Here is a 72,089-nt window from a genome sequence, read left to right as displayed (position 1 = left end):
AAACAGAACCAGAGGAATGAAAAAATGGAAGACAATGTGAAATATCTCATTGGAAAAACCACTGACCTGGAAAATAGATCCAGGAGAGATAATTTAAAAATTATTGGACTACCTGAAAGCCATGATCAAAAAAAGAGCCTAGATGCCATCTTTCAGGAAATTATCAAGGAGAACTGCCCTGATATTCTAGAGCCACAGGGCAAAATAGAAATTGAAAGAATCCATCGATCGCCTCCTCAAATAGATCCCAAAAAGAAATCTCCTAGGAATATTGTTGCCAAATTCCAGAGCTCCCAGATCAAGGAGAAAATACTGCAAGCAGCCAGAAAGAAACAATTTGAGTATTGTGGAAACCCAATCAGAATAACCCAAGATCTGGCAGCTTCTACATTAAGAGATCGAAGGGCTTGGAATGCGATATTCCGGAGGTCAATGGAGCTAGGATTAAAACCTAGAATCACCTACCCAGCAAAACTGAGTATCATGTTCCAAGGCAAAATATGGATTTTCAATAAAATAGAGGACTTTCAAGCTTTCTCAGTGAAAAGACCAGAACTGAATAGAAAATTTGACTTTCAAACACAAGAATCAAGAGAAGCATGAAAAGGTAATCGAGAAACGGAAATTGCAAGGGACTTACTAAAGTTGAACTGTTTTGTTTACATTCCTACATGGAAAGATGATGAGTATGATTCATGAGACCTCAGTATTAGGGTAGTTGAAGGGAATATGCATGTATATATATATATATATGTTTATGTATATATATATAAGTGAATGTGTATGTATATATCTATGTGTATATGTATGTATGTGTATGTATGTGTATATATATGTGTTTATGTATATATATATATATATATGTAAAAGAGAGAGAGCAGACACAGGGTGAGTTGAAGATGAAGGGAAGATATCTAAAAGAAATAAAATGAAATTAAGGGATGAGAGAGTAACATACGGAGAGAGGGAGATAGGGAGAGATAGAATGGGGTGGATTATCTCACATAAAGGTGGCAAGAGGAAGCAGTTCTATGGGAGGAGGGGAGAGGGCAGGTGAGGGGGAATGAGTGAACCTTGCTCTCATCAGATTTGGCCTGAGGGGGAATACCATACATACTCAGTTGGGTATCTTACCCCACAGGAAAGAAGAGGGAGGAAGATAAAAAAAAAAAATAAAAGGCGGGGGGATGATGGAGGGGAGGGCAGATGGGGGTGGAGGTAATCAAAACAAACACTTTGGAAAGGGGACAGGGTCAAGGGAGAAAATTCAATAAAGCGGGATGGGTTGGGAAGGAGCAAAATATAGTTAGCCTTTCACAACATGAGTATTGTGGAAGGGTTATACATAATAATACATGTGTGGCCTAGGTTGAATTGCTCAACTTCTTAGGGAGGGTGGGTGGGAAGGGAAGAGGGAAGAGAATTTGGAACTCAAAGTTTTAAAATCAGATGTTCAAAAACAAAAAAGTTTTTGTATGCAACTAAAAAATAAGATACACAGGCAATGGGGCGTAGAAATTTATCTTGCCCTCCAAGAAAGGAAGGGAAAAGGGGATGAGAGAGGAGGGGGGTGATAGAGGGGAGGGCTGACTGGGGAACAGGGCAACCAGAATATAAGCCATCTTGGAGTGGGGGGGAGGGTAGAAATGGGGAGAAAATTTGTAATTCAAAATGTTGTGAAAATCAATGCTGAAAACCAAATATGTTAAATAAATAAATTGCATTTAAAAAAAAAAAAAAGAAATGTCACCTGCACTAGAAAGTATTCAACTAGCCCAACATTTCTCAAACTTTGTGGCCTCAAGATTCCTTTATAATCTTAGAAAATACTGAGGAGCCCCTCCCCTCAAAAAGGGAGCCTTTGTGTGGGTTCATTCTTTCAATATTTACCATATTAGACAATAAAAATGATACATTTAAAAAATTAATTCAAGTAAAATAATAGTAAACCCATTATACATTAATGTAAAATAATTTTACCCATTATGTAGTGATTATGTAAATACATTACATATTAATATAAACATAATAATATTTTAATGAAAAATTACTATTTTGTTAACAAGAAATTCAGTGCAAAGAGTGGCATTGTTTTATGTATTTTTTCAAATCTCTTTAATAACTGGCTTCATAAAAGATAGCTGGATTTTCATGCCTTTTTCCATATTCAATCTGATTTGATAAGTTTCCTTGGTTCAAGTATATAAAGAAAATCTGGCCTCACATTGATATGTGGGTGGAAAAGAAAGGAATATTTAATAGGTAAATAACATCTTAGTATTAGTATGAAAACAGAAATCTGACCACAGGTCTTCACAAGGTTGTTTTGTTGTGAACCAACCCCCATCTTTAAATTGTCTGCCTAATTCAGAAGACTCTTGGAGATGGTGGAAGGCTCCGGCATCCTATCATCCTTAGAGATTTTCTTGCATCCTTGGTGAGTGGAGATGATCCAGCCATCTTTGCCCTTCCCAGATCCTAGGAGGAGGCCTGTAGGTTCTCATTGTATGTAGTGTGGAGCCTTTAGCCTGGTCCTACAAATCTGACTACCTTATTGTTCCACGAAATAAAAAATTAGTTTTCATTCTTCAGCTTTTACATAAAATATTTAAAATCTTTGTCCTAATAATTTGGAAAGATTGTCGGTAAAATTCTAATTAAAAATGATTTTTTGTTTGCTTGCAAAAAAAAAAAAAAAAGAATCCTAATTTTGGCTCAGGATTATTTCTCTACTTCCTGAACATGTGCTTAAGCCTAATAAAACCTAAGTTTTCAGCAGTAGTAACCTACCATGCAAACTCAAAGAGGAAATATTTTTCCCAAAACAAAATAACCATGATCTTGATATATAAATTAAGAACAAGCAGGTGAGATTCAAACCCAGGTCTCCTGATTCCAGGTCCAGAACCCATTCTATGACACCACACTGGCTCTCCTGGGCCCCCCAGTCGGAAGGGCTTTCCTTCTCCAATATAACAGGACATAGAGAGGTGTTTACTATCGGAGCAGGATAGCCGGCAGTGACTGCCGGCTTCCTTTCACTTTTTTGTGAGGCAGCCTACTCCAACTCCTCCACCAAAGGGATCCTAGTGCACTTGGCAGCTGGGTACTACAGGGGATGGAGTACCAGGCCTGGAGTCAGGAAGACCTGAGTTCAAATCTGCCCTCGGACAGTTAACTAGCGGATGACCCTAGAAATGTCACTTCACCTCTGCCTCAGTTTCCTCATCAATAAAATGGGGGTCATAATAGCACTTATTTCTCAGGGTTGTTGTGAGGATCAAATGAGATATTTGTAATTTGTTTAGCACGGTGCCTGACACATAGTAGGTACTTTTTAAATGTTAGTTGTTATTATTATTATATCCTGAGGCTCCTCCGGGACTCTGGGAATTTGCATGATCTGATGCCAATGTGGCCCTGTTATACAAGACAAGTCTGTAAGACAAGTGTTACAACTGGATTTATTACAAAAGAAATGAATATGTATCTGGAACTCCAGGTGCAAGACATTGACCTGAGTGAATACTAAGGCAGGGAAGAGATGAATGGAAACCAAACACCTGGTAGGGTTAGGAGTAAGAACTAAGGACCTCTGTCTGAGAGGGACAAGTCAGGGAGTCTTGAGAGCTACCTGAATGACCCATTGCGGGGCCAACCAGACAGGGCTGTAAGCCTGACAGAGCTGCTCAGGGCACACAGCCTTAGGGAAGAGCAGCTGAAACACAACACTAGCCTCCCATTTGGGACCAGCCTGGCAGTTGCTCCTAGAGAAAGTAGGGGGATGGGAGTGAGCCTTGCACACTGGAGATCAATGCATGCAGATAGGGCTTTTCAGGATCACTGTGTAGGGAGACGGCCAGGCAGGGGAGGCCTCACACTCAAGCTTATGGCCAAGATCAGTGTGGCTCTCTCTGTCATGGGGTCTCTACCTGTTGGGCTGAGGGTAGATGGCCTCCAAGATCCCTGATCCTGTCTATTGTCCCTGCAAAGGCCCAGTCCCACCCTCTTCCTCTTGGGCCCACAAAAGTTGTAAAGTTCAAGGGGGTGCACATAGGACAGGATTTTAGCCCCCCTGCTGGGGCCTCTGCAGGTAGGGGATAGAAGGCTTATAACAAGGCTGAGTGGTCCTAACAGAGACTCGGGGACACCTCCCCACCTTCCCAGGAAGAAACCCCAGATTAACTACTTCTCCACATAGTTGGAATCAGAAGAAATCTTGACTCAAGTGCTTTTAAAGCAGGCCCTTGGGATCACCACAGAGACCTGGTGAGATTAAAGGAATAGGGATGTGCCCATCCCACCTCATTTTTGAGCCCATCCCCTTTCTGGGAGGTCCAGTTCTTATGGGGTCAGAATGTATCAACACCAGTTTACAGACAAAGGTCACTCTTAATTGCTTTCATAGCTAGGTGGATCTCTGGGGTCTGCTGGAACTCACAGAACAATAAAAGTAAACACGCACTTTTTATTTTGCAAGAAAATCAATATATTTTCAACATCTGTAAAGACCTCTGAAGGAGGAACTTTCCTACACATCTGTCAATACAGAATATATTTTTTTCATATCATCTAAATCTGTATTGGAATCAATATAGCAAACATTAGACCAGTTTAGTCATTGGGGCATTGAGATAAAGCATGTAGGAGGTGAGAATATTCACATTTCAAGAAGGGGCAAATAACTAGTCCCATGTACCAGATAACCCAACTCCCCCACCCCCCATTAATGTAGTGACATCTTTAGCACCAACAATTAATTATCAGTCCAGGACTTTGGACACTGAGCATTAACATAGGTTCTAAGTGATAAGCTTTAAAAGCACAGAAGCATAAAAATATGTATACTTTTTGGGACAGCAAAATCAATATATTTTGGACACTTTTGAAAGCCCTCTGAAGGAGAAACTTTTGTAGACATGTGTCAATACAGATGGGTGTTTTTCTCTTATCACCAAATTATTCATTGGAATCAACACAGAAAACATCAGACCAGTTCAGTCATTGGAGCATAGGGAAAAACATAGTCACATTGCAAAAAGGGGCAGATAATGAGCCCCATGTACCAGACAAGCCAATACATCCACACCCTGTTAAAGTGGTGACATCTTTGGCAGCAACAAATCAGTCCAGGACTTTGGACACTGAGCATTAACATAGGTCCTAAGTGGTGAGGTGTAAAAACACAGAACTATGCATATATATATATATATATATATATATATATATATATATATATGTATATACCTTTTTGGTGAAGAAAAATCAGTATATTTTGGACATTTTCAAAAGCCCTTTGAAGGAGAAACTTTTGTAGACATCTGTCAGGACAGATGAGGGTTTTTCTCCTACCACCAAATTATGCATTGGAACCAACACAACAAACATCAGTCTTTGGGGCATACAGATAAATCATGTGGAGGAAGAACACAGTCACATTTCAAGAAGGGGCAGGTAACCAGTTCCATTTACCAGATAACCCAACACACCCAACCCACCCCCCACCCTCCACCCCCCACTCCCGTCAAAGTGGTGACATCTTTGGCATCAACAATCAGCAATAAAGATCTTTGGACACTGAGCATTAACACAGGTCCTAAATGCTGACATTTAAAAGCAAAGAACCATTAAAAAGTATACCTTTTTTGGGCAGCAAAATCAATTCACTTTTGACCCTTTTGAAAGCCCTCTGAAGGAGGAACTTTCTTAGACATCCCTCAATACAGATGAGTGTTTTTCTCTTATTACCAAATTAAGCATTGGAATCAGCATAGCAAAGATCAGAACAGTTCAGTAATTGGTGCATAGAGACAAAGCACTTGGAAGAGAAGCCTGTTGAAGTGACAATATCTTTGTCACTGACAATCTTCAATCAAGATTTTTCGTTACTGAGCATTAACACAGTTCCTAAGTGCTGAGGTGTGGAGCCATCAGGATGCAGAGTACACGGCAGGTGTTGGGGTCATCTAGGCAGGCAGGGAATGTTCCCACTCGGCATCCCAGTCTCTACGTCCATTACTGCAAATTACTGTTCTGAAAGGAGAGAAGAGGCTTCCTCCATGGAAGTAGTTAAGGAGAAATTTAAAGGAACAAACATCAACCCTGAAACAATGCAAACACACTATAGGAACAGATCATTTTGGAAAGATATGGGCTGATAGACTCAATAGATTGGCTCCAGGAAATGCTAATTTGGCAGGAGCCAAGACCACCACACCTTTATACTACTTTCAGGTGCTCCTCAGAGGCCAGCACGTAATCGTTGGCATCAATGAACAGCAGATAAGGATGACGGGCCAGATATTCCACGAAATCTTCCAAATGGCTCAGCAGCACCATCAAGCTGCTGTCATCCAGAGAAGTGCAGGTGAGCATAGGATCCAACTGCTGGAAGAGACGCAGCAGGTGCACACCTCCATAAAGCTCGCACATCTGGCTAGAGGGGTAGCTGACCACCAACTCATCATATTGTGGCCTCTCAAAATCATAAAGCAGCTGGGTGCAGAGGATTACATTGAAGTATTCCTTGAGGACATCCACCAGGCCACAGACAGCATACTTTTTATCCCTGGTACGGCAGTTCATAGGGAAGATGGCATATTCAGACAGGATGACATCAAAGCTTTCCTTGGCTGGCAGTTCACAGAGCTTTTTCCCGAGGATCACCAGCTCCCAATCTTGCACGAGCAGGGATCTCAGGCACTTGGGCAGGTTGACCTGGACTTCAAATCCTCCTGTGGAATCTTTTTGAGGATCCCCAGCATCACCTCTGCTGCTCAATTCCTGTGGCCTGCCTTGGCTTCGGAGCCGCTTGGCGAGTGGCTGCATCATTCCAGAGGAGCTACCTTCACCTGGGTCACTGTGGTCACCTTTATCGCTACCACCACAGGTGAAGGCACATCTGCAACTGCAGAAGGCACCCTGTCTCTGCTCTTTTCTGGTGGACATCTGAATAGCAGCATCACTATCATGCTTCAGCTGGTTAGGAGAGTAGCAGAGCACCTGACGGTGGGGGATCCATTCATAGTGCCAGCCACTGGAGGCTTCTTGGGAGGCAGGGAATTGTGGGTCACTGGTGCTGACTCCCCCAGCTCCCTGGGAAATGGGCTCATTGCTACCACTTCTCCCACTGGCGGCCCCGTGAACCATGGTGCTCCCTAGGTGGCTGCTGCTGGTCCCGCTGGTCCTCTGGCCACCTGGGCTGGTGCTAAGGCCTGCTAGGCTAGTGCTGGAATGGGTGGGGCTTGGGTCTGCTCTGCTGGTACTGGGGCCTGCTCAGCTAGTGCTGCCCTTGGCCTTGGAGCTACTCACTACTGACTCAGGCTCCTGGCCTGAGGCCCCACCACCAGAAGGGGAGGCCTGCTGGGGCTCAGCATTAACTTCTGGGCTGAGCCCGGTCCCACTTGGGTAATATACCATGTATTTCACTTCCATCTTTTCATTCGCCACACCGATACAGTGTCCCTGGAGCATCCTCGGGCCATGGAATGTCAGCACCGTCTCTCCGTCTGCGAAATCTGAGACTATCTGCCTCTGCAACTTGGAAAGCGACATCACAGCTTGATCAAATCGGGCCAGGAACACCTCGTCTGGAAGCAAACCTTCAGCACGTCAGCGGGGTAGACAGCAGGCTGGCTGGCTCTCACCACCTCTTGTCTTGTGACTGCCTAACTGATGTGACTGCCTAACTGATCGGTTGGGTATCCTCCTAGAAACCTGTGAAGGGAGAGGAGGGAGAGCAGTGGCAGGCTCCTGGCCTGAGGGGAGGAAACTTTCAGAAATTTGGGACTGGAGAGGCTCCTGGACCTTTCCAAGGCTCTAGGCCCTGGACAGGGAACCACCAGGAATTCTGTGAGTGGAGAGTGCCATGGCCAGGGAGGAGGCTCATGGCCCTGGGTTTGGAATATGTGCTGGAACCCAGGGAAGAGAGAGGTTCAAGGCTTCCTAAAAAGCCCTGAGGCCTGAAGGAGTACAGTCTTTGGAGAAAGACCACTGTGAGGGGAGAGGAGGGAGGCCATTTTTGAACATGTTGAGGGGGAGGACATACCAAGGAGTTGCACGTGAGGGGAATATAGTGAAGATTGTAAACCCGAAGGGAGCAGACCAATCCGTTCTCTGAAGGGAGATCCTGAGCTGATACTGTATCAATCTGTGTCGTCTAACACTAAAAAGCTGATCTCATTTTTGTAGGCAATACTCCCTCTTCATGAAGAAGGGCAGAGTCCACTCCTGGCCAGGAACGTAAGCCCAACTCCCTTGGATTCCTCAATAATAATAAATTGCCTTTGATACCTAAATCTCTGTGCCAAGTGTATTTGTAACAAGGCTGAAGAAGAGAAAAATTGCTGCCTACTAGTTGAAATGGATTTTTCAAACTCAATATGTTCATAACTAAGATTCACAAGAAACCATTATTCCCCTAAAATTCTTCCTTCTTCTAACTTCTCCATCACTGTATGGGTCAGTACCATCATTTCAGCCACCCTGAGCTACATCCTGGAAGACCTCAGCTGGTAGGAGAGCTTACACCTCACCAGAACCAATGCTCCACCTCTTTTCCTAGTTACCACCTGGAAACTATCCTCTGTCGGCTGTTTGTCAAATTTCCCTGAGTTCTGGCCTCTCATTTCACTGGAATGAATAGAAGTTTACTGGGGGCAGCAACTGCTTTTTTTTCACTAGTATTTTTTGAACTCAGCCCTTAGCACAGTACCTCGCACATAGTTAGTATCCAATAACTTCCATGACTCTATCTATCTATCTATCTATCTATCTATCTATCTATCTATCTATCTATTTATCTATCTATCTATGTAAATGTCGATTTATTCAAGTGTGTCCTGGTGAATGTTTAAAAACCAGCTCTATGAAGAATATACACATGATATACTTTTACGTTTATTTTGTATTAACATCTCCAACACTCTCATATGTCTAATTCATAGAATAAATCAAGCCCATGTTTGCAGCATTTGCCAAACTTTAAAGCGTAATTGCTCAGACTGAAAATTTAACAATTGGCTCTTCTATGTGTATCTATCTCTCAGTCAATATATTTATCTGACTGTCTGTGATGACAGATATCACTGCCTTTGATGCAAATAGTTTATTATTTCTGTGGCATCCAGGGATATTGTAACATCCTGAAAGGTTTATGCCACAACATACTTTTCTCCTCCATGATCACTATCTCATCTATCTATCTATCCCAGGGCCCTGATGCTCCCTCAGCTCCCATATCTAATCAGTTGCCAAGTTTTGTAATAAGTACATGGACGATACCTCAGACCTGCATTCTTACCTCTCTGCTCACAAACCTCATATCTTCTCTTCTTGTCCATTACAATGGTCTCCTAAGTGGTCTCCCTGCCTCGGCTCATCCCCCTCTCCATTGCATTCTCCTCTCAGCACTGAAGGATATTCTTGCCGTGTGGTTCTGATTGTATCAACCCCACATTCAAAAAACTACATGGGCTCACTGGTACACCTAGCACCAAACTGAAACAACTCCCTTTTACTACCATTTGTAAACACCTAAAACCCACGTATCTGTTGGAATTACATTTTACTGGACTTTGTGTGCTCTAAGATGCAGGCGTGTTGGTCTTGTTGCTGTTCTTCACACTCGACTTTTGATTTCCCTTCTTTAAGCATTTACAAAGGCTTATCCTCTTGCCTGAAATTCATTCTCTCCTCCTCTCTGCCTCTTTGAATCCCCCACTTTCCTTTCAAGATCAGCTAATGTGACACCTCCTACTTAATGACTGTCCTGTCACCTCCCCCAAAGTCAGAGAGCCTCCCCCTTTCCCCAAAACAACTCGCATTTTCGTCATATTTTGTACTTACATATACATATACATATATATATTTAAACTTTTGGAAGGCAGAGGTCCTTCCCCCAGAACCTAGTCTTTGGCCTCAAACGAAATAGGTGCCTAAAAAACACTGTTCTTGTTGAGGACTTTTGTCATTTAGGAAAATAGGACAGGCTTTCCCTGACATCTGCTGTTCAGAGATAATACTGCAGCATAGGAAAAGTTTAGGCCAGAAAATAGTTTATGGAGAGATTGATCTTATGTCCACCACAATCCGAATTCTAGTATTAAATTCTGACTCATTCCAAGCCATGTTTTTATTCAGTTTTATGATGTGACAACTCAGTCACTGTGAAGACAGGCAGAATGGAGCCAAATGAAAGGCTTCAGCATAAATAATAATTCAGACTAAATCATCTGTCTGTCACCACCAAAACCCTTTGAAAAATGAGACTTTGGACTCCAGTCCTCAAGCAGTCTTCCATCTCCACTTGGGTCCATGCTGCCGAGTGCTCCCAATTCTAATCCATGATCATGTGAGTGATTCTCTGTGCCTCTCCACTCCCCAAACTCTTCCTCATGTGGCCTGTCTTCCTTTACCACCCCATCCCCGCCCTCACAACCCTCCACCATTTGCCTCTGTACCCCTTCTCACCACTTGTCACTGTACCTGTTCTCCCCTACATCCTCTGTGCCCTATTAAAGTGGGATTGCAGCCTCACTTCCCACTGCCAATGTGATCTTTCCAAGTGAACACCCAAAGAACCAGGAGTGCCTGACCTATTTCATAGTTCCATAAATTAATTGGCAATTTGCCCCTCCAAAAAGAAAATTCTTCTTCCTCATGTGCTCCAAAATTCTTTTCCTTAGAGAAAAGGACCTTTCTTCCCACAGTTGAGACAGCACACTTAGAATGCCAGTCTCCTGGAAGAAGGGACACATAGACTGAAGCTTGCTTACCCTAAAGTGTAAATAACAGCACATGTCTGCCGGTCTTCCCAGTGAAAGGTTTGTATCTTGTCTAGAGGTATAGAGGTGATCACAGAAGGCTCTCAGGGCTGAATTTTGAGGTGATGTTCATTGTAAAAATACAGATGACCAGGAAACAGCCGTATCAATTATGCAGGTACCCCATATCCTGGCATTCCTGACTCTGGAGTACTCCAAGCAAAAAGAAATCAGAAAGTGGGTCTTTCTGACCTGCATCAGAAGGATGTCAAGTAGAGTGGCAACAGAATAAAAGCCAAGAAGAACTGGTCTCGCGGGGCAACAAACCAGCTGAAGTTGCTTCCTAAAAACAGGATGCTTGGAGGCAGAAGAGGTAGCTGTCAAGTTCTCCTAGGATGACAAAGGAAATCAATAGGTGTTTTCAGGGGAAAAATCATCTAGTAAGTATAAGAACAGATGAGTGCTGGTGGTTGGTGATTTCCTGCTGTGGGACACTGAGGCAGCTGTCAAAATGATGATAGCTCAGCAGATATCTGCTACCTCTCAAGACTTATCAAGATGGGTGGCTGCTACCTACATCTGCAGAGTCAAGGAGATATGTGCCAGCAGTGGCATGAATATATGGTGAAGTAATGGACACAAAAAGACAAAGACATGGGGCTAGGCTCGTCGTATAGTCAAGCTACAGACTGATTTTAATGGAGTTACTGACAGTATTTTATACAGGTTAGTTGCTGAGTCATTCAGACTTCAAAGAAATGTACAATAAAGTATTGGTTAAGTTTTTTATCTCCTTGTTCCTAGGAGTGAGACACTATTTTTCCGCAAGGCTAACCAAATTGAAACATTTATGTTCTCTCACATATAGATAACCAGACTGAAACATTTCTGTCATCACCCATGTGGGTAATCAGCTACAAAGGCAGGTTTTCTTTCCCAAGTCTTCGTATGCTAAAACTGGCCTTGCCGTGCATAGGCCTGTTTTCTATTGACCCTGCCTTGCAGAGGTCTAAGAGGCCTAAACAGGATATAGCTGGCTCCCCACATCTCCCTCCTTTTCATTCTGTAATTTTAAGTGGCTTCAACATAGCATTCATAATCCTAAGGACACAAGGCAGACAAAAAATTACCATGACCAAACAAAGAATATAAGGTAAGATATGAAAAATAGTCAAAAATACATTATTAAATGGGTTAACTTTTTGGAAAATATTGATAATTGTTTTTGCTACCCCCTCTGCATCAATACCAGGAAGAGGGGCATTTCACTATTTCATCATTCCAATCAATCCCCCCCCTTTCTCTTTTGTAGACACTTCACCATTATAGATACATGTGAATTCTTCCCCTTAACCATCACCCATTTAAGTAAATATGGGAAGGATTGATCAACGCATTGACAAATCAAAGGGGGCAGTCCCTTGTATGAATACAGATACATAGACTCAAAAAGAAGCAAAAGATGGAATTGTCTTTTTAAGATTCAAAAAGTCTTTTCTTATGCAGCTGTTTGGCAGGGAGCATCATCATTGCAATCTTCTGGCCTTGGTATTTGTTCCAGCCATCTCCAGCACAGCCTCTTCTTCTTCTTGTCTTCTTATAGCAATCAGCTTTCTGTCCATTCTCCTACAAGAGTGATCTTAGCACAATTTTAAATTGCCATTTCTAAACCTTATAACCCTGATCATTTTTACAAACTCAAAATTTGAACCAATTGTCATATTTAAGAAATTCATATCAGAAGCCAGCATCTTACACTTTACATTCATCCATTATTAATTTCCTCACTAGGAGGATGAGATGTCATTTAAGGAATTAATAACAGGCTTCAGTAATACATAAATACATTAAATTGTCAATTTTTAACACAATGCATATAGAATCTTAACCTTTTTGTCATGCCATGTTTCTTTGACAGCATTTACAAAGTAAACCACAAACCCCTTTTCTTTTTTCAGCATCATTAGTTGTAACAAAACTTTAGACAAGCATGATATTAATCAAATAACAAAATAACATGTTCACATTGCTTGAGGAACATTTACAAAGCTAACCCTAAGTGGCTCACGTGCATTTCTACCCTTGTTCATAAAACTTTACCAAGTTGGTGAAAAAGTCCTTAAGCAACACTAATTCCAGAGTATTGTAACAAAGTTTCTAGTTATTGAAGAATTCTTAGATATCACAAAGTTTCTTAGTCAAAAAGATGTTGTATACTGGTCTTAGAATCCTTTTAAACAAAGAGAACATCTTAAGGTGAGTCTTAATCAGTTTGTATAAATTTCTGCACATGTTCTGGTTCTAGATAAAAATAAGATTAGATTGCCTAGTAAGATTACACAAAAGAGCTTATATTTTATACTAACTACTTGTTCTAATCACAGAAATTTGCTATGGAAGGAAAAATCAGGGACATGTGACATGCTCAACATGATAGGATAAAACATCCTTGCTTTGTTTAAACTCAGATATACTTACAGATCTTCAATGCAGATAAATATACCCAAATTCAAACTCAAAACAAAATTAGTTATAGTCCTAAGTGCCTTTTGCCTCAAACAGCAAGTTTGACCAATCACAGCTTAGAGCTCCAATAAGCAATAAAGATTTATCAGGGCTCATATGCATAAGGGATTTCATTTAACAGCTTTCCCTCTCAAATTTAAACTTGTCCTGGTGTAAAAGCCAATTGTTAGAATCTTTTCAATCTATTGTACATAAACTTGCATCTTCTCAGCAAGCTAAGTTCATTGTTCAGGACCTACATAAATCAAACAAGTTCTTTTCTGGGGGCTGATGAACTAGCCCATAGACATGGTTTACAGGGGCCTTGGCAATTTTACAAAATAAGGAGCAATAACATGGATCTCAGGAAGGGGTTAATAGAAAAACCTTGGGCCTGTCTGCTATCTTTTGCCTTTTCTCTGAGCACATTTAATCAAGGTTGAGGCTTTCTAAAAATCATGCAAAGGATTTTACAAAACTTTTCTTCATAAACTTATTTCCCTTTCTCAGAAACAGTTTACAATTTATCCTGACATTATTAATTCCTAAGTGTTAAACAGTTCTTATATTTGATCACCAAACCTTTTCCACATAATTGAAGAGAAAAAAAGAGAAAACTAAACATAGCTTTTTAAACACTAGACTTAAGCTTAATTAACAATCTCACAAATTTCCTAAATGATAGCAAAACAATTAAAGACAAAATTTGGTAATTTATGAGTTCTTAAATTACAAAACTACAAAATATTATAATATATGGTCAATTACAATGATTTCAAAGTTTTCTAACTCAGTACAATTCTTAGCCTAACAACATTTCAATTATAAAAGAAATTGCTTTTCTAACAGCACAGATGATACAGTTGCTTACCAAGTTATACGATAAGGAAAATTTTAGAAATATAACAATATCATAAACTAGTATCATCTATTTAAACTTCCAAACCAAAACCAATTAATTACCATTCCAGTGGCTTTCCCTCAGTCAGATGTGATCCCAAATTGCCTGATACAGAGAATCATTCACCTCACATTGAAGAAAATTCACATAAAATTAATGAATATGAAGCAATTATATTCAACCTATAACAATCTATATTCAAATAGCATTTATTTTATGCCAAGCATTATGCTAAGCACCTTTGTAATCATGCGATCTGTGTAATATCCCTGGGAATGAATTCCACCACCATCCTGTTATTGAACAGTAAACCTAAAATAAATAGAATTTTCTTGGGGCTATATAGTTAATAAATTTCTCAATGCCAAATAACAATATGCACCTTTTTTATTATTCAAATATGCATTTCTAAGTTCCATTTACGTTTTTCTTGGGAAAGTTTTATAAACACTTTGGAATCACCTATTATAAACAGTTCAGTTTAAAATGTGCTGGGCTAATATTCTAACTACTTCTTTTGGCCCAGGTAAAAAGGAAGCCTAAGGAATTTGAATCATTGCTGACAAGGTATAGTCAGTTCTCCCTCCAGGCAGAGGAGTTTGACAATTAATTGAACATTAATACTCATAATAATTCACAATAACCAATATCTTTACCATAGCTAATATCCCTATTAGATTTAATAGAACCTACCCATGAATCTAGCCTGAAAGGTGGGAGGACATGATTCCTTCTATCTCTCTAGAGCTTTAATGGTTTTTAACATTAAAACAGTAATCCCAAGAAACCCAGTTAACAATCTTACAAGTTTCATAAGTGCTGGCTGAATTGTTTTAGCTGTGACCTTCTGTTAACTACAGGTAAAGGTAGGAATACCTAGTTTTCTAAATGGCAATTACAAAGCACAAGCCAGGGTTATCAGGGCTGAGAAGGTAACTTAACCAGTTTTACACAATTGTTTTCATTGTTTAGTTTCAACAAAATTCAGATTAAAAATTTTTTTGTCTAACACGATTTTTAGCTCACAACATTCACTCAAGTTTTACAATATGGGAGAATTTTACTACAATTTAGAAGTACAATAATAATACAAACAGAAAACTTTCAGATGACATTAATTGCATTCCCAAATCATTACATATATTGGGCTTACCAAGCATAGAGGCTTTTCTTCTCTCCCCACAGTTGCAGAGCTTGACTGTGGACTGGGGGTGGTCGAGCCAGAGATTTGGGAAAGGGGAGGGAGACTGAGGACCGGGGAGTGCTGGGAAGCTGTAGAGTCCAGCACCTGAATTAAAGGTCTGAGGAGTCATTGAGGAGGGTCCCTGAGGAATCTTTGCTTCCTAATAAGGGTTGCTGGGCTTTGGGAGACTTGGAGCAAAAATTCCACATTCCGGTGGTGTGGGAGCAAGGACTTGGGGGCTTGAGAGGAGAGGTTCCTCTGCTTGCCTAGAAGTGTGGACGTCACAATGCCCAGGGGTCCAGGGCTGTTGTCAGTGGGGTATGAGAGGGCAACAAAGCAGCAAAGTAGAGAACAGGGAATAGAACCGTTGTTGCAACATGTATTTTAATTTTTTCAGTTTCAAAGTGATTACAATTTAATTTACAGTGAGACTTTAGGTGAAAAAAATCATCAAAATAAAGGGCCTAAATAAGAAAAAGCAGCTAGTAAATAGGGCAATTATTTTGAAAAGGAGCCAACTCTCTAATGAATATTCACAGCTGAATCACTTTTTAAACTTTCCAGGTAGCAAACTTAGGAAGACCACAGCAAACTAGAAATATATATCTATTGAGATAATTCCCATTCTAAGAAGCATTTTTGTTTTCACAGGAATATAGTAAGTAACAGTCTTTTGGGTAAGATATGTTCAGATTGGCTCTCATTCTCTGCTTTTATTTCTCTATTTTGGAGACTTTAAGTCACTTTTTTCAAACTCAAATAGGAATGAGGGTCACTAAGTTGCACATAGGGATCTCTGTAGTTGTATATTAAAAACTATTTATTAATTCTATTTGTTTAATACCTTTATGTTATTAAGTATTTTCAAATTCTGTTTATAGGATCATTACTAAAGTTCTTAATTCTACAAATTGGGAAAGCACATTCTTGATTTTTTTTAAGTCCTTTTTCCAATTTTTTATTTATACTAGTCTCATGGTGATTCTTATTAACCACACATGAATTAAAACACCTTTGTATATACTTCTGACATAGAGCTTGAATTCTTAACCCCCCCAAGGAGCCTATAGATAGATTGGAGGGGGATATAGAAAAAATATATATCTTTTGTCATTTAAACTGAATTTTCTTCACATTCCTAAGTGTATTATTATTATTTTGAAAAAGGTTTCATATGCTTCACCAGACTATCTATGGTTAACAGAATCTGCTAAAGAATTTTTAGCTGCTCTAACATTTATTGCAACCCTGGCTCAGTCCAAGACAGGTGAAAAGGTCTTAATGGTTCTAATTTTAACTCAAGTAAATTTTACTTCTGTGTTCACTCCTTAAAAACTTTTTTGAAAGTGACAACTTTGAATCCTCCAGCCAAGGTGAGTGGGACTCTGGAAAAGATCCAGTGGTGCCTTGTCCCTTTTCCCCCAAGTGTCTCTATTTCAGATCTATGCATTTTCCAAATTTGCCTAGTGCCAGATAGCATAATAAATTCTAACTTTTTTCTTTCTTTTTTTTTAGCACTGAAAATTGATTTTTAATGATAAATTACAACTCGGACACAGGGCGGGTAATGGGAGGAGAGCTGGATTGTCTGTGGGGTTGCATTACATTGATGGTCTCAGGGGCTGGGGCTCCAGGCCCAATGCCAAGTCTTGCCAAGATGCTCTCAGCCTTGGGTACTGGCGATCTGGGAGGGCAGCAGGGCCTCTTGTTGCAGGGGAAGCAGTAGGATGACCTTCTTTAAACATAGTGTTGCTGTTGCTGCTGCTGCTTCTTGGTGGCAGCCTTGCTGGCCAGGTCCTTGGCCTTCTCAGTAGCTGCCAGAGCAGTTTCCTTCGCCTTCTCAGTTGCTTCCTTAGCTGTTTCAACAAGTGTCTTAGAAGGAGCTTCACCTTGCAGCTTGGCCAGGATGTACTCAAAGCCTCTGATGGTCTTGGTCATGTTACTTTTGAATCTAGCTAGGCCGAACTCCTGCACAGCTCTGGAGACCACAACAAACTGGAGGAGACCCAGGCCTCCCGTCGGATTTCAGTCCAGCCATTGTTTTCAGGGTTCACACAGTAAACACATCTTTCCTCCACCACCATCAGCCAGGCATGGTTGATGTTCCAGGTGAGAGTGGTCATGGTCTGGTTCTGTGGGTTTACGATAGAGTCCTCGAGGATGTACACCGAGTGAGCTAAATTAGCAGGAAAGAAGCGCTCCGCCCGGCGGGGCATGCGGTTGGTCTTTGTTAGAAGCCGCCTGGACAACAGCTTCCGATCGGGAGTCACCTCCCGATGCACGATATCCTCCGTCAGCACATGCTTGCTGTAGAGGTTGGGGTAACGCTGCCACAAGGCAGCAAACACTTGGTCCCAGAAGCACCGAGGCACGCTCTGCCGCAGGAAATACTTCACCATCCTCCCGGCGGGGGTCGGGGTCGGGGCAGTGTCAGGGGGCGCACAGCATGGGGAGTAGGGGAGAGATGGGTCGCCGGGCTCACGCTCTCCGTCACCGTCCCAAAGCCGTCGTCGCCTCCACCTCCACCACCACCGCCGCCGCCATGAGGGGCTGTCCCTAACTTTTTTCTTAAACATCAAATTTAGGAGTAACACATTTCATTAAACTCTAAGGGGAAAGGATCCCTGTTTTCTTTCTTATCTCTCTTCACTTTCCAAATTTGGCCAGAATAGGAATGAAGGGAGAAAGAGAGCATTTTCTTATTTCAACAACTTCCACAACAAAGAGTCACATAACATATTCTCTTCACACAGAGACACATAACAGAAAACAGATATACACAGAAAATGACAGGACCCACAAAAAGGGATTTCTAGAAATCCAGCATTTTTCTTTTCCCTTTCTACTTTGGTAACTCCCAATTAGCTAGTCTATCCCCTAGTGGGTTATTGTCATCCACCCCTGGGCTGAGGCTCACAAGATCTTACCCCAACCCCAATATCATGCTTAACTGATCTATGTACCATAGGAACTTTTTCTTCTGGAGTAAGACATATTTTTAAAATGTTCCATATGGAAAAGGCTGACATTGGGAAGTGTTCTGGTCCATCTTCCCTTAATCTTTTACTCATCTGTTTTTCAATAATCTCCCATCTTTCTAAATTACTTGTACCTTCTTGTTTTTGCTCTTATGTTATATAAAAACCTCTTTCTGTTGAAATTTTTCTTAATATTGCAGATACAGATCCCTATCCTTAAACTGTATCTGTCCCATAGTTAAATTTTCTAAATCTAGTTTTCTAACTCTCTAAATCTCTAAAATTTCTACAATCCCCCATTAAGCCCAGTGATAATTAATCGTCTTACCCCTTAGTAAATCGGTTCCAGAGCCTTTATCGGTAAGACATTACTCCATCCGGGCTTCATGTCCCTGTTCCCAGCGCCAAACATACCAGCAGTGGCGTGAATATATGATGAAGTAATGGACACAAAAAGACAAGGCATGGGACTAGGCGAGTCGTATAGTCAAGCTATAGACTGATTTTAATGGAGTTACTGAGAGTATTTTATAAAGGCTAATTGCTGAGTCATCCAGACTTCAAAGAAGAGTACAATAAAGCATCGGTTAAGTTTTTTATCTCCTTGTTCCTAGGAGTGAGACACTATTTTTCCTCAAGACTAACCAAATTGAGACATTTATGTTCTTTCGCATTTAGATAATCAGACTGAAACATTTCTGTCATCACCCATGTGGGTAATCAGCTACAAAGGCAGGTTTTCTTTGCCAGGTCTTATCCTAAAACTGGCCTTGCTGTGCATAGGTCCATTTTCAATTGACCCTGCCTTGCAGAGGTCTAAGAGGCCTAAACAGGATATAGCCGGCTCCCCACACATTTTACATATTGTTTTCTTGGTTCTGCTTATTTCATTCTGCATCATCATGGAAATCTTTCTATACGTTATTGTTTCCATCCCATGAATATTTTCTAACATTCCATTATATTCATTTATTACAATTTGTATACCCATTCCCCAATGGATATACTTCTACTTTGTCTCCAATTCTTTCCTATCACAAAAAGTGTTTTTATACATATTTCATTGTGTATGGGTACTTTCATCTTTTCAGTGGCTTCCTTGGGTTATAAACCCACCAAAGAAATTGCTGGTACAAGTGGCATGGACATTTTAGTTGCTTTGCATTATTCCAACCATCTCACAGTATCACCAACAAGATATTAATGTGCCTATCATGCCACATGTCCTGCAACATTGAATATTGCCATTTTTGGTCATCCTTGGCAATTTTCAGGTTATGATTTAAAACCTCAGCCCTGTTTTGATGTGCATTTCTCTTATTAGTGATCTGGAGTGTTCTTTGACATGGTTGCAAATACTCTGAAATTCTTTGAGAACTGTTTGCTCATATCCCTTGACCACTTATTTTTGGGGAGTGGCCATTAGTTTTATATTTATTGATTTTATATCTTGGATACCTAACCCTTATCAGAGAAAATTGAAAGCAAAATTTTCCCCACCCAGTCACTTCATTTCTCATCTTAGATGAATTAATTTTGTTTTTGCAGAAGTATTATCAAAGTTCTGCATTTTACAACTTCCTCTATGCATTGTTTGGTAATATACACATCTGTTCACCATAGCTGTGACAGGTATAGGATCTGCTTCTCCCAATTATTTCATAGCCTGAGTATTAATATTAAGTTCATGGATCCATATAGAATGTAGTGGAGAGTATGGTATAAGGTGTTGATCTACACCTAATACATAAAAGACTGATTTCCATTTTTCCCAGAAGTTATCAAATAAGGATTTCTTTCCCTAGGTAATTTATGTTTTCCACTTTATCAGATATTGGGATCTTGTGTTCTTTGTTTCTGTTGCTTCCTTGTCTAGTCTGTCACATTTATGTAGCTCTCTGTCTTTTTGCCAATACCAGATGATTTTGAGGCCCGTTGCTTTATAATATAGTTTGATTTTTGGAAGTGCTAATTTTCTTTAGTCCCTATTTGTTTTTATCATTTCCCTTAATATCCTAGATCTTTTGTTTTTCCAATTGAACCTTTTTTTTTTGAAGATCTATAAAGTAAGTTAATTTGGTAAGTTGATTTGTATACCATTAAAAATGTACAATAACTTGAATTAATGTCATGTTATTATTTTGAAACAGCCTGGCAATGAAAATTGAATATTCCTTTAGGTATTTGAGTTTTTCTTTATATCTTTGGGGAATACTTTGTAATTGTAATTGAATTTATGCAAGTATTTTTGTATGTTTTGATAGACCCTCCTCAGACTTGTTTTAATTTTTTTTTGCGTTTTATAACGGGTTTTTTTTAAATGAGATTTCCTTTTCTATTGAGGTTTTTATTTTTAGGTTTTATTATTATTGTATAGAAACATTGTTGATTTTTGAAAGTTTATTTTGTAGCCTGAACTTCATTGAAGCTATGAATTGTCTGGCAATTAGTATCTTTGCTGATCTCTAGGATTTATCAAGTATTTCATCATATGATCAGAAAAGAGGTATCATTTTATATACTCTTTACCTATCTTTGTGGCTTTAATTTACTTCTCTAATTTTATTACCATTGCTAGCATTTCCAGAAATATACCAAATAGTAGTGAGGAGAGTGAGCACCCTTCCTTCTCTCTAGCATTTACTGAGAAAATTTCTAGTATGTCTTCCAGGCACATGATGCTTGCTTTTGGTTTTAGATAGGTACTTTTTGTGAAATTAAGAAAGGTCTGTCTATGCCTAAATTTTTATAAAGTTTTTTTTTAGCATAAATGGTGCTACCCTTTGCAAAGACTTTTTCTGTCATTAAAGAGAATCATGTGATTTGTAGTATTTCAGTTTTTAATATCATCAAATACGTTGATTTTCCCCCTGATGTAGAACCATCCTTGCATCCCTGGTGCGACTCCCACTTGGTGATAACAAATGATTTCCAGGATAATATGCTATAATCTGTTTGGCATGTTTTTGTTTAAATTTTTTGAGGCAATATTCATCAATAATTTTGGCTTATGTTTTTCCTTCAGTTTTTGAACCTTCCCTGTTTAGGTATTCAAACACTGTTTCTCTCATTAAAGGATTCTGGTAGGGTGCTTTCTTTCTCAATTTGTGGAATAGTTTTGATATATTGGTGTTAATGATTCTTTAATAGTTTGGTGTTTCCTCTATGACTCTATCAGGTCAAGGAGTTTTTCTTTTGGTAGTTCCTTTGCAGCTAGATTGATTTTATATTTTGAGATTGAGTTATGCGAGATCTCTGTCTGCCCTTCTCATAACTTGATTATTTTATATTTTTGAAGCCCTTCCTCTATTCCTCTGTATCTTTTGTATTTTCAGCTTTGTTTGCACATAACTTTGTATAACAAGTTCTGGTTGTTCTTTTGTTCTGGATTTGTGTTTTATTGTGCTTATTTGCTATTTTATAGATATGATTTTTCTATTCTCTTTAATATGGTTATGAATTTATCAATTTTATTAGTCATTTCATGAAGCAGATTTTGCCTTTATTTATCTTTTTCATCTTTTTTCCCCATTTTTCTATTTCTCCTCTGATTTTTAATAATTCTCTTTTGTGCTTAATTTAGCTTTGTTTGGTTCTTGGCCTTCTAATTTGTTAAATTCATATTCACTTGATTAATCCTTTCTTTTTGTATTTTGTTAACGTAAATTTTTAGCAATATGATTTTCCCCTAAGGATTGCTTAGACTACATCCCCAAAATTTCAGTGCAATGTTTTATCATCATTATTTTTATATAATTATTTATTGTTTCTATTATTTGTTCTTTGACCCACTTGTTATTTGGGATTTAATTTTTAAGTCTCTTTTTTTGTCCAAGTCTTTCATTTGTGGTCTCTGAACCAGTGACTATTTTTATTGTGTCGTGCTTGCACTCACTGTCTCTGTCTCTGTCTCTGTCACTGTTTCTGTCTCTGTGTCTCTGTGTGTGTGTCTCTCTCTCTGTCTCTCTGTCTCTCTCTGTCTGTCTCTGTCTCTCTCCCTCTCTCTCTCTCTCTCTCTCCACACACACACAGCCACTGTCAACCTGGCCAGTGGTTTGGTCTTAAATGAAACAAATAGAATTAGGTTGTACATGTGCTTTTCATTCTGCAATAACTAGAAACTTAGTTACAATACTCTGGAATTAGTGTTACTTAAGGACTTTTTCACCAACTTGGTAAAGTTTTATGAGCAAGGGTAGAAATGCATGTGAGCCACTTAGGGCTTGCTTTGTAAATGTTCCTTAAGCAATGTGAATATGTTATTTTGTTATTTGATTGACATCATGCTTGTCTAAAATTTTGTAACAATAACAATGTTAAAAGGAAGAATGGTTTGTGGTTTACTTGGTAAATACCATCAAAGAAACATGGCATGACTAAAAGGTTAAGATTCAATATGCATTGTATTAAAAATGGACAATTGAATGTATTTATGTATGTAATGAAGCCTGTTATTAATTCCTTAAGTGACATCTCATCCTCCTAGTGAGGAAATTAATAATGGATGTATGTCAAGTGTAAGATACTGGCTTCTGATGTGAATTTCTTAAAAATGACAATTGTATATGTATAGACAGTTTTCAGAAAAAGAAATCAAAGCTATCTACAATCATATAAAATGCTCTAAATTACTATTGATGAGAGAAATGCAAATTTTAAAATTCTGAGCCAGAATTTTAGCTAATATCAGATTGGCTAACATGCAGAAAAGGAAAATCATGAATTCTTGATGGGGTGTGAAAAAAGTTTGGACACAAAAACAATACTGAGGGATTTGTAAATTGAACCAACCATTCTCGAGAACAATTTGAAAGTATGCCCAAAGGTCTATAAAACTGGGTATCCCCTATGACTCACCAATATCACTATGAGTTCTGTATTCCAAAGTCATTAAACAACATAGAAAATTCCTTTATATACACAAATATTTATAAACTTCTTTTTGTGAGGCAAAGAATTGGAAAATGAAAAGATGCCCATCAATTGGGGAAAGTCTAAGCAAGTTACAGTGTAAGATTGTGATACAATACTACTGGGACATTAAAAATGACAAGCAAGAAAGACAGTTTCAGAAAAACCTAGGACAAATTATAGGAACTGATGCGAAGTGAAGTAAGCACCACCATGATAACTTTGTACATAGTAGCATCAGTATTGTAAAACTGATTAACTGTGAAGGACTTAACTACTCAGATCAATATAATGATCCAAGACAGTTTTGAACAACTCATGATGAAAATGCTATCCATCTCCAGACAGAACTGACTAATTCTGCATGCAGATTTTAATATAATTTTTTACTTTATTTTTCTTGGGCATTTTTCTTTTTTCATTTATGGTTAGTATGTAGATATATTTCCAGGAGAAAACCAGGAGAATACTATATACACTAAGAGCAATACTGTACAAAGAACAACTATGAATGTCTTTGTTATTTTTAGCAATACAATTATGAAGGACTTAGGATGAAAAGTGGTATCCTCCTCTAAAGAAAGAAATGATGAAATCTGAATGCAGAATGAAGCGTACTTTTTTAAAAAAAACTTTTGGGGGGGGACTTTTAAAACATGTCTTTTATTTAAAATGTAGCTAATCTTAAAATATATTTTGCATGACTGCATATGTATAATGTATATCAAATTTCTTGCCTATTCAAGTAGGGGTGAGGGGAAGGAGGTAGAGAATTTGGAACTCAAAATTAAATATATATATGTGTGTGTGTATATATATATATATATGTGTGTGTGTGTGTGGGTGTGTGTGGGTGTGTACCATCAGGGAGCATTATATGTAATGGGAGGAAGCTAGAAATATGTCCAATAAGATCGGGGGTGAAACAAGGATGTCTGCTGTCACCACTGTTATTCAATATCATACTAGAAATTTTAGCTTTAGCAATAAGAGAAGAAAAAAAGAAGAAACAAAGCTATCACTCTTTGCAGATGATTGATGGTAAAGTTAGGGAATCCTAGAGAATCAAGTAAAATCAAGTAACAAATTGCTTGAAATAATTAACAAATTTAGCAAAGTTGCAGGATATGAAATAAACCCATATAAATCGGGATTTCTCTATGTTACTAACAAAGCCCACTAGCATGAGATAGAAAGAGAAATTCCATCTAAAGTTACCATAGATGTTATAAAATATTTGGGAGTCTGCCTGCCAAAACAAATCCCAGGAACCGTAGGAACACAATTACAAAAAACTTTTCACACAAATAAAGTCATATCTAAATAATCTGAAAAATATCAGTTGCTCATGGGTAGGTTGAGCTAATATAATAAAAAGGTTAATTCTACCTAAATTAATTTAAGTATTCAGTGCCATACCAATCAAACTACCAAAAATTATTTTATAGAGCTAGAAAAACAATAACAAAACTCATCTGGAAGAACAAAAGATCCAGAATATCCAGGGAATTAAAGAAAAGAAGTGCAAAGGAAGGCGGCTTAGCTGTACCAAATCTGAAATTATATTATAAAGCGGCAATCATTAAAACTACTTGGTACTGGCTAAGAAACAAAGTGGTGGATCAGTGGAATGGGTTAGGAATGCAAGACATAATAGTCAATGATGATAGTAATCTACTGTTTGATAAATCCAAAGAATTCAGATTCTAGGATAAAAAACTCACTATTTAAAAACAAAACTGCCAGGAAAAGTTGAAAATAGTATGGCAGGAACTGGGCATAGACCAATATATTACACCCTATATCAAGATAAAGTCAAAATGGGTACATGATTTAGACATAAAGGCTGATACTCTAAAGAAACTAGGAGAATAAGGAATAGTTTACCTGTCACATCTATGGAGAAGGGAAGAATTGATGACCAAACAAGAGATAGAGAACCGTATGAGTGCAAAATGAATGATTTTGATTACATTAATTCAAAAATTTTTTTGACAAACTAAACCAATGCAACCAAGATTAGGAGGGAAGCAGAAATCTGGGAAACAATTCTTATAGCTTGTGTCTCTGATAAAGGCCTCATTTCTAAAATATATAGAGAACTGAGTTAAATGGATAAGCATATAAGGCATTCCCCAATTGATAAATGGTCAAATGATATGAACAGGCAATTTTCAGAAAAAGAAATTAAGGTTCTCTATAGTCATATGAAAAAATGCTCTAAATCACTGTTGATTAGACAAATGCAAATCAAAACAACTCTGAGGTACTGATGAGGTGCTTGTGCTTAGACCCTAAATTCTAACAGCCTCTGCTTGGGAGCCTGTGCCAGAACCCCAATTCCAAAACACATCCAGTTCTCACAAACACATCTAGTTCTCAAAACATAGTCTCTCTTACACATCTAGTTCTCAAAACATATTCTTTCTCAGGCTATCTCTCTCTAGCTGAAGGGCAGCCTGCCCCAACTTATCTCTGCTTCTTCCTCGGTAAGCAGCTATGCGCAACTATAGATGGATTTCCGGATGCTGATAACTGACTGTACACAGAGTCATAACCATATTCACTATTCACTGACCTTTCTAACATGTATCTTAGAGATAGTATTTTGTCTACCAAGACACTAGATGAGAAACTATTCCCCTTTAGCCCCGACCGATAGGGAACTCAGTGACGTTTCACAGTAGAAACCACACCCCCAGTAACCTCACTGTGGACTATTTCCTAGAAAACTCTGGGTAATACACCTGCACAGTAGATACCAAATGTCCATGTTCCTTTAAGAACTAACCACTTCTTGAACACGCCCTAAACCACTCCCTAATCCCACCCCCAAACACGTAACTGACATGTTTTGCCTTTTAACCCTCTGTAAAGACTCCCCCTGCACCTCTTTAAGGTTCCAGGTTCCCTAAGAACTCTTGCCAGCAGAAAAAGCGTAATAAATCTTTGCCTCCTTGACTTAAAGAATGCTTGCGTCCGCGAATTCATTCCAAGCAGCCTCACCCAGGGAACTTTGGTTTGGGATCTCTGCATCCCTGGGTTTCTTCTCCCCCTCTACAGTACCACATCACACCTATCAGATTGGCTAACATGACAAAACAGGAAAATGATAAATGCTGGAGAAGATGTGGGAAAATTGGAACACATGCTTGGTGGAGTGGTCAACTGATCCAACCATTGTGGAGAGCAATTTGGAAGTATGCCCAAAGGGCTATAAAACTGTGCATACCCTTTGATCCAGCAATACCACTTCTAGATCTATATCCCAAAGACATCATAAAACGGGAAAAAGAACCACATGCACAAAAATATTTATAACAGGTTTTTTTGTGCTGGCCAAGAATTGCAAACTGAGGGAAAGCCCATTAGTTGGTGAATGGCTAAAGAAATTATGGTATTTGAATATAATAGAATACTACTGTGCTATAAGAAATGATGAGCAGGCAGACTTCAGAAAACCCTGGAAAGACTTATATGAACTGAGGCCGAGTGAAGTGAGCAGAGCGAGGAGAACATCATACACAGTAAAGGTCACATTGTGAGATGACTGACTTTGATAGACTTAACTCTTCTTAGCAATTCAAGATAGAAGACAACTCCAAAAGACTCACAATGGAAAGTGCTATGCATATCCAGACATAGAACTTTGGAGTCTGAATGCAGATGGAAGCATACTATTTACTCTCCTTTTCTTTTTTTTTGTTTTGTTTCTTCATTCTCATGCTTCCGCCCATTAGTACTAATCCTTCTTTACATCAGGACTAATATGAAAATATGTTTAATATGAATGCATAAGTAGAGCCTATATCATATTGCATGCCATCTTTGGGAGAAGAGAGGGAAGGAAGGTGGAGAAAATCTAAAACTCCAGATCTTATTGAAGTGAAAGTTGAAAAATAAAAATAAATATTTTATTTTTTTAAAAAATGTAGATGTATAGCTGGCAGGCTCCCTAAAAGTTAACCTTGTTTAACATCCTCAATTTACAGAGGAGGAAACTGAGGCTCAGGGAATAGAAATGATTTGCTCGATTTCGTATTAAAGATTCTAGCTGAAAGGGATGTCTCACACTATCTAATGGAACCTGCTGAGTAGTTGTATATTAAAAAAACTACTTTTTAACTCTACAGATTATTTAATACCTTTTGTTGTTAAATATTTTCCAATTCTGTTTATATGATCATTACTAAAGTTCTTAATTCTACAAACTGGGAAAGCACATTCTAGAATTTTTAAAGTCCTTTTTCCAGTTTTTTATTTATACTAGTCTTATGGTGATTCTTATTAACCACACAAGAAATAAAACATCTTTTCATATACTTTTGACATTGAGCTGGAATTCTTAACCCCCCAAGATGTCTACAGATAGATTGGAGGGGCACATAGAAAAAATATATATCTTTTGTCATTTAAACTGAATTTTCTTCACTTTCGTAAGTGTATTATTATTTTGAAAAAGGTTTCATATGCTTCACCAGATTATCTATGGTTAACAGAATCTGCTAAAGAATTTTTAGCTGCTCTAACATCTGTTGCAGCCCTGGCTCAGTCGGAGACAGGTGAAAAGGTCTTAATAGTTTTAATTTTAACTCGAGTAAATTTTACTTCTGTGGTCACTCCTTAAAAACTTTTTTGAAAGTGAGAACCTTGAATCCTCCAGTCATGGTGAGTGGGACTCTGGAAAAGATCCAGTGGCACCTTGTCCCTTCTCCCCCATGCTGGGAAACTCAGTGTCTCTTTTTCAGATCTATGCATTTTTTGAAATTGCCTTAGTGCCAAATAGCATAATAAATTCTGACTTTATCTTAAACATCAAATTTAGGAGTAACACATTTCATTAAACTCTAAGGGGAAAACATCCCTGTTTTCTTTCTTATCTCTCTTCACTTTCCAAATTGGCCAGAATAGGAATGAAGGGAGAAAGAGAGCATTTTCTTATTTCAACAACTTCCACAACAAAGAGTCACATAACATATTCTCTTCACACAGAGACACATAACAGAAAACAGATGCACACAGAAAATGACAGGACCCACAAAAGGGATTTCTAGAAATCCAGCATTTTTCTTTTCCCTTTCTACTTTGGTAACTCCCAATTAGCTAGTCTATCCCCTATTGAGTTATTGTCATCCATCCCTGGGCTGAGGCTCAGAAGATCTGACCCCAATCCCAATATCATGCTTAACGGATCTATGTACCATAGGAACTTTTCCTTCTGGAGTAAGACATATTTTTAAAATGTTCCATATGGAAAAGGCTGACATTGGCAAGTGTTCTGGTCCATCTTCCCTTAATCTTTTACTCATCTGTTTTTCAATAATCTCCCATCTTTCTAAATTACTTGTACCTTCTTGTTTTTGCTCTTATGTTATATAAAAATCTTTTTCTGTTGAAATTTTTCTTAATATTGCAGATACAGATCCCTATCCTTAAACTGTATCTGCCCCATAGTTACATTTTCTAAATCTACTTTTCTAACTCTCTAAATCTCTAAAATTTCTACAATCCCCCAGTAAGCCCAGTGATAATTAATCCTCTTACCCCTTAGTGAATCGGTTCCGGAGCCTTTATCGGTAAGACATTACTCCATCCGGGCTTCATGTCCCTGTTTCCAGCGCCAAACATACCAGCAGTGGCGTGAATATATGATGAAGTAATGGACACAAAAAGACAAGGCATGGGACTAGGCGAGTCGTATAGTCAAGCTATAGACTGATTTTAATGGAGTTACTGAGAGTATTTTATAAAGGCTAATTGCTGAGTCATCCAGACTTCAAAGAAGAGTACAATAAAGCATCGGTTAAGTTTTTTATCTCCTTGTTCCTAGGAGTGAGACACTATTTTTCCTCAAGACTAACCAAATTGAGACATTTATGTTCTTTCGCATTTAGATAACCAGACTGAAACATTTCTGTCATCACCCATGTGGGTAATCAGCTACAAAGGCAGGTTTTCTTTGCCAGGTCTTCTTATCCTCAAACTGGCCTTGCTGTGCATAGGTCCATTTTCAATTGACCCTGCCTTGCAGAGGTCTAAGAGGCCTAAACAGGATATAGCCAGCTCCCCACACATTTTACATATTGTTTTCTTGGTTCTGCTTATTTTACTCTGCATCATCATGGAAATCTTTCTATACTTTATTGTTTCCATCCCATGAATATTTTCTAACATTCTATTATATTCGTTTATTACAATTTGTATAGCCATTCCCCAATTGATATACTTCTACTTTGTTTCCAATTCGTTCCTATCACAAAAAGTGTTTTTATAAGTATTTCATTGTATATGGGTACTTTCCTCTTTTCAGTGGCTTCCTTGGGTTATAAACCCACCAAGGAAATTGCTGGTACAAGTGGCATGGACATTTTAGTTGCTTTGCATTATTCCAACCATCTCACAGTATCACCAACAATATATTAATGTGCCTATCATGCCACATGTCCTGCAACATTGAATATTGCCATTTTTGGTCATCTTTGCCAATTTTCAGGTTGTGATTTAAAACCTCAGCCCTGTTTTGATGTGCATTTAGTGATTTGGAGCATTCTTTGACATGGTTGCAAATACTCTGAAATTCTTTGAGAACTGTTTGCTCATATCCCTTGACCACTTATTTTTGGAGAGTGGCCATTAGTTTTATATTTATTGATTTTATATCTTGGATACCTAACCCTTATCAGAGAAAATTGAAAGCAAAATTTTCCCCACCCAGTCACTTCATTTCTCATCTTAGATGAATTAATTTTGTCTTTGCAGAAGTATTATCAAAGTTCTGCATTTTACAACTTTCTCTATCCATTGTTTGGTAATGTATGCATCTGTTCACCATAGCTGTGACAGGTATAGGATCTGCTTCTCCCAATTATTTCATAGCCTGAGTATTAATATTAAGTTCATGGATCCATATAGAATGTAGTGAAGAATATGGTGTAAGGTGTTGATCTAAACCGAATATGTGAAAGACTGATTTCCATTTTTCCCAGAAGTTGTTATCAAATAAGGATTTTTTTCCCTAGGTAATTTACGTTGTCCACTTTATCAGATATTGGGATCTTGTGTTCTTTGTTTCTGTTGCTTCCTTGTCTAGTCTGTCGCATTTGTGTAGCTCTCTGTCTTTTTGCCAATACCAGATGATTTTGAGGCCTGTTGCTTTATAATATAGTTTGATTTTTGGACGTGCTATTTTTCTTTAGTCCCTATTTGTTTTTATCATTTCCCTTAATATCCTAGATCTTTTGTTTATCCAATTGAATCTTTCTTTTTGAAGATTTATAAAGTAAGTTAATTTGGTAAGTTGATTTGTATACCATTAAAAATGTACAATAACTTTTGAATTACTATCATGTTATTAAGTTGAAACATCCTGGCCATGAAAATTGAATATTCTTCTAGGTATTTGAGTTTTTCTTTATATCTTTGGGGAGTACTTTGTAATTGCAATTGAATTTATGCAAGTATTTTTGTACGTTTTGATAGACCCTCCTTAGATTTGGTTTAATTTTTTTTCAATATATAACAGGGTTTTTAATGAGATTTCCTTTTCTATTAAGGTTTTTATTTTTAGATTTTATTAATATTGTATAGAAACATTGTTGAGTTTTGAGAGTTTATTTTGTAGCCTGAACTTTGTTGAAACTATGAATTGTCTGGCAATTAGTATCTTTGCTGATCTCTAGGATTTATCAAGTATATCATCATATGATCAGAAAAGAGGTATCATTTTATATATACTTCACCTATCTTTCTGGCTTTAATTTATTTATCTAATTTTATTACCCTTGCTAGCATTTCCATAAATATACCAAATAGTAATGAGGAGAGTGAGCACCATTCCTTCTCTCTAGTATTTACTGGGAAAATTTCTAGTATGTCTTCTGGGCATATGATTCTTGCTTTTGGTTTTAGATAGGTGCTTTTTGTGAAATTAAAAAAGGTCTGTCTATGCCTAAATTTTCATAAGGCTTTTTTTAAGCATAAATGGTGCTACCCTTTGCCAAAGACTTTTTCTGTCATTGAAGAGAATCATGTGATTTGGAGTATTTCCGTTTTTAATATTATCAAATATGTTGATTTTTCCCCCTAATGTAGAACCATCCTTGCATCCCTGGTATGACTCCCACTTGGTGATAATGAATGATTTCCAGGATAATATGCTATAATCTTTTTGTTTAAATTTTTTGAGACAATATGCATCAATAATTTTGGCTTACGTTTTTCCTTCTGTTTTTGAACCTTCCCTGTTTTAGATATTCAAACACCGTTTCTCTCATTAAAGGTTTCTGGTAAGGTGCTTTGTTTCTCAATTTGTGGAGTAGTTCTGATATATTGGCGTTAATGATTCTTCAATAGTTTGGTGTTTCCTCTAGGACTCTATCAGGCCAAGGAGTTTTTCTTTTTGTAGTTCCTTTGCAGCTAGATTAATTTTATATTTTGAGATTGAGTTATGCTAGATCTCTGTCTGCCCTTCTCATAACTTGATTATTGTATATTTTTGAAGCCATTCCTCTATTTCTTTTGTATTTTCAGTTTTGTTTGCACATAACTATGTATAACAAGTTCTGGTTGTTCTTTTGTTCTGGATTTGTGTTTTATTGTGCTTATTTGCTATTTTATAGATTTGATTGTTCTGTTCTCTTTAATCTGATTATTAATTTATCAATTTTATTAGTCATTTAATGAAGCAGATTTTGCCTTTTTTATCTTTTCCATCTTTTTTCCCCATTTGTCTATTTCTCCTCTGATTTTTAATAATTTTCTTTTGTGCTTCATTTAGCTTTGTTTATTTCTTGGCATTCTAATTTGTTAAATTCATATTCAGTTGATTAATCTTTCTTTTTGTGTTTTGTTAATGTAAATTTTTAGCAATATGATTTTCCCCTAAGGATTGCTTAGACTACATCCCCAAAATTTCAGCACAGTGTTTTATCATCATTACTTTTATATAATTATTTATTGTTTCTATTATTTGTTCTTTGACCCACTTGTTATTTAGGATTTAATTTTTAAGTCTCTTTTTTGTTCGTATCTTTTATTTGTGGTCTCTGAACCAGTGACTATTTTTATTGTGTCATCCTAGCACTCTCTGTCTCTGTCTCTCTGTCTCTCTGTCTCTCTGTCTCTCTCTCTCTCCACACACACACACACACACACACACACACACACACACACAAACACAAACACACTGTCAACCAGGCCAGAGGTTTGTTCTTAAATCAAACAAATAGAATTAAGTTGTAAATGTGCTTTTTATTCTTTTTAAGCTAGAGAAAACAAATGTATGTCAGTCAGAATAATTCTGAACTCAAGGAAGGGACAGTTGAAGGGTAGTTTATATCCTTAGAGCATGTCCCCCTCCCCTCCTGACTCCAGATGCCTGTGTCAGCCAAAATTATAGCTTCCATATGTGTCAACCATAAACATATGAATGTCATATGTCAACCTGAAACTTTGGTTAAAAGAGGCAAACAGGCTAAGTGATATATAAGTTCATATTGTTTATTCCCTTAAAGTTAGCAGATACAAGCAATGCATGGAGCGAAAACAGAAGTTCTAACTTAACAAAGCTTAACAAAATGTAAGCTCTAATAAAAGAATGACAAGATTTTTATATGTTTCAGGACAATCCCAGGATGTCCATGTCCCTCAGATTTATGGTCTCCATATGTGTTTAACTGTACCATGAGAGAGGAAGTTTCTTAGTTGAGTATGTTGTAAATACAATAAGAGAAGACAATTGACAAAGTGTCAAGTGGAAATTATGATCCTAGGATATCTGTGTTTCCCCTTTACAGCATACGTCTATAGGATGTCAAAATAAGCCTAGGCATCCTGTCCTTTAGGGGTCACAAACAGGAAGAATGCTACTGTTCAGCCTCATCTGCTCTTAAAGTTGCTGACACAGGAAAGGGCATTTTTCGAGCAAAGCAAAGCATGTCTGGTTGATTAGTTCAGGCTCTGGCATTTCTTGAGGTTCAAATGATCTGAAATGATTGTCACATAAAGCAGGAATAGTATAGGCTCCATAAAGCAATAAGATAAGGGAGGTGTCGTAGTCCTTAGAAGCCACAGATTGTAGGGTTTAATGGTTTTTTACTCTCTTTTTCTTTCATGATATATGCCTATGTATGTGTATAATCTTCTGGTACTTTATAGCATTTATTGATTTATTTCTGTTCCCACTTTGCTGTCCAGAGTATAATGGGCAAGAAACCCATCCCTCAATTTCTCTTAAGCCTTATGACAGACCTGAAAAACAGTTGGCATGAGGGGCAGCAACTCAAAATTGGAGATATCTTTGGAGACAGAGAAGTCATCATGGCAATTAGTTTTTTAGAGCAACTGATGCTTACTTCCTGGCTGATAATTCTTCCACTAGTGAGCTTATAGGAGATATTCAACAAAATAGCCTTTATACCTTGAACTTGACATTTCAGATAAACAAAAACTAAGCACCTTGAATCAGATCTGCATTCTACTTGTTCAACAGTGAGCCTTTGTGCTCCAGCAGCGAGCATTCTGGGACCCAGTGTTAGCAGTTTGGCTGATGTAGGTTTTGTTGTGTAAAGTTTACTTTCTATATCTATTAAATGGCCCCTTTCTTTAGTCAATTACAATGATTCATTTGAGCCAAACCATCTAACAGCAGTGAATAATGCAAAGGCAGGGGGGCTAATCTCTACTAGGTTTACATACCTTTATATATGTGACCAAGTTAGGGATAAATGCATAGTTATTTAATTCATTTATTAACAAATACCTCTGAGAGGATCACACTCCAAGATTAGATGGATTGTATTTGTACCACACACAACCCGTGTCATGCCATAAGTGGGTGGGAGTTGGTAGTACTACTTAGTTCAATAGCAGCAGAGATCATAAGGAATTCTAACTTTATACTTGGTCTGGCCAAGTTCTAAGAGTTTCCACAAGCACCTGCTTCAGCCTCCTTCAAGGCCATTGGAACAAATTGTTCTCATCCACCCATTCCAAGGGAAGTCTTCACATGCTTCAAATGGACGTAGTGGTGACTCATCTCTTTAACTTAGGGATTCTTTTTATTAATTAATTAATTAAGTTCTAGTTTTAGTTTACTCCATTCAGTTCCTTGAGTTCTTGAGTTTCAAATTTTCTCCCCCTCCGTCTCCTCTCCCCTCCCCACCCAAGATGGCATGCAATCCCATATAGGGTCTACATATGCCTTCACACTAAACTTTTTCACAATAGTCAAGTTGCAAAGAAGAATTACAACCAAAGGAATGAACCACGGGAAAGAAGAAACAAAACAGAAACAAAAACAAAAAAAGAGAGAAAGAAAGGAAATGGTTTGCTTCAATCTGAATTGAGACTCCATAATTCTTCCTCTGAATGTGAATCGCTTTTTCCATCATGAGTCTTTTGGAGTTGTCTTAGAACCTTGCATTGCTTTGAAGAGCCAAGTCAATCAGAGTTAGTCATCAAGATACCATGTGTCTGTGAGTGTGTATAATGTTCTCCTGGTTCTGCTCTCTGTTTTAAATTTTTAAGACAATATTGATCAATGATACTGGCTTATAGTTTTCTTTCTCTTTTTAAACCTTTCCTGGTTTAGGTATTCATGTAACATTCCTCTCATAAAATGAAGCTAGTAGGGTGCTTTCTTTCACAATTTTTGGAATAGTTTTGATGCACTGGTACTAATTATTCTTTAAATGTTTGGTGTTTTATGAATCTATCAGAATAAGGATTTTTTTTTCGTTTCATAGTTCCTTTACAGCACGATTGGTTTTGTATTCCCCTGCCCCACTCCCTCCAAGCTGGGAGCCGCCCCTCAACATCCTGGTCCTGGCACTAGCCTCCCAGACTCTGGTACTATGGTAATGGTGGAGGGGATGGCAGTGCAGAGGGGAACCAGGCCTGCTACCAAGGCTCAGGATTTCTATAATTGGCCTGAGGAATCCTTTGATGAAATGGACAGGACATTAGGTGTTCAACAGTATACTCAACAGAGCATAAGGGTGCTCCAACATTGACAAAATTCTTGAACCATCTGAAGGCCAAGATGTAGGTGTATGGAAATGTGTACATTTAAGGCAATTCTGCCTACAGCTAAATGGCCTTGCTGTCAAACTTCAGAGTGAATGCCATCCAGATACATGTACTCAGATGATGGCAACTGAGCAATGGATGTTTCTTTGTGCAGCTCATAAAACTCCAAAAGAGTGTCCAGCTGTAGACTAGACTAGACACACACTTGAAGGTGTGGCATGTCTTCTGAATAGCGATAAACATTTCCCTAGCAGAGTTAGCATAAAGGAGTCCTCTGTAGCCAAACTAGGATCAGTTTGCTGTAGGATTCGCAGAATATTTTCACATGCTCATTTTCATCATCAGCAAATAATAATATGAGAATGAAATATTTTTGTGTCAACGATTTACTAAATTTGTGACGAAAACTAATTTGATGTCTAAGGATAACCTGATTGTACCAATTTTGGAAGAGGAAGTACAGAACTCAGTGTCTGGGGAAAGTGAAGCATGATGAAAATCATACATAAAAATGTACTGAACACATAATTAACATTAATTATATATAGTTTATATCATTTTAGACACTTCAGTCATGTATCCATATTATGGCTTCTTTGTTTAGTATAATTTTGTATGCTGCGTGTTGCCTTTTAAAATGGGAAAAACTTTAAGTTATTCATAAGCTGTATGTTCACCAGTGTGGCACTCAGGGTTTTTAATTAAGATTGGTATTATCTGTTTATAATGTCTGTTAATGAAAAGAATTCACAATTCTGTAAAAAAAAAAAAGATTGATTTAATTTTTTGACACTGAGATATGTAAGATCTCTGTCTGCCCTTCTCATAATTTGGGTATTGTATATTTTTGAAGTCATTCTTCTATTTCTTTTGTATTTTCACTTTTGTTTGCACATAACTGTGTAAGGTGTTGTCGTTATTCTTTTATTCTGGTTTTGTTCTCTTTTATGTGCTCATTTGCTTTTTCATTGATTGGATTTTTCTTCATAAGCTAATGGTTCATGAATTGTATTAGTCTTTTCAAAGAATCAAATTTTGTCCTTATCTTTTCCATCATTTTCCCCATTTGTCTATTTCTCCTCTAAGATTTTATAGTTTTCTTTTGTCCTTACTTTAGGTTTATTTATTTGTTGGCTTTCTAATTTGTCAAATGCATATTCCATTGATTAATCCCTTCTTTTTCAATTTTGGTAATGTATATTTGTAACAATATGATTTTTCCCCTGAGGACTGCTATGACTTCATACCCCAAATTTCCTAAAATGTTTTATCATTACCATTTTTTCATATTAATAATTATATTGTTTCTATTATTTGTTCTTTGACCCACTTGTCATTTAGGATTTAATTTTTAAGTTTCTTTTTGGGCTCATGTCTCTTATTTGTGGTCTCTGACCCAGTGACTATTTTGATTGCATCATGGTATACACACATATACTCACAAACACACATACACACACACATATGGTATTTCTGCCTTTTTATATTTTCTGCAATATCTCTGTGTCCTAATGTGTGGTCAATTAAAAAATTTTCCTTGTAGAACTGAGAAATATATAGATATACTTCTGCCATTCCTTTAGAAGACACCATCTGTCTTTTAACTCTAGTTTCTTCTGCAATTTGTTCTGTTCCATATTTTCCTTTTTATTTTTTTCTTTCTGTTCAATGTATCCAAAGCTGAGCAAGGGATATTGGAGTCTCTGGTAATTATTGTGTTACTTTTTGTGCCTTTTAGTGACTCAGTAAATTTTCATTTATGAATTTGGATGTAGTGACATTTGGAGCATTCTAGATATTGATTGGTTCCTTTCAATACAATATAGTTTAATTGTTTATCCCTTTTTAGTTTTTTGAATACTTGTTTTGTTTCTTTTGGTTTTTTTACATTTTTATTTATAGTTTACATCACTCAGTTCCACAGGTTTTTGAGTTCCAAATTTTCCTCCCCTCCCTCCCCAACCCCTCCTCCCAAGAGAGCATGAAATCTGACATATGTTCTACATATACCTTTGCCTTAAACATATTTACACCATAGTCAAGTCGTAAAGGAGAACCATGATCAATGGAGTCAATCACGAGAAAGAAGAAACAAAAACAAAAAAATATATAGAAAAAAGGGAGCAGACGGCTTCCCTCAATCTGCGTTCAGACTCCATAATTCTTTATCTGGATGTAGATAGCTCTTTCCATTGTGCAACCTTTGGGGCTGTCTTTGAAGCTCGCATTGCTGAGAAGAGCCAAGTCTATCAAAGTTAGTCATCACAGAATCAATGTCTGTGGTTGTGTATAATGTTCTCCTGGTTCTCCTCCTCTCACTCAGCATCATATCATGTAGTTCGTTCCAGGTTATTATGAGGTCTCTATCTTCCCTATTTCTTATAGCACCACAGTATTCAATTACATTCATATAGCACAACTTGTTTCGCCATTCCCAATTGATGGGCATCCCCCTGATTTTCAATTCTTTGCCAAAACAAAAAGAGCTGCTCTAAATATTTTTGTACATAGGGGTCCCTTTCCCCCTTGTGTGATCTCTTTAGGATAGAGCACTAGAAGTGCTATTGCTGGATCAAAGGGTATGCACATTTTTATAGCCCTTTGGGCATAGTTCTAAATTGCTCTCCAGAATGGCTGGATGAGTTCACAACTCCACCAACAATGTCCCAATTTTTCCACCTCCTCTCCAGCATTTATCATTTTCCTGTTTTGTCATGTTAGTCAATCTGACAGGAGAGATGTGGTACCTAAGTGTTGTTTTGATTTGCATTTCTCTGATCAACAGTGATTTAGAGCTTTTTTTCATATGACTATAGATATCTTTAATTTCTTCCTGTGAATGAATACTTTCTTTTTGATCAGTCAGATAGCATGTGTGACACTCTGGCTTTTTTGGATACACTTGATAAATGGTAATTTTTTTCTAGTACCTCAGTTGTATTGTATGTATGTCTTTGTTTATTAAATGTGGTTCTTAGAAGCCACAGATTATGGATTTTGATGATTATTTAGGGTTTTTTTGTTTATTCTCTCACACTTATTTATTTTTCTCATTTTAATCCATTCACATGTAAATATATATAGGCATATATAAATATGAGAAACAAGCTATATATAGGATAATGAAAATACTTAAAAGCTGGAAAGCATTGGAATTTGGAGGAGTCAAGAAAAGCTTCCTGTATAATGTGGGATTTTATTTGGTACTTAAAGGCAGCTGGGGAGGTCATTTGTTGGAGTGAAGGAGAGAGAGCATTCCAGGTATGGGGGACAGCCATAAAGAAGGCTTGTGAATGAGAGATGAAATGTCTTGTTTGTGGATCAGACAAGAGTCTAGTGTCACTGGATGGAAGTATACTTGTTGGGGAATAGGGTTAAAGCAGAATGGAAAGGCAGGAGAGGGGTAGGTTATGAAGGGCTTTGAATGCCAAAGAAAACATTCTGTATTTGGTTGGGAGTTTGTTGAGAAGGGGCCTAATTATCAGAAATCGAGGATTTAGGAAGATCACTTAAACTGGGTGAATGCATTGAATTGCAGAGAGAATTAAAGCAAGCCAACCTACCAAGAGGTCATCGAAGCAGTCATCAAAGAGTGAAGTGATAAGTGCCTGGACCAGAGTGGTGGCAGTGACAGAGAAGAGAAGGGGAAGTGTTTGGCAGACTTTGCAAAGTTGAAATTGCCTCCTCACTATTACTCACTTCCAAATCTGATCTGTTACCCAGCCCTATCACTTTTACTTACTGTGCCCAGTTTTCCCTTCTGATGCTTCTGCCCCTGGTTCAGGTCCCCATCGTGTCACTGCTTGTCTCTTGCAATAGCCTGCTGGTGGGTTTGCTTGCCTACAATTCTCACCATGCCACTTGCCTAGTGAATAAACTCAATGCCTTTGTATCACCTCTGGGATCAGATATAAATCCTCAGTTTGGCATTCAAACACTTTTCCTAACCTAGCTCTGTCTTGTCTTTACAGTCTTCTTAGACTTGACTCAGCCACTTTCTCTTTGATGCAGTGACAGCGGCCTTCTTGCTGTTCAATGACCAGGCCCTCCATCTCCCAGCTCCAGGCATTTTCTCTGGCTGTCCCTCCTGCTTAGAATACTCTCCCTCCTCATGTCTGCCTACTGGCTTCCCTGAGTTTTTAAAGTCTCCTTTAAAATTCCATGTTCTATGGGAAGCCTTTTCCACACAATGTTAATTCTAGTGAATTTCCTATCTTAATTATTCACTACTTACCTTCTATCTAGTTTGTTTTGTACATATTTGTTTATTTTGTGTCTTTCCCATTAGGTTGTCTAGGGAAAAAGATTTTCCCCCTGCCCCCTTTCTTGTATTTCTACTACTTGGCACAGTGCCTCGCGCATACTTGTGCTAAAGAAATGCTTTTTGAACAAAAGGTATTAATTGGATTGGATCTAATTGAACAAATAATTATCCGCGTTTTCAACGCACTGTATTTTTAACTTTATTTGTTTTTAGCACAACCCTAAAAGTTTGACTAAGTTAAATAACACGATCTTTCGGTGACATCTGGTGTCGCAAAAAGATATTACACCTCACTGACATTTTTATTTAGGTACGTGTGCCCTCTTGTGGCTAATACAGATATTACAATTTTCGTCTGCCATCGCGTGTCCAAACGCTAGTATTACATCTTGTCCAACTATGTGGGGATTTTATTGACTTTTAGCAGGTTTGACTATTCAGTCACTGTCTAAAGAGGCAGAACGAAGAAAAATGAAATCCTGGATTTGGGAATTAAAAGAAGGAATAAATTATTTTACTTAAAATAGTTTTTCAGACTAAATCAACTCAGGGCTGTCACATTTTATACTCTTAATCCTATTATAGGAAATAAGATACGGGTTAATTTTTAATAGTAGTGGAGTCAACATGGAGCCGGCTTCACCCTACAGTGTACATGATCCCTATGCAAATTATTAATTTTTCTCACTCACAAGAGAAAAATGTAGAAGTCATAAAGATAAGAAAATGGCTCTTCCCAATGTGTAAGTAAATTTGTGAAATAATCATCAAAGTTTGACTGAGACAATGATGTGCTAAAACCTGCTCAGACAAGCTCCCACAGGTTTTCAAGAAATGATTGTTAAAGTTCAAGAAATTTTCAGGGTGTTGTGAAGTTAGTCATTAGTCATATGTAAAGTACCTAATATGTGCCAGGCACTGTGCTCAGCAGTGAGAATACCGAGAAAGGCATAAGGTAGTTCCTGCCCTCTGAGGAGCTCACAATCCAATGCACAGCCTGAGTTGAATTAACACTTGTACCAGTAATAATATTTGTTGCTCTCAAGGAATTGATTTCAAACACAGCCAAGTGAATTTTCAACACTTTGATGTCTACTTTAAATGGTTTTCCTTTTAATAATGAAAGTTAGAAGGTAAACTTCATTACAGCTTCTTCTGATTGTGCTAGTCCCCAGTGCTGTGAAGAATGTCTGGAGTACCTGTGAAGCTGTTAGTCAGTATTTCTAATATCATCATTTGGCAATGTTTAAATTATTCATTGCAACTATCACTTAAAATGTGGTATCTGAAATAATAGGGCTTAATCATTTGAACATATTTCTGAATATAATATATTCTACTTACTACCAATCTAATAAAAAAATCAAGTGGAACTAGAAGATGTAGCTAAATAAATTGAAATTGAAACAATTAAAATTGATCCAGTACTGGGTGGTATAAGATGGTTCGTATACGGTATAGGAGATGCTATCCCAATACATACTATTTATGCTGAATTATATATGCATCTCACTCATTCTTCTTATGATCTGCAAAGATGTTAGCTAATATTAATTTCTTACAAATCTTTTCTTAAATGATTGACATCCTTGAAGAATTTTCCTCATATTCTGATACAGTTCAGGTAAATTGACCAACTCTGAGAAAGTGCAAAATTTAATAAAAAATACATAATAAGCATTTTGGAAACTGAATCACTTAAAAGTGAAGTTTCCTGACAAATGATATATTAAAGGACTTGGCTGGTCCTCCCAGGCCACTGATTCAAAATGCCTTAATTTGCAGAAGAAAACACTTAAGCAAAAACAAAGGATCCAAGGTAGTTTTTGAATTCAGGTATTTGTGATTGGATTTCATGTTTCAAGGCATCTTTTCAGAATTTCTGTGACTGAAGTGTAAGTATTTAGTCTTAATGGGTTTTCTTTTTTGATTCCCACACACACTAAAAATTTTAGACCTTTAGTATTAGAAGTGGGGGTGAGTTTATCAGAGACACTAGCTGTAAAATTGTTTCTCAGATTTCTGCTTCCCTCCTAATCTTGGTTGCATTGGCTTTGTTTGTCCAAAAACTTTTTGAATTAATGTAATCAAAATCATCCATTTTGCACTCATAATGTTCTCTATCTCTTGTTTGGTCATCAATTCTTCCCTGCTCCACAGATCTGACAAGTTAACTATTCCTTATTCTCCTAGTTTCTTTAGAGTATCAGCCTTTATGTCTAAATCATGTACCCATTTTGACTTTATCTTGATATAGGGTGTAATATGTCAGTCTATACCTAGTTTTCAACTTCTTCCAGCAGTTTTGTTTTTAAATAGTGAGTTTTTTATCCCAGAAGCTGAATTCTTTGGATTTCTCAAACAGTAGATTACTATCGTCATGGACTATTGTGTCTTGCATTCCTAACCCATTCCACTGATCCACCACTCTGTTTCTTAGCCAGTACCAAGTAGTTTTAACGATTGCTGCTTTATACTGTAATTTAAGGTCTGGTACGGCTAAGCCACCTTCCTTTGCATTTCTTTTCATTAATTCCCTAGATATTCTGGATCTTTTGTTCTTCCAGATGAGTTTTGTTATTCTTTTTCTAGCTCTATAAAATAATTTTTGGTAGTTTGATTGGTATGGCACTGAATACTTAAATTAATTTAGGTAGAATTAACCTTTTTATTATATTAGCTCAACCTACACATGAGCAACTGATATTTTTCAAATTATTTAGATATGACTTTATTTGTGTGAAAAGTGTTTTGTAATTGTGTTCATATAATTACTGGGATTTGTTTTGGCAGGCAGACTCCCAAATATTTTATAACGTCTATGGTAACTTTAGATGGAATTTCTCTTTCTATCTCATGCTAGTGGACTTTGTTAGTAACATAGAGAAATGCCAATTTATATGGGTTTATTTCATATCCTGCAACTTTGCTAAGTTTGTTAATTATTTCAAGCAATTTGTTACTTGATTTTACTTGATTCTCTAGGATTCCCAAACTTTACCATCAATCATCTGCAAAGAGTGATAGCTTTGTTTCTTCTTCTTTTTCTTATCTTATTGCTAAAGCTAAAATTTCTAGTACGATATTGAATAACAGTGGTGACAGCAGACATCCTTGTTTCACCCCTGATCTTATTGGACATACTTCTACCTTACTCCCATTACATATAATGCTCCCTGATGGTACACACCCACACACACCCACACACACATACACACATATATATTTAATTTTGAGTTCCAAATTCTCTACCTCCTTCCCCTCACCCCTGCTTGAATAGGTCAGAAATTTGATATAGATTATACACATGCAGTCATGCAAAATATATTTTAAGATTAGCCACATTTTAAATAAAAGACAGGTTTTAAAAATCCCTCCCAAAAGGTTTTTTTTAAAAAAGTACGCTTCATTCTGCATTCAGATTTCATCAGTTCTTTCTTTCGAGGAGGATATCACTTTTCATCCTAAGTCCTTCATAATTGTATTGCTAAAAATAACAAAGACATTCATAGTTGTTCTTTGTACAGTATTGCTCTTAGTGTATATAGTATTCTCCTGGTTTTCTCCTGGAAATATATCTACATACTAACCATAAATGAAAAAAGAAAAATGCCCAAGAAAAATAAAGTAAAAAATTATTTTAAAATCTGCATGCAGAATGAGTCAGTTGTGTCTGGAGATGGATAGCATTTTCATCATGAGTTGTTCAAAACTGTCTTGGATCATTATATTGATCAGAGCAGTTAAGTCTTTCACAGTTAATCAACTTTACAATACTGCTGCTACTATGTACAAAGTTATCATGGTGGTGCTTGCTTCACTTTGCATCAGTTCCTATAAGTTGTCCTAGGTTTTTCTGAAACTATCTTTCTTGCTTGTCATTTTTTTTTCTGTCACAATAGTATTCTGTCACAATCTTACACTGTAACTTGCTTAGACTTTCCCCAATTGATGGGCATCTTTTCATTTTCCAATTCTTTGCCTCACAAAAAGAAGTTTATAAATATTTGTGTATATAAAGGAATTTTCTATGTTGTTTAATGACTTTGGAATACAGAACTCATAGTGATATTGGTGAGTCAAAGGGGATACCCAGTTTTATAGACCCTTGGGCATACTTTCAAATTGTTCTCGAGAATGGTTGGTTCAATTTACAAATCCCTCAGTATTGTTTCTGTGTCCAACTTTTTCCACAACCCATCAAGAAATCATTATTTTCCTTTTCTGCATGTTAGCCAATCTGATATTAGCTAAAATTCTGGCTCAGAATTTTAAAATTTGCATTTCTCTAATCAATAGTAATTTAGAGCATTTTATATGATTGTAGATAGCTTTGATTTCTTTTTCTGAAAACTGTCTGTACATATCCTTTGATTATTTTTCCATTGAGGAGTTACTCGTGTTTTTATAAATTTTGCTGTTCCTTAGGTAGTTGAGAAGTTATGCCTTTGTCAGAGAAACTTGCTGCAAACAACTTTCCCCCCGTTTTTGATTTTTCTTTGAATCCTGGCTGCATTGGTTTAGTTGGTACAAACCTTTTTTAATATAATGTACTGAAAATTATCCATTTTATTTCTTTTGATCCTATCTCTTGATTGGTCTTAAATTCTTCCCTTATTCATATATCTAACAGATAAAACTTTTCTTGCTACCCTAATTTGCTTTTAACATCATTCTTTATGTGTAAATCATGTTCCTATTTTGACCTTATTTTCATATACAGTATCAGATGTTGGTCTACACCTCGTTCCTCCTAAACTGCTTTCCATTTTTCCCAATAATCTTTGTCAAATAGTGAGATCTTGTCCCCAGAGCTTGGATCTTTGGGGTTATCCATCACTAGATTACTCATTTACTATTGTTTATTTTGCACCTAAACTATTCTACTGATGCACCACTTTGTTTCTCGGCCAGTACTAGATTATTTGGATGACCACTTGGATTCCTTGGATGAAGCCACCTTCCATCACATTGATTCCCTTGATATTCTTCTCACTTTTTGTTCCTCCAGATGAATTTTACCCCTATTTTTCTGACTCTGTAAAATAATTCTTCAGTAATTTTATTCATATGACAATGCATACATAAATTAATTTAGGCAGAATTGTCATTTTCATTATATTGCGTCAGCCTACAAATGAACAATTAATATTTCTCTAATTGTTTAGATCTGTGGTTATTGTTGTAAAAAAAAAAGTTTTGTTGTTTTGTTCATATATTTCCTGGATTTTCTTAGGAAATAGACTCCCAAATATTTTATGTCATGTACAGTTATTTTAGGGCATTGGTGGCACAGTGGCTAGAGTGCTGTTCCTAGAGTGAGGAAGACCTGAGTTCAAATGCATCCTCAAATACTTAGTAGTTGTGTGACCCTAGGCAAATCCTTAACCTTGTTTGCCTCAGTGTTCTCACTTGTAAAATGATTTGGAGAAGGAAATGGCCAACCACTCCCACATTTTGCCAAGAGAGCCCCCAATGGGGTCCCAGAGATTCAGATGTGACTGAAACAACTGAGCAATAGCTCAATTATTAAAATAGAATTTGGTGGACTTTGTTGGTACTATATAGAAATGCTAATGATGTATGTGGGTTTATTTTCTATCCTACAATATGGATAAAGTCATTCATTGTTTAAACTAGTTTTACATTTGATTCTCTAAGTTTTCCAGTATATTGTCTGCAAAGAATGATAGTTTTGTATCCTCGTCACCTATTCTAATTCCTTCAATTTCTTTTTCTTTATTTGTTACTTGCATTTCTAGTACAGTGCAGAAGAATAATGATTTTAATTTTGTCTTGGCAACATCTCAGTCTAATTTTTGATATTTATTTCAAAAACTTCCTTCAAAGAAAGGTCAGCCATTTTCTTGCATTTATTACCCACAAATTTTGCTCCTCTGAATAAGCAAGTTTAACACTATGCCTTGGGTCAAGGTTTAATTTAGGAGAACTGAGTTCAAAAGATCCCATTGAATACAATTAAAGAGGCAGAGACAAGACATTAAAAGTAGTACTACTTTTACAAGTAGTAAAAGCAGGGACTCACCTGAACTCTCCCAAATTCCCCTCCAGGGACAGCCAAGTTGCACAGTAGATAGAGCACTGGCTTTGGAGTTAGGAAGACCTGAGTTCAAATCTGGCCTTAGACACTTGACACTTCCTAGCCATGTAACCCTAGACTGATTGCCTCCCCACCCAAAAAAAATCCCCCCCAAACACCTTTAAGATAACCCCTCAAAATGAATTCTTAAGTCACAAGACCAACAAAAGGATGAGATGATACACCTTTTTTAGCTCAAGGAAACTTAGAAGGTGAGAAGGAAAGGTCTGTCTCACTAGAGTGAGAGTGGAGTGCAGGACACCCCTGAGAGCCAGCCACAGACCTAAGGGGCTACTGAATTGACAGCTGTAGTTTCCAGGGATCTCAGCCCATAGATGGTAAGGGAGTCAGACAACTGCTTGGGAGGAGATTACAGGGGATCTTTTGCTGGCACTGGTTGCAGGTTACATTGCTGATATCAGGTTCTGGGTCACAGTCTTAGGGTGAGGCCAAGCACTACCACAATAGTACCTGAAGAAACAGGAGAACAAAAACCCTGTTAAAAGTTTCAGTGCTGAAGAGAGTTCTTGTGGTCTTTCATGAACCAGAACACAGGTTAGGAGAGCAATGGCTACACCTCTCCTTAGATCATACAACCTTAAAAGAACTAAAAACTTACAAACCCACAGAACTAGCTCTTCAAACAGGAGCATGATAAACCTGAAGCTTGGGAGAATCCTCTTTCTACCCAAGGAACAGAGCCCAACTTCAACACAAAATTAAAAGTCAAGAAATAGTCTGTAAAAAAAAACAAAAAAAACCCTCACCATTGTTACAGGGAAGATCAAAACAAATATTTAGAAGAAGACTACAAAATCAAATTGGGCAAGTGGAAGCTAATGACTCCATGAGACATCAGTAAACAATGAAACAAAATATAAAGAATGAAAAATGTAAGAAAATGTGAAATATTTCATTGGAAAAGCAATTAACGTGGAAAATAGATTGAACACATATATTTCAAGAATTATCATACTACTTAATAATGAAACCATGATTTAAAAAAGTAGTCTAAACATCATATTTCATGAAATTATCAAGAAAAACTTCCCTAGAACCAGTGGGTAAAATAGACATTGAAAGAATCCATCAGTCACCTCCTGAAAGAGATCCCAAAATGAAAACTTCCAAGAATATTGTAGCCAAATTCCAGAATTCCCAGGTCAAGGAGAAAATATTTCCAAGCGGTCAGAAAGAAATAATTCAACTATCATGAAGCCATAGTCAGGATAACACAAGATTTAGCAGCTCCTACATTAAAGGATTGGAAGGCTTCAAATATGACATTATGGAAGGCAAAGGAGCTAGGATTATGACCAATAATCACCTACCCAGAAAAACTGAGTATAATCCTAGAGGTTAAAAGATGGATGTTTAGTGACATAGAGGACTTTTAAGCATTCCAGATAGAAAGAACAGAGGTGAATAAAAAATTTAACAAACACAAACCTGAAGAGAAAGGAAAATGGTAAAAAATGAAAGAGAAACCATAATGAACTTGATAACCTTAAACTTCTTAAATTCCTGTGTGGGAAGATGATACAAGTAACTCCTAAGAACTTTACCTTTATTTCTACACTTAAGAGGAGTCTACATAGGCATGAATGTGTGTCCATTATTGTGCCAGCAGTGGCATGAATATATGATGAAGTAATGGACACAAAAAGACAAAGACATGGGGCTAGGCGAGTCATATAGCCAAGCTATAGATTGATTTTAATGCAGTTACTGACAGTATTTTACACAGGTTAATTGCTGAGTCATCCAGACTTCAAAGAAGAGTACAATAAAGCATTGGTTAAGTTTTTTATCTCCTTGTTCCTAGGAGTGAGACACTATTTTTCCTCAAGGCTAACCAAATTGAAACATTTACGTTCTCTCACATATAGATAACCAGGCTGAAACATTTCTGTCATCTCCCATGTAGATAATCAGCTACAAAGGCAGGTTTTCTTTGCCAAGTCTTCTTATCCTAAAAGTGGCCTTGCCATGAATAGACCCATTCTCAATTGACCCTGCCTTGCAGAGGTCTAAGGGCCTAGACAGGATATAGCTGGCTCCCCACATCTCCCCTCTTTTTATTCTGTAATTTTAAGTGGCTTAAACATAGCGTTCATTATCCTAAGGACACAAGGTAGACAAAAAATCAGTATGATCAAACAAAGGATATAAGATAGTGTATGGAAAATAGTCAAAAATACCTTATTAAATGGGTTAATTTTTTTGAAAATATCGATAATTGTTTTAATACCAGGAAAAGGGGCGTTTCACTATTTCAGCATTCCAATTAGTCCTCCCTTTTCTCTTTTGTAGACACTTCACCATTATAGATAGATGTGAATTCTTCCCCTTAACCATCAACCATTCAAGTAAATATGTTAAGAATTTATCGATGCATTGACAAATCAAAGGGGGCAGTCCCTTGTATGAATACAGATACATAGACTCAAAAAGAAATAAAAAATGCAGTTGTCTTTTTAAGGTTCAAAAAGTCTTTACTTATGCAGCTCTCTGGCAGGGAACATCATCAATGCAATCTTCTGGTCCTTGGTATTTGTTCCAGCCATCTCCAGCACAGCCTCTTCTTCTTATTGTCTTCTTATAGGAATCAGCTTTCTGTCCATTCTCCTACAAGAGTGAACTTAGCACAATTTTAAATTACCATTTCTAATCCTTATAACCCTGCTCATTTTTACAAACTCAAAATTTGAACCATGGCCAATTGTCATATATAAGAAATTCATATCAGAAGCCAGCATCTTACACTTTACATTCATCCATTATTAATTTCCTCACTAGGAGGATGAGATGTCACTTAAGGAATTAATAACAGGCTTCAGTACATACCTAAGTACATTAAATTGTCAAATTTTAACTCAATGCATATAGAATCTTAAACTTTTAGTCATGTTTCCTTGACCGCATTTGCAAAGTAAAGCACAAACCTCTTTCTTTTGGCATCATTAGTTGTAACAAAACTTTAGACAAGCATGATATTAATCAAATAACAAAATAACATTGTCACATTGCTTAAGGAACATTTACAAAGTGAGCATTAAGTGGCTCACATGCATTTCTACCCTTGTTCATAAAACTTTACCAAGGTGGTGAAAAAGTCCTTAAGTAACACTAATTCCAGAGTATTGTAACAAACAAAGTTTCTAGTTATTGCAGGATTCTTAGATATCACAAATTTTCTTAGTCAAAAAGGTGTAACAGAATCTCACATTGTTAGCAGTAAGAGACTGATCACAGAAAAAATACTACCACTCTTAGAATCCTTTTTATCTATTGTACATAAACTTGCAATTTCTCAGCAAGCTAAGTTTATTGTTTAGGACCTACATAAATCAAACAAGTTCTTTTCCGGGGCTGATGAACTAGCCCATAGATATGGTTTACAGGGGTCTTGGCAATTTTACAAAATAAGGAGAAGTAACATGGATCTCAGGAAGGGGTTAATAGAAAAGCCTTGGGCCTATCTGCTATCTTTTGCCTTTTCTCTGAGCACACTTATTCAAGGTCGAGGCTTTCTAAAAATCATGCAAAGGATTTTACAAAACTTTTCTTCATAAAAATATTTCTCTTTCTCAGAAACAGCTTACAATTTATCCTGATATTATTATTAATTCCTAAGTATTGAACAATTCTTAAATTTGATCACCAAACCTTTTCCACATAATTGAAGAGAAAAAAAGAGAAAACTAAACATAGTTTTGTAAATACTAGACTTAAGCTTAAATAACAATCTCACAAATTTTGTAAATGATAGCAAAACAATTAAAGACAAAATTTGGTAATTTATGAGTTCTTAAATTACCAAACTACAAAATATAATTATAAAGACATGGTCAATTAGAATGACTTAAAAGTTTTCTAATTCAGTACAATTCTTAGCCTAACAACATTTAGATTATAAAAGAAATTGCTTTTCTAACAACACAGATGATACAGTTGCTTACCAAGTTATACAATAAGGAAAATTTTAGAAATATAACAATATCATAAACAAGTATCATCTATTTAAACTTCAAAACCAAAACCAATTAATTACCATTCCAGTGGCTTTGCCTCAGTCAGATGTGATCCCAAATTGCCTGATACAGAGAATCATTCACCTCACATTGAAGAAAATTCACATAAAATTAATGAATATGAAGCAATTTTATTCAACCTATAAAAATCTATATTCAAATAGCATTTATTTTATGCCAAGCATTGTGCTAAACACCTTTATAATCATGCGATCTTTGTAATATCCCTGTGAATGAATTCCACCACCATCCCCTTATTGAATAGTAAAATTAAAGTAAATAGAATTTTCTTGGGGCTATATAGTTGATAAATTTCTCAATGCCAGATAACAATATGCACCTTTTTATTATTCAAATATGCATTTCTAAGTTCCATTTACGTTTTTCTTGAGAAAGTTTTATAAACACTTTGGAATCACCTATTATAAGCAGTTCAGTTTAAAATGTGCTGGGCTAATATTCTAACTACTTCTTTTGGCCCAGGTAAAAAGGAAGCCTAAGGAATTTGAACCATTGCTGACAAGGTACAGTCAGTTCCCCCTCCAGGCAGAGGAGTTTGACAATTAATTGAACATTAATAATAATAATAATTCACAATAACCAATATCTTTACCATAGCTAATATCCCTATTAGATTTAATAGAACCTACCCATGAATCTAGCCTGAAAGGTGGGAGGACATGATTCCTTCTATCTCTCTAGAGCTTTAATGGTTTTTAACACTAAAACAGTAATCCCAAGAAACCTAGTTAACAATCTTACAAGTTTCATAAGTGCTGGCCGAATTGTTTTAGCTGTGACCTTCTGTTAACTACAGGTAAAGGTAGGAATACCTAGTTTTCTAAATGGCAATTACAAAGCACAAGACAGGGTTATCAGGGCTGAGAAGGTAACTTAACCAGTTTTACACAATTGTTTTCATTGTTTAGTTTCAACAAAATTCAGATTAAAAATTTTTTTGTCTAACACGATTTTCAGCTCACAACATTCACTCAAGTTTTACAATATAGGAGAATTTTACTACAATTTAGAAGTACAATAATAATACAAACAGAAAACTTTCAGATGACATTAATTGCATTCCCAAATCATTACATATATTGGGCTTACCAAGCATAGAGGCTTTTCTTCTCTCCCCACAGTTGCAGAGCTTGACTGTGGACTGGGGTGGTCGAGCCAGAGATTTGGGAAAGGGGAGGGAGACTAAGGACCGGGGAGTGCTGGGAAGCTGTAGAGTCCAGCACCTGAATTAAAGGTCTGAGGAGTCATTGAGGAGGGTCCCTGAGGAATCTTTGCTTCCTAATAAGGGTTGCTGGGCTTTGGGAGACTTGGAGCAAAAATTCCACATTCCGGTGGTGTGGGAGCAAGGACTTGAGGGCTTGAGAGGAGAGGTTCCTCTGCTTGCCTAGAAGTATGGACATCAGAACGCCCAGGGGTCCAGGGCTGTTGTCAGTGGGGTATGAGAGGGCAACAAAGCAGCAAAGTAGAGAACAGGGAGTAGAGCTTTTTTGCGACACGTATTTTAATTTTTGTAGTTTCAATGATTATAATTTAATTTACATTGAGATTTTAGGTGAAAAAAAAACATCAAAATATAGGGCCTAAATAAGAAAAAGCAGCTAGTAAGTGGGGCAATTATTTTGAAAAGGAGCCAACTCTCTATTGTATATTCACAGCCAAATCACTCTTTAAACTTTCCAAGTAGCCAACTTAAGAAGATCACAGAAAGCTAGAAATATCTATTGAGATAATTCCTATTCTAAGAAGTATTTTTGTTTCTCAGGAATATAGTAACAATCTTTCCAGTTAAATATGTTCAGATTGGCTCTCATTCTCTGCTTTTATTTCTCTATTTTGGAAGCTTTAAGCCACTTGTTTCAAACTCAAATAGGAATGAGGGTCACTAAATTGCACATAAGGATCTCTGTAGTTGTATATAAAAAAACTACTTATTAACTCTATTGATTTATTTAATACCTTTATGTTATTAAATATTTTCCAATTCTGTTTATAAGATCATTACTAAACTTTTTAATTCTACAAATTGGGAAAGCACATTCTTGATTTTTTAAGTCATTTTTCCAGTTTTTTTATTTATACTAGTCTCATGGTGATTCTTATTAAGCAAACAAGAAATAAAACATCTTTGTATATGCTTGTGACATTGAGCTGGAATTCGGAACCCCCCAAGAATCTACAGATAGATTGGAGGGGGATATAGAAAAGATATATATCTTTTGTCATTTAAACTGAATTTTCTTCACATTCATAAGTGTATTATTACTTTGAAAAAGGTTTCATATGCTTCACCAGACTATCTATGGTTAACAGAATCCGCTAAATAATTTTTAGCCGCTCTAACATTTGTTGCAGCCCTGGCTCAGTCTGAGACAGGTGAAAAGATCTTAATGGTTCTAATTTTAACTCCAGTAAATTTTACTTCTGTGTTCACTCCTTAAAAACTTTTTTGAAAGTGAGAACCTTGAATCCTCCAGTCAAGGTGAGTGGGACTCTGGAAAAGATCCAGTGGCACCTTGTCCCTTCTCCCCCATGCTGGGAAACTCAAAGTGTCTCTTTTTCAGATCTATGCATTTTTTGAAATTGCCTTAGTGCCAAATAGCATAATAAATTCTGACTTTATCTTAAACATCAAATTTAGGACTAGCACATTTCACTTAACTCTAAGGGGAAAAGATCCCCGTTTTCTTTCTTATCTCTCTTCACTTTCCAAATTTGGCCAGAATTGGAATGAAGGGAGAAAGAGAGCATTTTCTTATTTCAACAACTTCCACAACAAAGAGTCACATAACATATTCTCTTCACACAGAGAGACATAACACAAAACAGATACAGACAGAAAATGACAGGACCCACAAAAGGGATTTCTAGAAATCCGGCATTTTTCTTTTCCCTTTCTACTTTGGTAACTCACAATTAGCTAGTCTGTCCCCTAGTGGGTTATTGTCATCCATCCCTGGGCTGAGGCTCACAAAATCTCACCCCAACCCCAATATCATGCTTAACGGATCTATGTACCATAGGAACTTTTCCTTCTGCAGTAAGACATATTTTTAAAATGTTCCATATGGAAAAGGCTGACATTGGGAAGTGTTCTGCTCCATCTTCCCTTAATCTTTTACTCATTTGTTTTTCAGTAATCACCCATCTTTCTAAATCACTTGTACCTTCTTGTTTTTGCTCTTCTGTTATACAAAAACCTCTTTCTGTTGCAATTTTTCTTAATACTTGCAGATACAGATCCCTATGCTTAAACTGTATCTACCCCATGGTTAAATTTTCTAAATCTACTTTTGTAACTCTCTAAATCTCTAAAATTTCTACAATCCCCCAGTAAGCCTAGTGATAATTAATCTTCTTACCCCTTACGTGAAGCGGCTGCACAGCCTGTATCGGTAAGACGTTACTCCATCCGGACTTCATGTCCCTGTTCCCAGCGCCAACCATACCAGCAGTCGCATAAATACATGATGAAGTAATGGACACAAAAGACAAAGACATGGGGCTAGGCGAGTCGTATAGTCAAGCTACAGACTGATTTTAATGGAGTTACTGACAGTATTTTATACAGGTTAATTGCTGAGTCATCCAGACTTCAAAGAAGAGTACAATAAAGCATTGGTTAAGTTTTTTATCTCCTTGTTCCTAGGAGTGAGACACTATTTTTCCTCAAGGCTAACCAAATTGAAACATTTATATTCTCTCGCATATAGATAACCAGACTGAAACATTTCTGTCATCACCTATGTGGGTAATCAGCTACAAAGGCAGGTTTTCTTTGCCAAGCGTTCTTATCCTAAAACTGGCCTTGCGGTGCATAGGCCCATTTTCAATTGACCCTGCCTTGCAGAGGTCTAAGAGGCCTAAACAGGATATAGCTGGCTCCCCACAGAGATACAAATAATGATACTGTCAGAAGGAGCCTGTAACACATTTCAAAAGATAACCAAGTCTTGGAAAGAAACCAAAGACCATCGGGACACAGGTGATATTTTCCCTCATTGTTGCCCACTGAAGGCAAAGGAGGCAGAAGAGAAAAGTGGTCTTGAGGGGTGGTGGATGGTTAAGAAGACAGGATTTGGAGAGCAGAATTTGGATTTCTGGACCACAGCTTAAAATATTGGCATGTCACATTACTGGCCAAAGATGGAATGCACATAACAGAGGTTGTTAACAACATATTTATCTTTGCAACCAAGGGAGCTTCACAGTGAAAAGGATGGGGGAGGGGGAAGGAAGGATGTTTCTCCGTTAGGTTAGATACCAGAAGGAAAAGGCTACACCAGCAAAGGAGAGCTATTAGGGACACATAGGTTCACAGGAGATAAAACCCAAGGAAAGGCCTAGCAATAAAACCCATGGCCTCAACCATCCATACACAAATGTTCAAAGTTTAGGCCATAAGCAAAAACTAGAATTCCTTCAACAAGTAAGGAAATTTGACCACACAGGTATCACTCAACCTGGTAAGATGAAACCCAAGACTAAAATACTCTGAATGAGCATACTGTATGCAAAAAGAAGACCAATAAAGAGAAGGGCTTAGAATGACATTATATATTGAGAAGATGCTCACTGGAAAAAAAATCAGGAATCAGAAGGGGAGAGAGTATTAGATGAAGATCAGTGGAGAGAGCAACAGAACTGATCTTGTCAGTGGAGTATACTACAGATCATCTGGACAGTAAGATGAAGAACATGAAGTGTTTAGGAGAAAGATCACAATCCAGGCATAGAAGTATGACCCAGTAGAGATGGGAAACTTCAAATATACAGACATCTGCTGGATCTGTCTGCTGAAAGGAGAGTGACTAATACTTTTTTGATGTGCTTTAATCGCAATTTCATCCCACAAAAGCTGAAAGAACCAATAAGGAGGTCTGGATCTGATTATCACTAATGAGGAGGAATTGATTGTCAGGGTAGACATGATGGGAACCATGATGGGTAGGAACCAGTCCCTCCAGGATTTGCAATAGAGAAGAAGAAGAATCAATCAACAAGCATTTATTAAATACCTACTATGTGCCAGAAACTCTCTTGATGTTACACAAAGTTTGGCCTGCACCCAAGATTTTGGTAGAGTAGGTTTCAAAGGGTACAGAGGATCCAGATTCTGCCACTTACCTGTGTTACCTAGGGAAAAATCACTTAACCAACATGGATCTCAGAGAGGAGGCCCTCATTTGGAAAGGGAGAGGGTTATAATAGCAGACCTCTAAGGACCCTTACAGCTTTAGATCTCCAAACCTATGACCCTACATGGAGAAGTAGGGTTGCATGGACAAAAATGCTACAAGGCAAGAAAACCCCCAAAAGTAGTCATGAAGAATTGGGCACAGCTGAAACACTGTTGAACAACAAAAGTTCAGTTGAATGCCAAAATCTTCAAGAATTTCTAGGCAGCTTAGCTCTGACAATGTGACTACCAATGTATAACAATGTGTCAGGCCAAGAGAATTGTAGGGAGGAGGGCTGGCATCAAGCGTGATCTTGGGAGGCAGAAGACCTGGGCAGGAAACCTGCCTCTGTGTAAGCTAAACAAGTCATTTCCTCTCTCTGGGTTTTCCTTTCCACCTCTTTAAAATAAAGAGGTTGAGCTGGATCATTTCCATCTCTGAGTCTTGCATTCCTAAGTAAAACCTTAAAAAAACTGAGAATTGAGAGAAGTGAACAATCAATCCTCATCATCTCCTTGGGTTCTCCATAGATGTGTCACTGCTCTTGTGAAAAACTCCCATTCTCCCATGCCATGGTGAGTAACAGTCCCTAGGGTCCCTCTGCACAAATACATCTTCTGTCATGAAGTGCTTTGGATAACCTCATGCCTGTGTTTTCTTGACAGATGGGTATTTTTAGCTAAAATGCAAAGTGAAGTGAGCAGAGTCAGGAAGACATTGTATGGAAGTATAGATGCATCTTTTCTTCACTGACTAAAGTGTATGTTAGAACCCCATAAGCAAAGAGATTTCTCAGCAAGTAGGAAATAAATCATGGCTCAAGATTTATTGAATATCTAAATAGATCATCTTTGTTGACTGTCTAGCTGCCAGTGGAATCTAGAGCACCCAAGGCAAAGCTGGCTCTCCTAGGGTATCAGTCAGAATTGCGTCAACCCCTGGGAGATTTATGGTTTGGGTAAAGCCGACCTCAAGGGCTGTGGCTAATGTGCCTGGCCTGCCTTCTATTGGGCAACACACTCTTCATTACCTAAAGGCCAGACCAAGTGTTAGAATTGTGCTTGAAATTTTTCACCCCACCTCCCCTACTTACACACACACACACATCATAGGAGAGTCAATGACAGTTCCTTAAGCCCATCCCCCCCAGTCACAAATGCCTTTCTGAGAAGCCATACAGTCCTATCTGTAATGCTGCAAGCCAGTTTTGTATCCTTAGAAAGGAGTCCCAAGTGATAACAATTTTGGAAGCTCTTGACAACTACTTAGAACTAAAAATTATAAGGCATGCATATCATCTGTGGCCAGAAATGAAACTTCAAAAGTCCCACTGGCAGCTTTCTTTCATGGATTGAAGGCTTCCTAATGTACAGGCAACCTTTGAAAACAACATTAGGAAGCCTTCAATCCATGAAAGAAAGCTGCCTGTCCACAGAACACGATCAGAGGGTTTTCCCAAGCTATTTCTGCTGTTTTGTCTGAGCTTCCAGTGGGACTTTTGAAGTTTCATTTTAGCATCCACATCAGCATACTAATTCTACTCCATGTCCTCAAAGGAGGGATGGCCCAAGAGGTACTTAGGAATTCCTGCCCAGCCTGAACAGCGGGCCACAGACTGCCATGGAAAGGAAAGATACCTTCCCAAATGTTAACAACACCTTGGGTAAAAATCCCAATTGCCTTATCCTAGTTAGGGTGCTGACAAATGTAGTGATAATAAATAAATATATAAGCATTTATTAAGGACCTACTATCTACCGGGCACTGAGCTGAGTGCTAGGGATACAAAGACAAAAATGAAAGAGTACCTGTTCTCAAGAGCTTACAGTCTATCACAATTACTGACATTTATATTGTGCTTAATACACATTATCTCATCTGAACTCATAACTGTCCCATGGTGGTTATGATCTTTTGGGGGTGGGGGAAGAGAGAGTCTTAGAACTGTAGTTTCATTGGTATAAGCAACTGTCAATGAAAAAACTCCCCCAAGTAATAGCACTACTAGGTCTGTATCCCAAAGAGGTTTAAAAAAGGAAAAGGACCTATATGTAAAAAATATTGATAACAACTCTTTTGTGGTAGCAAAGAATTGGAAAATGAGAGCATGCCCATCAATTGAGGAATGGGTGAAGAAGTTGTGGTATATGATTGTAATGGAATACTATTGTTCCATAAGAAACAACAGGAAGAATGATTTCAGAAAACCTTGGAAAGACAAAAAACTGATGCAAAGTGAAGCAAGCAGAACCAGGAGCACATTGTATATAGTAACAGTAATATTGTATGATGATCTACTATGAATGAATTAGAAACTCTCAGCATAACAATGATCCAAGACAATCACAAAGGACTCATGATGAAAAATGCTATCTGCCTGCAGAGAAAGAACAGATGGTGTTTGAATGCAGATAGAAATATACTTTTTTGTTACTTCATTTTTCTTGCATTGTCTTTTATCTGTGTTTTCTTTTACAGTATTGCTAACATGGAAATATGTTTTGCATGATTGCATGTGTATAACCTATATCAATTTGTTTGCTTTGTCAAGGAGGGAGGAGGGGAAGAGGGAAGGAGAGAATTTGGAACTCAAAATTTAAAAAAAAATGCTAAAATTTTTTACATGTAATTGGAAAAAAATAAGTATTTCAAAAGAAGTAAAAACTCCCTCCACTGATAAAGATTAGCACCTTCTAGGTAAGTTATGATCTTACAAAGTGCCTAGACTAGTGGTGTCAAACTTGAATGGAAATAGAGACCACAAAACCATAAGGATCCATGAAGGCCGCATTTTGACTTGATTTTAAAATGTTGTATCATCTGTCCATCCTTTCAGATTATTTGAACCCCAGTAATGTCCAAAGCATTCAAACTGCTTTTGCTCTTTGCTAAAAATCCCCCTTTCTGTGTCAGCAACTCCAAGACCAGATAAGATTGACAAGGCTATCTTTTGTGTTGGCGAGGAAGTCTGCAGTCAGAACAGTGGGCTAGAGAGACGTTTGCATCTTGTGATCATAATCTCAATTGCCTTATTTACCTAAGAACTTCCTTTCTTTGATATGGAGATCATAAATTGCAGGTGAGTTTGGTTACTGAAACCTTGACTTTCTTGTTCAAGCCAATCAGAAGCTTTCTTCTGATTCCATGATCATGCTCCGCTATCTTCAAAGGAATAAAACTATATGAATTTTTATCACCTAGCCTGTTGTCTCCTTTAACCAAACTTCCCTAGGATGACAGTTATGGTGCCGTGGACTCGGATGGAAATGATGGAACCGGGACAAAGAACTGCAGCCCAATCTTGCCAATGCTAGACTTCGGCGCCTCAGGATTCATTTTTCCTGGAGTCTTAACCTTGACAAGGTGGGATGAGTTGTCTCTATTCCCAGCTTCCAAAAGGACTCCCACTAGTTGGGTTGAAGTCCAAAAATTCCCTTTAAGCTAGCTTTGAGGGCGGGGACCAATAAATCGCTTTGGATTAATTCAGTTCCCTTTGCAGATCGATCTTTGAAAATGAGTTGGGAAAATTTTTACCTTGGGTTTGCTGAGATGGCTGAGCGAGAACAAAAGGCAGAAGGCTTTTTCCTTAAGGTTCACCAAGCAACTTCAGCACCGCCCCCTCCTTCCCCAGTACCTACTAATTCCTGCTATCCTCCCCTCCCCTCTTCTCCAACAGCCCCAGCTGTTCCTTCCCCTCCAGCCGTTCCTCCTCCTTCACTCCCTCCACCCTATTCCTCACACTCTTCCCCTCTCCCTTCCCTTAAAGGCTCTGATTTGGGGGAGGATAAATGCACCTTGTCCTTACTCCTCGCCTTTCCCTTACCTGCCCTAGCCCTAGCCCTAGGGAGGATAATATTGTACCACTGCTGCCACTGCCTCCTTTCTTCCTCCCAACCCCTTTTCCCGCTTCCCTTAAGGGCTTTGTTCTTGAGGAAGACAGCTACACTCTGGATGTAGGTTATGGAGAGTTAGAAAAATCAGGGATGCCAAGGCTTCCCCCAAAAAGAACCCAGGGGTGCTCTTAGTAAAAATTGCAAAATTCATCCCCAACAGATCTTAGATCTTTGCAAATTCCCCTCAACCCCCTTTCCTCAGAATAATAATAATAGCCAATTCATGCTAATTCCTTCTCTGTTGCTGAGCTCAGTTTGTATTCCTCCTATTAATTGTCATTTTTGTCTTCCAGTGTGTGTGTGGGTGTATGTGCTGTGAAATGAGTGTATTTTGAAATGCAGGCAACCAGAGATTTCTAAGGCTGCAGCTAAGGAAACAAAGACTCTTTTCCTTTTAATTTCTGGTCTGGCTAACCTGGAATTACAGTGGAAATAGAGCTAAAACATTTTAACAGATTCTGGGATTTAATCATTGAAAAGTTTGGAAATTGATTAGTTGGAATTTTGGGAGAGAGAACCCCTGACACTATAGATCACTCCAGGAACTCTCACTCATGCTAAAACACCCCCTTCTAATTCTAATCATTTATCATTCCCCACTCCCTCCTCAGAGTTAAGAGGATGTCTTGGTGTGGGAATTTTTAACATCCATTAGGGTTTTTGTAACTCCTCTCATCTCCAGGTAAAATTGTAGGGAAAATTTAATCACCTTTCCCCACCTGGAAAAAGGAGGGGAGGCTCAGCAATTCACAGGCTGTCAAGAGCTTTGTAGCCCATCCTTTTTGGCAAAGCTTGGAAATGTCACCCAGGTCCTATACATTTCACCCACCCCTGTCCCCAGCAGCTGCAGGCTGCCCCAGGCTCAGTAAATTCTGCAGTCGTGGAGGAAGGGAAAGGTGGATGGATCTGGCCTATGGCTGGCATTCCCTAAGCTCTGCCTCCAAAAATTGTCTTCACTGAGAAACCAGTTTCTGCTCTAGGTAAACTTCATGCTTCTCTGTCCCTGTTGCAAAACTGAATTTTATTTCTGTTTGACCCATTTCCTGATTTGTAACGGAAAATAATAATGGTTGTTGTTATGGGATCAAGATGATATAATGATAGTAAAATGCTTAACATAACGTCTGGTATATGTTAGACATAACATTGTCATTATCTCTCTAATATAAATGTAACTGTCAACTTTGGAAATTGTCTTTAAATACCAAAAATAGTAAGTTGAATAATTTCTAGATGTGATAATCTAAGCTTGTTTCAGGGAGGATGTCAGCAGGGGGTCAGAGAGGTTTTGGGATGTTGAGGCTCTATGTTGTGATATTCTGTATTGAATGTTTTGGGTTCCTTGCTGCTATGATGAAGTGGACCGACTGGCTGTGGGAGCTGAGCTTTTGATTATGGGATACGGTTCTCTGGTGTCTGAATAAATGGTTTATTTCTTCTACCTTCCAGGTGGAGAGTCTCCTATACTTTGCGAAACAGAGCTACATAGACACTTTGATAATCATTATCTACATTGTTATTATTGCCTTACTGTTTCAATACCTAACCTTTATAAGGGAAATTTGATAATAGATAATTATGCATATAGTTATAAACATGTAACCAATAACCATTCCCCAATAGATCATAGGATTTGGACAAAACAGCTCTCAAAGGAACTGCAAAGTATTTACAACCACATAAAAATACTTCAAATCATTACTAATAAGAGAAATGCAAATTGAAATAATTCTGAGGTTTCACATCATGCCCTGCTTATTGGTAAAAATGACAAAAAAAAGTAGTATTGCTGGAGGGATTGTCAGGAGATAGGCAGACTAATACATTGCTGGTGGAGCTGTGTTGTGGTATAGTTATTTTGGAAAGAAATTTGTAATTTTGCATAGAAAGTAACTAAACTCTCCTTACCTTTTGAACTAAAGACTCTGTAATTAGATTTATGCTCCAAGGAAGCCCTCATTAAGAAAAAAGTTCCCATATGTTCCCAAATATTTAGAGTAGCTCTGTTATGATAGCTAAGAAGTGGAAACCAAACAGATGACTATCGATTAAGAAATGGCCAAATAATTGTTGTACATGAATGTAATGGAATACAACTGCACTGTAAGAAATGACGGGTCTGATGAATACAGAGAAGCATTGGAAAGATCCTACATGAACTGCACAGTAAGAACAGCCCAAACCACCACCAGAAAAACCCAACCCAACATAAACAGTGATAACAATGTAAATGGGAAGAATGACGCAACAAAGAATCAAGAGTAAATCTAACAAAATAATAAAGCTCAGACAGGACAAACTGGAATGAAGCGGTATGAGAATATACCCCCAACCTACCCCTTGGTGGAGGTGGGAGGTCCACAGGTATTACACATTGCACATGTTTTTGGACTCTCTCAATATATCAGTCAGTTATGCTGATGTTGTTTCTTCTCGAAAAACAAACACTATTTGTCATATGAGAGGGGGAGGGATGCATGGGATTCTATGGTGATGTAAGAAAACAGCAATAAAAAATTAGTGAAAAAAATGCAAATTCAGTCTCATGGGATGAAGACTGACCATGAGTACAATTTAATGAGAGGTGATTAACATAATGGGGAGAGAGCCAGCCTCAAAGTCAGGAAGACTTGTGTTCATAGACTTATTGAGGTTTAGGGACACTGGGACCCCAAAATAGCAACATGTGGGTCCTACCCGAAGGAATTCAACCCAAGCCTTCTTTCAGCCAAAAAGAAGGTTTATTAAAACACCAAAAGCAGGTGGGAATGATGCTAAAAATCTGCAATATTGGCTAGACTGAATCTCAAGCATTGGCTAGACTCTTTGGGAATATGAGCACCTTAATGGAGGCAAGATGGATCTTATATACAGAAAGACTGTGAGAAGGATCTAGGTTGTTGTGTGTTTGTTCTTTGTTCTCAAAGAGGACCATGACATCAGGGAAATGATGCCATGACTTGCAGTTGTTAAACCTGAAAATTTGGTTGAAGGAAACAACAGAGCTAGATGATAGAAAAATCCATGTTGTTTATTATTTTCCCTTAAAGCATAGCGGAGCTAGCTTACTTGTACGTACAAGGAGTCAGAGTATAAACTCTGGCTGCCTGAACAAAGCAATGAGAAAACTTATATACGTTATTTCAGCAGAGCTAGCAAGCCTGTATGACCTCATTTTTATGACCCCCATGTATGTTTAACCATGATACAAGAAGAGGATTTTCCTTAATGGAATAGAGTTGTAAAGGATGTTGACAAAAGTCAGTTGAAACTACAGCCCAGCGTCTCTGTGTCTCATTACATTCCATAACACAGTATATACCTGTAGAATATTAAGCAAGGTAATCTCTCTTGGGGTTAGGGTAATGTCCTTAATGATCTGGCCTTGTTGACAGAGGTAAGGGTATTGCCTGAGCAAACTTTTAGAGAGAACAAAGAAGCCCAGGTCCTGGATCTTCATCCAGTTACTCATTAATTCAGGCTCTGGGTCTGGTTCAGAATTAGAAATGATATAAAATAGTATAATATTTTCCACACAGTTAACTTTGATTTGAGTGAGGGAGGGCTGTTGCAAGGTCACCAGCCTCACTTTCTCCTCCAGAGTTATCTGTGTCCAGTGGCCTGATATTCACCAGAATGACTGGAGGATAGCCCAGGATACACTGGGAGACCCTGACCCTTTCAGGCTAAGGTTTTTTCTGGTTCTCACTTTGAGTGAGGTAACACCCATTCAGTGAATAGGCCTCTTTAAGAACTTAATACAGGGATGGCCCTTTCAGTTAAAACTCAGGAAAAAAAATCAAACTGGGAGGGGAAGACCCTCAGGGTTCCTGGCCAAAAGAGGGAAGGATCTAGGAGTGGCTAAGTACTCTGGGGTGACTGTTAGGTAACAGAGAAGGGCAGGGAACACCAGGGACCTGGACCAAGAGAGAATGGGGTCTAGATAGGATCTAGGTTGGGAAGGGGGGAGGGGGGCTATCTGGAGGTAACAAACAATGGAGGGCTGGGCTAGGTTAGGGGTAACTGAGAATTGGAAGATCAGGCTTGGCTACAATGAGAGGATTACTGAGGTGGGTAGATGCCTCAGGAAAACTCCAGAAACTACACGCTGTGGGAAAATTCAAAGAGAGTTCTGGATAAAGTTCAAAGAAGAGTTTCCAGAGCCCATAAACCAATGGGACCCAAATTCTTTTGGGATAAGAGGCAAAGGTCTCAGCTTGGGCCCATACCTGTCATCCTGACTCTGGCAAAATGATTCTGTGACCTGAGATAGAGAGCTTAACCTCTCTGTGCCCCAGGCAACTAAGTGGCAGAGAAAATGTATCCTACCTGTGCTGTGGCTTCCCAGCCCTGAACTGAACAGAACAAAGATTTGAAAGGATCTGCCATAGAATTTAAAGGCAATGCTTAGGTTTTAATTATTATATAAGCATTTGTACTCTGTGTTTCCAGCTTTGCCTCTCCCCTCTCCACTTAATCAAATGAAAATAAAACCTCTCCTTACAAACATGCATAGTTCATAAAACTAATGCCCCCATTAGCCATGTCTAGAAAGGTATGTCTCTTTCTGCATTTGACTTAATCCCATCTTTGAGGATAGGTGAGTGCTATCATTCAACTTCAGTCTTTCAGACTTGGGGTTTATCCTGGCCCTTGTCAGTGTTCTAAAACGATATAAATGAGAGCTATTATTATTATCACTGGTGCTGCTATTTATTATTACTACTACTGCTGCTACTACTACTACTACTGCTACTAATACTACTACTACTGCTAGTGCTTCTTCTACTTACCTGCCAGTAGGTCTAATATAAATAAGCCCTTTCTGCAAATACAAAATTGAGTCTAGGAAAAAACCAGTCTTCCTTAAGGGGCTTGTTCTAACTAGGACTACATCTGCCTCTCAGACTGTGTTGAAGAGGGTACCACAATCTTTCCTCACCACAGAATTTCCCAATGCTGGGAAAATCCCTCCACTTCCTTACAAAAGGAAAAGAAAAGGCTGAAGAAGAAAAAAATTGCTGCCTACTAGTTGAAATAGACTTTCCAAACTCAATATGTTCGTAACTAAGATTCACAAGAAACCATCATTCCCCTAAAATTCTTCCTTCTTCTAATTTCCTTATCACTGTATGGGTTAGTACCATCATTTCAGCCACCCTGAGCTACATCCTGGAAGACCTCAACTGGTAAGAGAGCCTCACCAGAACCAATGCTCTGCCTCATTTCCTAGTTACCAATTGGAAACCATTCTCTGTCTGCCATTTTTCAAATTTCCCTGAGTTCTGGTCTCTTATCTCACTAAAATGAATGGAAGCTGGGGGCAGAGCCAAGATGGCGACTGGAAAGCAAGGACTTGCCTAAAGCTCTCCCCCAGGACCCTCCAAACACCTATAAAAATGGCTCTGAACAAATTCTAGAACTGCAGAACCCACGAAATAGCGGAGGGAACCAGGACTCCAGCCCTGGACAGCCTGGATGGTGGCTGGATAAGATCTATCGCATGGAGCTGGGAACAGAAAGGAGCAGAGCCCAGCCTGAGCCACACCCAGACCAACGAGGCTAGGGGCTGGGTAGAACAGGCCCTAGAGCCCTGAATCAATGAGCTGTGGCAGTTACCAGACTTCTCAACCCACAAACACCAAAGACAACAGAGAAGGTTAGTGGGAAAAATTGTGGGGACACAGTGAAAGCAGTTCACATTTCAGTTACCACCCCAGGGGCAGTGGAGGTGGTGCAGCTCTGTGGACAGAGCTATAGCTGCAGTTGCTTCCAGCACCAGGCCCACCTGGTGGGAGGAATTAAGTGGCGGATCAGAGCAGGAGTGCAGAGCCTGCTTAAGATCTCAGTCACGATGGGGGTTGGTGATCCTTGGGGGAGGAGAAGCGCTAGTGTGGCAGAGTTTCCTATGTAGAAATAGCTGTGAAAACAACAGCGCAGCCCCTCAAGCTTGGGTCAAAGTACTCTCTACTCTACAAGCAGTCATAATCTGCCGAAAAAGTCAAGGGTGAAGTAGTTGCCTGGGAACATGGCCAGGCGGCGAAAATGGACTCAGATTCAGACTGAGACTTTGGAATCTTTCTTTGGTGACAAAGAAGACCAAAACATAGAGCCAGAAGAAGTCAACGAAGTCAAAGAGCTTACATCAAAAGCCTCCAAGAAAAACATAAACTGGTCTCAGGCCATGGAAGAGCTCAAAAAGGATTTGGAAAAGCAAGTTAGAGAAGTAGAAGAAAAATTAGGAAGAGAAATGAGGGTGATGCAGGAAAACCATAAAAAACAAGTCAATGACTTGCTAAAGGAGACACAAAAAAATATTGAAGAAAATAACACCTTCAAAATAGACTAACTCAAATGGCAAAACAGGGCCAAAAAGCCAATGAGGAGAACAATGCCTTGAAAGGAAGAATTAGCCAAATGGAAAAGGAGGTCCAAAAGACCACTGAAGAAAATACTACCTTAAAAATTAGAATGGAGCAAGTGGAAGCTAGTGACTTTATGAGAAATCAAGATATGATAAAACAGAACCAAAGGAATGAAAAAACTGAAGACAATGTGAAATATCTCATTGGAAAAACCAGTGACCTGGAAAATAGATCCAGGAGAGATAATTTAAAAATTATTGGACTACCTGAAAGCCATGATCAAAAAAAGAGCCTAGATATCATCTTTCAAGAAATTATCAAGGAGAACTGCCCTGATATTCTAGAGCCAGAGGGTAAAATAGAAATTGAAAAAATCCACCGATCACCTCCTCAAAAAGATCCCAAAAAGAAAACGCCTAGGAATATTGTTGCCAAATTCCAGAGCTCCCAGATCAAGAAGAAAATACTGCAAGCAGCCAGAAAGAAACCATTTGAGTATTGTGGAAACACAATCAGAATAATACAAGATCTAGCAGCTTCTACGTTAAGGGATCAAATGGCTTGGAATATGATATTCCGGAGGTCAGTGGAGCTAGGATTAAAACCAAGAATCACCTACATAGCAAAACTGAGTATCATGCTGCAAGGATTTTCAATATGGATTTTCAATAAAATAGAGGACTTTCAAGCTTTCTCAGTGAAAAGGCCAGAGCTGAATAGAAAATTTGACTTTCAAACACAAGAATCAAGAGAAGCATGAAAAGGTAAAAAAGAAAGTGAAATCATAAGGGACTTACTAAAGTTGAACTGTTTTGTTTATATTCCTACATGGAAAGACAATGTATATAATGCAAGAGACCTCAGTATTAGGGTAGATGAAGAGTATATCGACAGAGGACACAGGGTGAGTTGAATATGAAGTGGTAATATCTAAAAAAAAATCAAATTAAGGGATAAGAGAGGAATATATTGAGAGAGGGAGAAAGGGAGAGATAGAATGGAGTAAATTATCGAGCATAAAAGTGTCAAGAAAAAGCAGTTCTATAGGAAGCAAAGAGGGGGCAGGTGAGGGGGAATGAGTGAATCCTGGCTCTCATCGGATTTGACCTGAGGAGGGAATACCATACACACTCAATTGCGTATCTTACCCCACAGGAAAGAAGGAGGAAGGAGATAAAAAAGGGGGGACGATAGAAGGGAGGGCAGATGGGGGAGGAGGTAATCAAAAGGAAACACTTTTCAAAAGGGACAGGGTCAAGGGAGAAAATTGAACAAAGGGGATTAGGAAAGGAAGTGCAAAAAACAGTTGTCTTTCACAACATGAGTACTGTGGAAGCATTTTACATAATGATGCAGGTGTGGCCTATGTTGAATTGCTTGCCTTCTTAGGGAGGATGGGTGGGGAGGGAAGAGGGGAGAGAATTTGGAACTCAAAGTTTTAAAAGCAGGTGTTCAAAAAAAAAGTTGTTTTGCATGCAACTAGGAAATAAGATATACAGGCAATGGGGCATAGAAATCTATCTTGCCCTACAAGAAAGTAATGGAAAGGGGGATGGGGTGGGAGTGGGGTGACAGAAGGGAGGGCTGACTGAGGAAAGGGGCAATCAGAATATATGCCATCTTGGCATCAGGAGGAGGGTAGAAATGGGGAAAAATTCATAATTCAAAATCTTGTGGAAATCAATGCTGAAAACTAAATATAAAAATCTTAAAAATGAACCCCTTAGACTTCAGTCTTAGAACTTCTGGAGAGATGAGAGTATAGGAGGCAGCAGGGTGGCCACGTTGCTGATCTTCAAAGGTACAAAAAATTCCCTGAATGTCACAGTCAGAAATACTAAGGTCAAGTTCTGCCTTGGAAACTGCTTTTGGCTTCAATAACTCACTTCTTGGGGAGAGGCTTGGATGTGATGGCCTGGGGTGTTCTTTCTAGCTATAGGTTCATTAATATGACATTTGGCAAGTCATTCTATTTTGCTTGGCCTGTTTCCTCATCTGGATAATTGGAGAGGGGCAGGGGATAAAATACAGGGGGTTCCTAAAGTCTGGACACATAGGCAATTGGCAGCAATGTGAAGTTATTGCATCGAGTTCACATGAATCTTGCAAAGCACATCAATCTTTGCATCACAAATGATGAAAATAATATTGAAGATGTTATTTGTTAACATTCCAATTAAATAAAAATTTCATTCATTTCATTTCTTGAAAATATTCATTTTGGCTTATGTGTCCAGTCTTTAGGAACACCCTGTAGATGGCCTCTGAGGTCTTTTCTAAGACTTTGATCCTGTATTAGGGGCTTAAAGTAATGAATGGGTAGAGAGGGAATTGGGGCTGAACATGTAGACCACATATAAAAGTGCAAAAGTAGAGAGGGACAGCTTTGCTCAGAATGAAGGTCCACAGGGTAGAGGGGTGTCTGGGGAGCTGGAGAAAATGGTTCAGTGACAGCAACACTGGACTAGAAGCCTGTGTTTCCCCACCAATCCTCAAACAACCCTTGCCTGGTCCATCCACCTCCCCCTCCCCATCATCTCATTTCTCTCCTTGCTTTGTGACTAAAGTTCTGGAGAAGGCTGTCTGCAATAGGGGTCTTCATTTCTTTTCCTCTTGCTCTCATCTTAACTCTTTGTAGTCTGGCTTTGACCACGTCATTCAAAAGAAAATGCTCCCCAAAGTTACTAACCCCATTTTCATTGCCAAATCTAATGGCCGTTTCTCAGGCCACATGCTTCTTGACCTCTCTGTCCCCTTTGGCACTTTCAGTCACCCTCTTCTATCTGATACCCTCTTCTGTCTCCATTTTCATGCCACTTCTCTCTCCTGGTTCTTTTCTATCTGTCCACACCTTCTCGGTATCCTTTGCAAGCTCTTCATCCAGGTCAGGCTCACTCACCATGGGTGTCCCCCAGGGCCGGTCCTGAGCCTGCTACTCTTTTCCCTCTATAATATTCCACTTGGTGATCTCATCTACTTTCATGGGTTCAGTTATCATCTCTTTGCTGATGATCCTCAGATCTACTTATCCTGGCCTAACCTCTCCATTGACCTCCGGAATCAAACCTCCAAGGGCCTATTGGACATTTTCAGCTAGGTGGTCCCAGAGTCAGGGTAGACTTGAGATCAAATCTGGCTTTAGATCCTGCCTGCGTGAGTCTAGGCAAGTCACTTACCCTCTGTCTACCTCAGTTTATTCAAATGTGCACTGAAAGTAATAACAGCATTTACTTCACAGAGTCTTTATGAGGATCAATTGAGGGGGTGCTTGTAAAATACTGAGAATAATGTTGCCCCATTGTAGGCACTGACCAAATGCTTTTTCTCTTCCCACACAGACATCATAAATTCAACATGCCCAAAATTCTTCTCATCTTTTCCAATAAACTCTACTGTCTTCCTATCTTCCCTGTTACTACAGAGGATGCGAGCACCCACTCAGGCCATAAATCTCAGTGCCACCCTTGACTCTTCACTCTTTCAAACATCCCTCAGATCCATGCTGTTCCCAAAGCTTGTTGATTGTACCTTCGAAGCACCTCTCACATGTGGCTTTTCTCCTCTCACAGTGTCACAAAGCCACTTTGGGTCCTCATCATTTGTAGCCTGGACTATTGTAACCACCTGCCAGTCCATTCTCCATTCACTTCATAATGTCATTTTCCTAAAGTGCGGGTCTGATCATATCTCCTCACTTCACCTTCTCTCACTACTCACACTCTCAATAAACTCAAATAAATTCCCCATCATCTCCAGGATCAAATATAAAATCCTTTGGTGTTCCAAGATCTCAATAATCGGCCTCCCCTTTCCCATCTCCATAAATCTCAAAGCCCTTGCCTCTCTCCCCCCACTCCCAGCGTTGCTTGATTCAGTAACATTGGCCACCTTGCTGTTTCATGAAGAAGAAACTCCATCTCTGACCTCTGCCCATTTTCTCTGGGTGTCCTCCATGCCTGGGATTCCCTGTGTCTTCATCTCTGCCTCCAGGCTTCCCTGGATTCCATCAGGTAGCACCTAAAATAGCACCTTATGCAGGAAGCATTTCCTATTCCCTCTTAATTATAGTGCCTTCCCAATGATGATTATGACTGATTGCTTCTTTACATGTCTTAATAGTACATAGTTGTTTTGTTTTGTTTTTTTAACATCACCTCCTTCATTAGATTATGAACTGTGCAAAGGTAGGATTGTCTTTTGCCTTTCTTTGTACAATGTTTGGCACATAGCAGGTGATTAATAAATGCATTTTAATTGAGTGGATGTAGAGGAGTCATATTTGAATCGCAACTCCATTACTTAATACGGTGATTACAGCAGAAGCTTGAATTGCTTTTTAGATTTGTATACTGCAAGGTTGTGTGCTTATCTTTATACCCTTTAACACTAGTAAATTCTCAGTCACATGGTATGCTGGTAAAAAAAATATTTAAGGACAGTTTCAATTTAAAAATTGCATACATATATGAACATAAAAAACTTTATTAAAACTTTTATTGAAATAAAGGATTTTAGCTCACAATTTGAAAATAGTAAAACTACAGACATTACCCTTTGTTATAAATGCCATATAGGCAATAGATTCTCACAGAATGCTTTCCTTAACTTTTGCTTAACTCATCTGTTCATAGCCAACCTGTGGCTGAAATTTCATCATGGTTTTACAAATAAAGTTGAATTTCAATCAACTGACTCTTCTTCTAATAGTGTGTCATTATATTAGATAAGTGATCTCTTGTTAACCTTTGCCTTTCCTGTTCAAAATTTATTCATTGTATTGAAAGTTCTTTCAGCTTTGGCTAAAGAGAATGACATTGTGGTGACCCTTTATTCAGCCTATAGGACAGTTGCAGTGATTGGAACATTGCTTAATTCTACACTATTATCTACAAAAATCCAGAAAATCATTTAAATCAGTTTCATGATTTACAATATCATTTCAATAATTCTATTTTTTCCCATCTATCCATAAGCAAGCATGTTCTTCATAAGGCCAATTAGAGGGTTCTAATAAATTAAATACCTAAAGATGCTTTCACCCTTCTGTCTGACAAAAGATGTAAGTTCATCTGTTGAATTATATTTTCTAGTAATATATTTCTAGGAAATGCATTAAATGTATTGTTTAATTAAATGAAGTACCTTTAGACTTATCTGACTTAGATCTACCTGAGATTCGTGCTTTCCAGTAGCAGTCTGTAAATTTCCCAAAGTGTGTGTGTTATACTGATTATTTTTTTAGCTGTCTGAATATTAGTTGATGGTGACTACAATGTGATTGAATTTAATGAAATTTCTTCAGGTATGTCACTCACTAAAGCAAAAGCTTCCAAGAAATTAATGTTGGTTAATCTCCGATCTGGAGTCAGGAAGACCTGAGTTAAAATTTGGCCTCAGATTGTGAGGCCAAAAGCCTGTGACTGTGGAGAAGTCATTTAACACTTATTGCCTCATTTTCTTTATCTGTAAAAAGAGCTGGAGAAGTAAATGGCTACCCACTTCAGTATCTTTGCCAAGAAATCCTCAAATACGGTCATGAAGAATTGAAAATGACTGAAAGTATTGAACCAAAACAGCAATATCTTTGTAAAACATAATCGAGCAAAGAATGGACAAAAATTCATATGCAAAACTGAATAAGCATAATATATAGTAGTAACAGCTCCTAAACGATGAAACACTCATTTCTGTACTGGATCAATTTTAATGATATCAGGGGCAAGTTCTTTAGCTACAACTTCTATTTTCAGATGATTTTTAAATTTAGATCAGTGATAAATAGAATGCATTTCATTCAGAAATATTTTTTAAATGTCTTTTTTATTCTGGTTAGGAAATTGTCAAATGATAATTACAATCATTGTGATTGAACAGAACCAAACGATGGGTTTAGGAATATCTTCTAACAGCTTCCTAGCCATTACAAACATTCTTCCCAGAATTGGAGACAGGCACAATAAGAACAAGATGCAACAAAGTGCTGCTTCAAATATAGTTGATGTTCAGTCATTTCAGGTATGTCTTGACCCCATTTGAGGCTCTCTTACCAAAGTGGTTTACCATTCCTTCTCCAGATCATATTATAGGTGAGGAAACTGAGGCAAGCAAAAGGAAGTGACTTACCCAGTGTCACACATCCAGTGAGTGAGTCCAGACTTAAACTGGAGAAGATGAGCCTTCCTGACTCCAGGCCAAGCACTCTATCTACTAGACCATCTAACTGTACCTGGCACATAACAAATACTGAACAAATGCTTTCTATCAGGCTGGCTGACTTTATAACGAGCATGGAGAATTCCTGAAATCTAGCAATCAGGTCTTAGAAGCCAGTAGTAGCCTCTGTGAGTGGGCATTGGCACACCACTGTCTTGATCGTCCTTTGACGTTTTATTTCACAAATTTCCTTCTAAGTAGAGATCAGCCATTTTCTTTGACTTATTTCATCCAATTTTTGCTCTTGTGAATAAAATTGTATTAATGAGTAACATTCATATTTAAATGATGGGCCAGGTACACTGTAGTGTGATGCCTGCTCAGTGCTGTCTCCACGGATATTAAGTCTTAACCTATATCATATCTCCTGTGACAAGATTCTGAAGGAATTTATTACTTGCTTTATTTCATAAATCATCAATTTCATTTGAGTTCCTTCTGGTCACCTGAACAGAGAGTAAGCAGTCAAATGTGCTGAAAGTCCAGGAAAAATACTGTTTGGAAAAGGTGGAAATGTAATACCATGTTTTAGAAACACCGGATGGCCCAATAAAGTTGTAATATCAAGATAAGCCAGAAAAGGGATAGAAATCAACAAAGTTTTCCTTGTGCTGCAATATCCTGTTTGAACACATGACGTCAACAAAAACTGGGCTATATATCAAAATGTTCCTTAATTATCAGTAAATATTTCTTGAGCCCCTACTCAGTTCCAGATATTGCTCCAGGTGTTGCAGATGTAGAAACAAAAATT

The 72,089-nt window shown here is 37.9% G+C and overlaps 1 protein-coding gene, 1 long non-coding RNA gene and 2 pseudogenes across 2 annotated transcripts; 1 reads left to right on the top strand and 3 right to left on the bottom strand.

The window, feature by feature from the left end:
- Positions 1-6,219: 6,219 nt before the first annotated feature.
- LOC118833056 (mortality factor 4-like protein 2) lies at positions 6,220-7,149 on the bottom strand. Its single transcript, XM_036740441.1, has one exon. It carries the CDS (start codon positions 7,147-7,149, stop codon positions 6,220-6,222), a length of 930 nt encoding a protein of 309 aa, XP_036596336.1.
- Positions 7,150-17,089: 9,940 nt separating this feature from the next.
- LOC118833094 lies at positions 17,090-17,751 on the bottom strand (annotated as a pseudogene).
- Positions 17,752-35,093: 17,342 nt separating this feature from the next.
- LOC118832992 lies at positions 35,094-35,784 on the top strand (annotated as a pseudogene).
- A 10,020-nt stretch (positions 35,785-45,804) lies between these two features.
- Positions 45,805-46,355, bottom strand: LOC118833084. The gene is made up of 2 exons (XR_005009278.1): positions 46,252-46,355; positions 45,805-46,103 (listed from the first exon to the last, which is right to left on the bottom strand). It is a non-coding gene; the product is annotated as an uncharacterized LOC118833084 (long non-coding RNA).
- Between the last annotated feature and the right edge of the window lie 25,734 nt (positions 46,356-72,089).

Source organism: Trichosurus vulpecula (genome assembly GCF_011100635.1).
Source record: "Trichosurus vulpecula isolate mTriVul1 chromosome X unlocalized genomic scaffold, mTriVul1.pri SUPER_X_unloc_1, whole genome shotgun sequence".
Lineage (NCBI taxonomy): Eukaryota > Metazoa > Chordata > Mammalia > Diprotodontia > Phalangeridae > Trichosurus > Trichosurus vulpecula.
The sequence above is the reverse complement of the archived record's forward strand: the minus strand, read 5'-3'. Positions and strand labels throughout refer to the sequence as shown.

Excerpts from the sequence above, each read along its gene's own strand:
- LOC118833056 (XM_036740441.1), bottom strand. The coding sequence starts at position 7,149 with ATGGTTCACGGGGCCGCCAGTGGGAGAAGTGGTAGCAATGAGCCCATT.